This window comes from Hoplias malabaricus, chromosome 14 (genome assembly GCF_029633855.1).
Source record: "Hoplias malabaricus isolate fHopMal1 chromosome 14, fHopMal1.hap1, whole genome shotgun sequence".
Lineage (NCBI taxonomy): Eukaryota > Metazoa > Chordata > Actinopteri > Characiformes > Erythrinidae > Hoplias > Hoplias malabaricus.
The window spans coordinates 34,039,386-34,104,128 of record NC_089813.1 but is presented as its reverse complement, the minus strand read 5'-3'; the positions used below and the strand labels follow the sequence as shown (position 1 = coordinate 34,104,128).

General features: G+C 37.6%; 2 protein-coding genes across 4 annotated transcripts; both read right to left on the bottom strand.

Moving 5' to 3' along the window:
• Positions 1-4,691: 4,691 nt before the first annotated feature.
• Positions 4,692-36,920, bottom strand: LOC136666255 (tumor necrosis factor receptor superfamily member 14-like). 3 transcript variants are annotated; one of them, XM_066644351.1, is made up of 8 exons: positions 16,331-16,641; positions 13,925-14,050; positions 12,861-13,016; positions 12,669-12,756; positions 11,970-12,145; positions 11,840-11,895; positions 11,675-11,715; positions 4,692-6,480 (listed from the first exon to the last, which is right to left on the bottom strand). In XM_066644351.1, exons 1-8 carry the CDS (start codon positions 16,524-16,526, stop codon positions 6,459-6,461), a joined length of 861 nt encoding a protein of 286 aa, XP_066500448.1. In that variant the 5' UTR covers positions 16,527-16,641; the 3' UTR covers positions 4,692-6,458. The 3 variants fall into 3 exon arrangements, 1 of the variants encoding a protein (XP_066500448.1); XR_010795351.1 differs by lacking the exons at positions 4,692-6,480; positions 11,675-11,715; positions 11,840-11,895; ... (1 more) ...; positions 12,669-12,756; positions 12,861-13,016 and adding exons at positions 17,805-17,965; positions 18,186-18,273; positions 20,676-20,831; ... (1 more) ...; positions 21,528-21,846; positions 36,803-36,920 and having other exon boundaries at positions 16,331-16,681; XR_010795352.1 differs by lacking the exons at positions 4,692-6,480; positions 11,675-11,715; positions 11,840-11,895; ... (1 more) ...; positions 12,669-12,756; positions 12,861-13,016 and adding exons at positions 17,805-17,965; positions 18,186-18,273; positions 20,676-20,831; ... (1 more) ...; positions 21,528-21,846; positions 36,803-36,920 and having other exon boundaries at positions 13,941-15,099; positions 16,331-16,681.
• Positions 36,921-49,537: 12,617 nt separating this feature from the next.
• LOC136666257 (tumor necrosis factor receptor superfamily member 14-like) lies at positions 49,538-59,553 on the bottom strand. Its single transcript, XM_066644354.1, has 9 exons — positions 59,512-59,553; positions 56,779-56,872; positions 55,676-56,030; positions 54,328-54,453; positions 53,648-53,803; positions 53,456-53,543; positions 52,133-52,308; positions 52,004-52,047; positions 49,538-50,310 (listed from the first exon to the last, which is right to left on the bottom strand). Exons 3-9 carry the CDS (start codon positions 55,872-55,874, stop codon positions 50,302-50,304), a joined length of 798 nt encoding a protein of 265 aa, XP_066500451.1. The 5' UTR covers positions 55,875-56,030; positions 56,779-56,872; positions 59,512-59,553; the 3' UTR covers positions 49,538-50,301.
• Positions 59,554-64,743: the final 5,190 nt, after the last annotated feature.

Here is a 64,743-nt window from a genome sequence, read left to right as displayed (position 1 = left end):
GATTTTGCAAACATGTCTGGTTCCTCCTCCATTAGCAGAACAGACTTGCTTGAAGTCAGTGTCTCTCTCGCTATAGTTCATCCAACCTAATTTGACTCTCCTTGATTTCTTTTTTGCATTTAATTTTCCTAAATTTTTCCTTAAAAAGATTTCCCTTTGATTTTCTTTAGGGCACACAAAGCCTTGACCTCTCAAGCAAATGTTTTTTTCCTGTCACTGTTTTCTGTGTGTTTGAGTTTACAACAGGCCACTACTTTGTCACCATATTGAGGAATGTACGAACCGGATTCCAAAAAAGTTGGGACACTAAACAAATTGTGAATAAAAACTGAATGCAATGATGTGGAGATGGCAAATGTCAATATTTTTTCGTAATAGAACATGGATGACAGATCAAAAGTTTAATCTGAGTAAATGTAACATTTTAAAGGAAAAATATGTTGATTCAAAATTTCACAGTGTCAACAAATCCCCAAAAAGTTGGGACAAGTAGCAATAAGTGGCTGGAAAAAGGAAATTGAGCATATAACGAACAGCTGACAGACCAATTAACACTAATTAGGTCAATTGACAACATGATTGGGTAAAAAGAGCTTCTCAGAGTGTCAGTGTCTCTCTGAAGCCAAAATGGTAAGAGGATCACCAATTCCACCATTTTTGTGCAGAAAGATAGTGCAGCAATACCAGAATGGTGTTACCCAGTGTAAAATAGCAAAGACTTTTAAGTTATCATCATCAACCGTGCATAACATCATCAAAAGCTTCAGAGAATATGGAACAATTGCTGTGCGTAAGGGTCAAGGCAGTAAAACTCTACTGGATGCTCGTGATCTCCGGCCCCTTAAACGTCACTGCACCTCAAACAGGAATGCCACTGTCAAGGAAATAACAGAATGGGCTCAGGAATACTTCCAGAAAGCATTGTCAGTTAACACAATCCACTGTGCCATCCGCCGTTGCCAGCTGAAACTCTACAGTGCAAAGAGGAAGCCATTTCTAAGCAAGCTCCACAAGCACTGGGCCAGGGGTCTTTTAAAATGGAGTGTGGCAAAATGGAAGACTGTTCTGTGGTCAGATGAGTCACGATTTGAAGTTCTTTATGGAACACTGGGACGCCATGTAATCCGGACCAGAGAGGACAAAGATAACCCAAGTTGTTATCAATGCTCCGCTCAGAAGCCTGCATCACTGATGGTATGGGGTTGCATGAGTGCTTGTGGCATGGGCAGCTTGCATGTCTGGAAAGGCACCATTAATGCAGAGAACTATGTTCAGGTTCTAGAACAACATATGCTCCCATCTAGACGTCATCTCTTTCAGGGAAGACCCTGCATTTTTCAGCAAGATAATGCCAGACCACATTCTGCAGCAATCAAAACATCATGGCTACGTAGGAGAAAGATCCGGGTACTGAAATGGCCAGCCTGCAGTCCAGATCTTTCACCTATAGAGAACATTTGGCGCATCATAAAGAGGAAGGTACGACAAAGAAGCCTGTATTGACATGAATGGGAGAGCATTCCTATTTCTAAACTTGAGAAACTGGTCTCCTCTGTCCCCAGACGTCTGAGTGTTGTAAGAAGAAGGGGGGATGCCACACAGTGGTAAAAAATGGTCTTGTCCCAACTTTTTTGGGATTTGTTGATGCCATGAAATTTTGAAACAACATATTTTTCCCTTAAAATGATACATTCTCTCAGACTTCTGATCTGTGATTTGTGTTTTATTCTGAATAAAATATTAGATGTTGGCACCTCCACATCATTGCATTTCGTTTTTATTCACAATTTGTTTAGCGTCCCAACTTTTTGGGAATCCGGTTTGTATGTAGCAAGTTCACTTCCTGTCATAAGCGTTATAACAGAGAAATCAATCTAAAAAAAAAAGAGGAACAATGAGTATGAAGTTTAATACTGGAACATCAAGAGTTTGTTTACAATAAACATGTGAAGCTTAAACCAAATTGAAACTTTATTAATTTGTACAAATTATCAGTATTTCATACAGACATTTTTTTCATGAAGTTTGAAGACAATTAACTTGGGTTAGAAAGAGGCTGTTTTGTTGTCAATTGTCACAAATAATTGAATTCAATTACCACACCTATAATTTATAGAATCAATTATGTTCTTTGTTTATGCTTTCAAGAAAATCTACATGTTTAGAGACTTAAACATCTTAAATTACAAGATGCTCTGACAGTAAATTTGACATTCAATTGTATTTGTATAAAACAATTAACACGGTGTAGTAGCATTTCATAAGCATTTCAATACATGGCCATACTATTGAATACAACCACTTATAACTATTTGCTGGCCCCATTTCTCTTAAACTAACTTACATTTACATGTAGATAAAACGAGTGAGATTTCTTTTAGCCTAAATGGGACATCTTGAGACATGATTTCAAGTGAATATTATGATTGTTTGAAATGAAACAGAAGATTATTCAAAAGGAACCACGTTAAACACATTTTTATATATAACTATTTTTATATACTATATTTGACATTTTTATGCTATAGATTATTGATTTGCACATCAGCACTTGTGAACCTAACAATAAACCATAACCATCAGCTACCATAATTCTTAAGTGGCACAACAGCCATTTATCAACACAGACATATACTGAATTTAATTGTAGAACTACAGAGTGCTCCTGTATGGTCAGTGGAGCTGATAAAATGAACAGTGAGTTTAGGTACAAGGTAGGGAATCCTAAACCAGTGATCATTCAGTGTGTATCCAACGATTATATTTGCAGTTGCTTTTTACTCTAAAGACCCTTGCACACTGAACACAACTCATTCATGTGACTTATTCACCTGTCAGAAAATTATTTCAAACAGGCGTACACATATGAAGCCTTTCACAAATGCGATTTGACAAAAGTTGGCAATTACTCCCCCCACTCACAATTTTTCACCAGTGACCTAAGCTCTCTCTACCAATCACAGCATATTGTTTTTACAAATGGTGCACAACATACAGCCTGGAAAAACAGTCAAGCCCTGAAAATTCAAGTATTGAGATTATATATCATTATAAATATTTAATTTTCGTCCCATTTGCATCTGTGTCTTAACTGTAGAGTTTTGTAGCCCCTAAAATTGATTTGAAAATTAAATTGATAACGGAAACTAATAATAACATTCATGGAAAGTGCAAGTGCAGAGTTAATTGTTTTGCTTAAAATCCATATTTTGATGTTCATCAAGCTGGGCTCTGAACTGTTAAATGACTGCACACCCTGACAAAACTTGCACAAACCTACCTTTTCTTTCCCCATTTTTGCTATTTGATTGTCCTCCATATATCTCTCCCTGCACTGCTTTTACATGTCGTCCATGAACCTCAAGGCAGCATGCATTAATGTTAACCAACTGCAATCCAGTTAGTTGTGTGGTTGTTCATGCCAATCAAACTTGTGCATTGCAAATGCAGGTCCCTTGGTCCAAGCTTCAAAATATTATTTTGTGGCCTCAAAATATTATTTTGTGGCATCAAAATACTATGTAGTGGTCATGACCTGCTAAATAAACCCACCGTGTCACTTTATCGGCTCCATAAAAATTGAATTCTTGATACCAGAAATAAAATTTTCTCTAGTAAAGATACAAATTCTGATATTAAAAAACAAATTTATTTTTACTAGTGAAAATTGAATTCTTACTAGTGATAATTCAAGAGTTTCCCTATTCATTTTAGTGGGGGAAATATTTTAGTAGCAAAAAATCTATTCTTGATGTCCAATAATTTTGTCACGCCCTCGTCATGTCTGTTTTTCCGGCCATGTGCTGAGAGCGAACACATGGCTATGTTTGTTGTTCTAGTCCCGCCTTTGTCCCGCCTCCTCGTCTGTGTCGTTTGTTACCCTGCCCCCTCGTTATCTGTCCAGGTGCATCTTGTCTGTGTCTTGTATTTAAGTTCCCTTGTGTCTCTCCAGTTTGTCGAACATTTCACCTTTGTTTTTTAATCTTTCTCAGTCGTGTTGTTTCTCCTTTCTCAAGTCGGTCGTGTTATCTAGTCTGTCTGTCTGTCTGTCTCTACAGTTTCTCCGTGATTGTTTTCCTAGTCGTTTTTTCATGTTGTAGTTTCTTTTCCTCTGTCGTTATTTCGTTAAGTCTTTAGTCTGTCAGTCCCTGTTGCCCTGTTTAGCTCCTCGTGTTTAGTTTAGCCTGTTTAGCTCCTTGTTTGTTTTCCTTCTGTTAAAGTTTCTTTGTTTTGTTATATTTCGTTAATTAAAATTGCTTTGTTTTAGCGAGTGCGTCCGCCTCTGTCAGTCCGCACCCCTCGAGCCTGACAAATTTTCACTATATATAAAAAAATGAATGTTCACATGTAAATACAAAAATTATCAAGAATTGAAATTTTACTAGTGAACATTTATTTTCAGATATCAATAATTGAATTTTTACTAGTAAAAATATATATTCTTACTATTAGAAATTGAATTTTTACTAGAGGATATTGAATTTTTACTAGCAAAAAAAATTTTAATATCAAGAATTACATTTTCACTATTAAAAAAATCCATACTTTATATCAAAAATAGAATTTTTAGATTTGAAAATTAAATGTTTGATATCAAAAATTGAATATTTACTAGTGAAAATTACATTTTAGATAACCAAGAATTGCTTGTTTACTAGTAAAAATGTTTCCCCATTCATTTTAATTTGGGAAAATCTTTAATTATCACTAGTAAAAATAAAATTTTTACTAGTATACATTTAATTGTTGATATCAGAAATACAATTTTCACTAGTAAAAATGTAAGTTTCTTAGTGAAAATTTAATTTCTGATATAAATAATTTTATTTTTACTAGTAAACATCTAGTCTCGTCTACTAGTTATGGTTTGTACGTAAAAAGGCTTGCCATATTTAAACTTACATTTCAGATATCTACAATTATATTATGACTAGTCAAAAAGACTTAGAGATATCTTGCCTTTTGTTCTGACTAGTCATAATTATGGCAAACCATTTTAGCTTTTAATAATTTTTTCTTGATATCAATTAAATTTGCACATGTGAAAATTCAAATGTTACTAGTAAAAAAGCATTTTTTACTAATAAGTATTTAAATTTAAGAAAAATATATTCTTGAATTATCACTAGCAAGAATTTAATTTTTACTTGTAAAATTTTAATTGTTGATATCCGAATATATATTTTCAGTAGTAAAAATGTAATTATTGATATCAGAAATCATGATTTACTAATGAAAATTAAACTTTTTATATGAATAAAATGTTTACTAGTAAATATTAAATTCTTGATGTCAGAATTTCAACATTCACTACTGAAAATTGAAATCTTCCTAGTAAAATTTAAATTCTTCAATTTGTGCAAATTAAAATGAATTAAAACATTATCGCAGTGCAATGGATTTGCGATATTTCTTATTTTGCTGATGGTGCATATTCATTAATGTAGATGTGTAATTATATAGATCTGTGTGTGCAAAAGTCATGTATAATGGTAGATTTCTATTAAATGTCATCCTATGTAAGTAGAATTGAGCAATTATGATCAGATTTATTATGAAGCACTTAAATGAAGGGTTAAATGAAGGGTCATCAAAAAGTAATGAATGGAAAGATGAAAAATGTAATGACAATTAAAGTAAATAATATACATTGGTTTCTGAGAGAAATTTCTTTACTAAATTTTCTTTTCAAGTCTAAAAAGAGATCGACCCAGAAAGCATAAAAAAATACATAATAAAAAAAAATGTGTTCAACAGATTCTGTTGTCCTCTGAGCAGCATTTTCATTTTGTTATTAAAAATATGTTTATGGGGCGGCACAGTGGTGCTGCAGGTAATGTTGCTTTCACACAGCTCCAGGGACCTGGAGGTTGTGGGTTCAAGCCCTGCTACAGGTGAATGTCTGTGAGGAGTTTGATGTGTTCTCCCTGTGTCCATGTGTGTTTCCTCAGAGTTCTCCAATTTCCTCCAATGGTCCAAAAACACATGTTGGTAGGTGGATTGGCGACTCAAAAGTGTCCATTGGTGTGAGTGTGTTGCCCTGTGAAGGACTGGTGCCCCTCCAGGGTGTTCCCGCCTTGCACCTAGAAATTACTTATTTATAAATGCTTTACTTTTCCTTTAAAGTGAAGGGCTTAGTTTCAGGTCTTCATGCGCATTAAGTATTACCAAGTCTCAAGCCTCAAGTCAGTGCTGCTTATCTCCAGCTCCTACGCAGAGACCATGCAGTCCACGTCTTCCCATGTTTATAATCCAAGACTTTATCCACCATTATTACAGGTTACCTGTCGCTCTGTACAGTATGGAGTGAGCAGATAACTTAAGTTATCTATAGAGGAGGCTAAATGTTCTAGGCAACACAGGGGACTAGGGAAGATGGCCTGTCATCATGAAGTAGTAGTTGTCACAGGGGTGTCTCCTAAAAACTTCTTCCATTTAGAAACAATCAGATGACAGATTTAGCCTTGGGTTTCATCCTCCCTGGAAAAAAAGTGAGATTATTTATTATCAACAAAAATGATTTAAAAAATATTCCTTTTAAAAATGTAAATTAATTTCTGAATGCCCAATGCTTTTATAGTATTAATATTGACTACTGTATATACTTTTGATCCTTTTGCTGTAAATTAAACAAAGAAATGTAAGTGTTCTGTTATAATATATATATATATGTACATACAGGAGTTGGACAATGAAACTGAAACACCTGGTTTAGACCACAATTTATTAATTCAATTCGTCTTGGGAATGACATATACAAGTCCTGCACAGTGGTCAGAGGGATTTGAAGCCATTCTTCTTGCAGGATAGTGGCCAGGTCACTACGTGATGCTGGTGGAGGAAAACGTTTCCTGACTCGCTCCTCCAAAACACCCCAAAGTGGCTCAATAATATTTAGATCTGGTGACTGTGCAGGCCATGGGAGATGTTCAACTTCACTTTCATGTTCATCAAACCAATCTTTCACCAGTCTTGCTGTGTGTATTGGTGCATTGTCGTCCTGATACACAGCACCGCCTTCAGGATACAATGTTTGAATCATTGGATGCACATGGTCTTACTGGTGTAATGTGCAATTAATGAAGATTGGCCACCAGGCTGCTCCAATTTAGCCATTAAACCTCTCGCACTAAAATGACAGGTGTTTCAGTTTCATACCCACTGTCTAACCCCTGTGTGTGTGTGTGTATCTGTTCATAGTTGACCTCAGTGACCAGCAGAGGTGTGTGTGCATATATATATATATATACACACACACACACACAGAGGTTCTGGTCATAACATTAATAATTCATAGAAAATCATGAAAAAATTGATTTATTTCAGCAATTCCATTCAAAAATGTGTATATTATACTCATTCATTACACACAGACTGATATATTTCAAGTGTTTTTCTTTTCATTTGATGATTATAACTGACAACTAATGAAAACCCCAAATTCAGTATCTCAGAAAATTAGAAATTTACTTAAGACCAGTACAAAAAAAGGATTTTTAGAAATTGTAGACAACTGAAAATGTATGAACATGTACAGCACTCAATACATAGCTGGAGCTCCTTTTGCCTGAATTACTGTAGCAATGCGGCGTGGCATGGAGTCGATCAGTCTGTGGCACTGCTCAGGTGTTATGAGAGCCCAGGTTGCTCTGATAGTGGCCTTCAGCTCTTCTGCATTGTTGGGTCTCGCATATTGCATCTTTCTCTTCACAATGGGGTTAAGGTCAGGCCAGTTTGCTGGTCAATTAAGAACAGGGATACCATGGTCCCTAAACCAGGGCCACCTTTCAATACGCTAGTTTAAAGAATTTGTTCCTTTCTAAATATTACTAAATACAGATTGGAAAATAAGAAATGGAAGTATTTCGGAAACAAAGCAACTCAACCACGAAGTGGAAGACCACTTGATGTTACAGAGCATGGTCACCTAGTAGGGCTTCAACAACTAATCAATTAAATCAATTAAAATCGATTATTAAAATAGTTTGCAACTAATTTAATAATTGATTAGTTAGGTCTAAGTTATTATACACATAGGTACAGTTGCTACACGTGACAAACTCTCGAAGAAGGGTTTGAAAAATGGCGGAGGCAGTCATAGCAGAGAATAATGTTAGCACAAGCAGAGAGAAAAATGTACGACCCAAGTCATCAAACGTATGGGAACACTTTACATTAACGCCTTCAAGAAACAGCGTTAGGTGCAAAATGTGCACAGCTGATCTCGCATGGCACAGCAGCACAACATCACTGCATGAGCACCTGAAAAGGAAGCCTGTTGGAGCTATGTGTGCAAGAGATTAAGTATAGTAAGTTCATTCTACTTTTTCTCTCACTCAATGATACTAGAGTCTGCTAGAGTAGTTAAACAACATTTGTTGTTCTTAGTACATTGATATTACACGCGCGTTTAGCGAACAAGCATTAGCATCCCCCGAGTTTTCTCTTCCACCTTAAATGTGTCAGCTCTACCAGCAGTTCCAAAACAGGCCGTAGTTTTAGTCAAGCTAACGTTAGCGACAAGTTCTATTTTTTCTCTCACTTAATGTCACTAGAGCCTGCTAGAGTAGTTAAACAAGATGTCTCATTTTTAGTAAATTTATATCACTCTTGTATTTAGCAAGTTTTCCGTTCCACCTTAAATGTGGCGGCAGTTACATTCAGAGTAAAAAAAAAAAAATCCAAACATTTTTTAAATAATACATTTAAAGCCTTTTTCAAGCTCTTTTCTGACTGGCATTGCTTGTTAGTGTTTGAGTATCACAGCCAAGTGTATATTACATTATAAGTGTATATTACATTACATACACTGTGTTAAATATTGATAAAATAAAATTAATGTAACGGTTGGGTTAATTCTAACCCACACGTTAACGCTACCGTAAACCGTAAACGCTAATTTTTAATAATGGTAGGCTGTGTGTTCCTTATACAATTACAACATTAGTTCTCTAAAAACGTAAATATCTTAACGATATCTGATCATGTGTTAGTTGAATTTCCCTTTTATTCTCAGCACATGGCAGCATCACCCAATATCCATTTATGTAATTTCAATTTGCCTGCATTGTTGTCTGCATTTTAGATCAGTAGTTATTAACTTAAAAAAGATGTATGTTCATATCTACACTGTCTCTCTCACCTCAGATAAAAACAGCCCATCATTGCTGACTATGTTTTGAAGAAGATCTGCACACCAAAGCAAGCAGCTGTTCTCACTGATGGTATCCTGAATATGCTAGTAACAGACAGGAAACCAAATTTGGCTTGTCTTCCTTTTTATCTGATTAATAATCGATTAATCGAAAAAATAATCGACAGATTAATCGATAATCAAAATATTAATTAGTTGCAGCCCTATCACCAAGCACTGAGGGGTGTGTAACAGTGTGTAAATGTCTGCTGTATAAATAACTGCAGAGTTCCAAACCTCTTCTGGCATTTAACAAAAAACTATGCACACAGAGATCCTTGGCAGGGAGTTTCCTTGGCTGAGCAGCTGAATGTAGCATTTTTTAAATGTATTTGTGTTCTCCTTAATGCTGCTACGGAGTTCAGAGCTTTTGCTTACTTTGTAAATGTTATTGTGATGTTACTCAGGGGGCCACCATACTTACATCATCAGGAACAATATCAAGTATCAGATGGTGTGGCACATCAGTGTAAATGTGTTCTATATCGTGAAGTATTTCTATGTTCATTCAACATTTCTATGTTTAGCAAAAAGCCAGAATTATCTGCCTGCCTTCATTATGTCAACTTTAGTTCATTTCAGCGTGTGGCTTAGGCCCCTTAATTCCAGTGAAGGAAATCTTAATGATTCAGCGCACCAAGACATTTTAGACAATTGTATATAGTTTACATTTTTTACAGACACAATTTCCAGAAATGTTAGTACATTTTGAAAAATGCAATATAAACAAGTATATGTGATGTAGTGATTCTCCTGAAGCTCTTTTTAACTGACAAAACCACAAAGAAAATCTTTCCAGTGTTTCCAAATAGATTGTGTTTTGTAAATATAAACACATTCAGGGTCTGAGGCCTGAAACACATGACAAAACATTTGGGACAGAGGCATGTTTACCACTGTGTCACATCACCTGTCTATTTTATTACACCATTTAATCATTGCCCTGCAAAGGACAGGCACTCACTCCAGGGTGTGTTTGTCCCCTGCGTCAGGGTAAGCTTGGGACCTACCGCAACCCTGAACTGGATAAGTGGTTACAGAAAATGAATTGGGTTACGGTGGGTCTGGAGCCTACTGGGAATCACTGGGTGCAATGTAGGAACACACCCTGGATGGGGCACTTGTCCATCACATGGACATTTTGAGTCTCCAATCCAACTACCAACATATGTTTTTGGACCGTGGGAAGAATTTACAGCAACAAAAACCAGCAGCCACAGCAGCCCTTTGCAGATAAAATTGCCCACCCATGATATAGTTTTATGTAGTTTTAATGTAGTTTTAATGTAGTTTTTCACTATTATTTTGAGCCGGTCACAATTTTTTGGGAGTGTGTTACAGGAATCAAATTTTAAATCAGAGTGTGTTAATATTTATAAAACATGGAAACATTTTCTTTGTACTTTTGTCAAAATTATTTGAAAATTAACTGATGCTTTTACCGCATTTTACAAAATGGCCCAAACTTTCTGGAAATGTGGTTTGTAAAAAAATAATGCATATGAAATAATGTGACATTTTAAAATTAAACTTTTATAACATTTTTGTTATATTTGCCACTGGCCTTTCAAAGGGTCTGTTCCTCTTGCAAATAATTTAAGAATAAAAAGAAGAAACAGTACTTTATACTGAAAAGTTTAATAGATGTTCCATAATGTGAGAATTTATGGTGAAAAATTATTGATTGGTCTATTTAAGTCAAATCAGTAATCTATAAATGTGTAAGGTAAATTATGTAAGTGTGTTGATATGTGTGCAAAAGCTTGGGGTATCCTCTCTAGTTTAGTCACAGCTAATTCACACCTGCGAATGTTTTTTCAGAAGCTAACTGATTGTTGATTTAGCCAGCGGTTCCACAAGTACATAGTACTACAAAGCATTACCATTAAAACACTACCATTTTGCAGCACTTAAACTGTGAGCATATTAACTTTTGAATGGCTTGAAAGTAACCCATATGCAAAATTTAAGTTCAGTTTACATAAAGTAATATACTGTGAGTGACTACGCTTTAAGATAGAGTAGCCAATTTATAATTTATCTGTTTTTTGAAGCTGGTTTATTTTCTGGGAATACTTTTCTATGTACTTGTGCATGTAATCCCATACACCATTACTATTCAAGTTACTTTTTATTCATGTTATGTAAATAGTAATTTTCAATAATGTGAAAAATATTGTATGTTGTAATTTTGTATTATTGTAGGGCATTGTCATTTTTTTTCTGTTGGGAGTACTATTATTGTGTTTTCATGAAGCAATACTTTGTATAATTTTTAAAGTAGTTTTTAGTGTTTGCAACTTGTTTTTAATTGTATACATATTTTAAGATGTTTGAAAGCCATACATCTGTGTTAATTCTAATACAATGTAATTATCATTATATATATATAATGATTTATATAATTATATTTTGGCATGTAATTTATTTGGAATGCATAGGGCCAAGCATGTAATAGAAATCTTTTTTCATGTTACTTACTCATGTTTAGACAGCATAGGCTTCACTGAAGACATTTCTGTCTTTAAACAAAAACAATTAAATTCATATCATAAAATTAATGTTAGTTGTTATTATAACATTAAGACAATATACAGTTGAATCTACTGTAAAGTTTAAAAGCACTTAATCCAAGATAATACTTACTCCCTCAGATGCTGTTTCTTGTCTTGGAAGCCTGTCTTCTTGAGCTGATTCAGAAACTTTAGAAACAATGTGTTAAAATATAAAAATAAGACAGAAATACTACATTTCAAGCCGTAACTGAGACCCTTACCTGTACAATGTTTAATGATGACCTTCCTTTTAAAGATGATAAAAACTGCTGCAGACAAAAGTAAAACCACAAGGAACAGGGATACAGCTATAACAACAGCAGAAGATTTATGTCCACATTCAACATCAGAAACCTTTGTTCCTGGCTTTATTTCTGTAAGTCCTGAATCTTCACACCTATCAGAGTGAAATAATGGAAATGAGTACATAAAAGTACATAGTTACTATACAGGGATATTCAACAATATATCATCAGTTCTCCCAAACAGATTTACAGAGGAGAAGGATTATGACTGTAGCTGGAAATCTGCCAATATACACTGGAGTTTAAAAAAATAAAATAAAACAAACAAACAGTCTTTTAGGCTCTTAATACTTATGGTCTCTCTATAATTTATATATTATGCCTACTTATATATTTATTTTTTCCTCATGTCGTGTTATTTGTTTTAGTTCTAATTACTAAATAAATTCCTGGCATCTCAGCAATTACTTCCTCGTCACTTCTAGTGCACTTTCATAAGACTATACTAAATCACTCGTGTTTGCTGATAATCTGTACACTAAAAATCTACAAATGTGACTATTGTAAAATAATGTTTACCCTGCATTCATATCTACATTTGAAAATTCCCTCACAATGACAATCATCTTCAGATGAGAATAACTCATTGTGCCACTGTAAAAAAACAGCACTTACTTTGTATATGTTGAACAAATGTGAAGGGAGCCGTTTGAATATGTCCCATCTGAGCATTCTCCACATTTGGTATCTGTAAAAGCTGTTCCTGCAGAACATACAAATCCTGTTTTCAGTCACGCTAAATAAAGTGAACCCCAGTTATTTAAAGTAGTAAACACTTTAAAAGTATTGCTAGGAAATTTCACCAACCTCTTTGTTTTATGTACTGTCCTGGGAGACAGGCTGTGTGTTTTGTGGCTAAAGAACAGCTGCCTCTGTTTTTTTCTAAGCAGTAGTGTCCATCTAGTGGCTCACAAACTGTGTCTGATGATCGAGTGCAGGGAGTCATTACTCTTAAACCCTGACCTATGGAAAACAAGAGATTATTTATTTATTCATTCATTCATTTTTATGTAACCACATTATCCTGTTCAGTGTCACAGTGGGTCTGAAACAGGTTCATTTGGGTGCAAGGCAGGAACACACCCCTGACCAGGCCCATCACACACTCTCATTCACTCACATACACCCCTCTGGACACTTTCTAAAATAGACAATCCACTTAGTAAATCATTTTTGGACTGCAGAGGAAACTCTCACAGACACAGAGAGAACACATCAAAATCTTCAATTCATCTCTGACCTCACAAACATAATGATATATTTAAGACATCACTGTGGGGCGGCACGGTGACTCAGCAGGTAGTGTCGCAGTCACACAGCTCCAGGGGCCTGGAGGTTGTGGGTTCGATTCCAGCTCCGGGTGACTGTCTGTGAGGAGTTGGTGTGTTCTCCCCGTGTCCGCGTGGGTCCTCCGGGTGCTCCGGTTTCCTCCCACAGTCCAAAAACACACGTTGCAGGTGGATTGGCGACTCGAAAGTGTCCGTAGGTGTGAGTGTGTGAGTGAATGTGTGTGTGTCTGTGTTGCCCTGTGAAGGACTGGCGTCCCCTCCGGGGTGTATTCCCGCCTTGCGCCCGATGATTCCAGGTAGGCTCTGGACCCACCGCGACCCTAAATTGGATAAGCGGTTACAGATGATGGATGGAAGACATCACTGTGTCACTTTATTTTACTGTGCTTTACACATAAGTAAAGAACACCTGAGAAAATATGTTCTGGAAAAACAATTCCACATTTTAGAAGCTGTACTAGAAAACTATCTCCAGCAAAGTAACTGTAAGAGAAGGCATTTGCAGTTTTACTTTAAAGAACATGTTTTGTATCACATTAAATACAAAGCACACAGAAATATTCTTATGAAGGACAGATTTACCAGGATCACACACTGCACAGCTGAAACATTGTAAGAAGCCATTGGGTGCATCAAGATACGTGGAATCAAGACAAGGAACACAGGTTGTGCTGGTATCCTCTGTGCAATGTCTATAAACACGGTTCCCTAAAAACAAACATGATATAATAATCAAAGACGATTAATATAAAGCATGACTGAATTTTGATAGATATTTTTTAAGGACCATGTTTTGTATGGAAGCAAATCTCATCAGACTTTGAAATATTACCACCTTTGAATTTGTAGCACTGATTTGTTTTTTCACTGAAATTACGCATCTGAATATAACTGCTCCTGAATTGAAGTTTAATTTTCAAGAACTTTAAGATAATATCCACGGAAGGAAGCTAAACGTGTAGTTTTTCCACGGTATGGAAGTTGTGTTCGCATTTCGCCATCTAGCGGCGACAGAATGTAATTAGTGCAGCATTTAAGGTGAAAGAGAAAATCCAAATGAATCGATTGCTCATCCTTGGTGTCCCGGATGTGTATCTGAATTTTTTTTTAGCTTTTTTTTTATCCGAGTTTATTAACCTTGAATAATAACAGTGAAAACGTGTTCTTGAAAATTCACGAGTTCTATTCAAGAGCAATTATATTCAGATGCATAACTTCAGTGCAAAAAAAGTTCAGTGCTACAAATTCAAAGGTGGTAATATTTCAAAGTCTGATGAGACAGATTTGCTTTCACAGTTTTGTACCAAATGTGTGTCGTCACTCAAAATAAAGTGTATTGTGCAAGTGTATTGTGGCACCACGCACAGTGAGAAGGATGGTAAGAGAAGTAAAAAGTTCTCCAATGCTCACTGTAAAGGAATTTAATCAAATGGTAGCATCTTGGGATTATGAGGTCTCCCAATGAACCATCAGGCGCTTTCTCCATGTCAACAAGCTGTTTGGGAGGCATGCACAGAGAAAGTAATACTCATAAGCGTAAATGGGTGGAGTTTGCCAAGCGGTACTGGAATTTTAACTGGGACCATGTGCTTTGGTCAGACAAGACCAAGATAGAGCTTTTTGGCAACAAAACCTTTAAGTGGCTCTGGGGTGACACCAAGGATGAGTAAGCAGAAAAACACCTCTTGCCCAGTGTTCAGTATGGGGGATGATCGGTGATGCTGTGGGCCTGTTTCTCCTCCAAAGGACCTGAGAACCTTGTAAAGACACATGGGATCATGAACTCTTTGAAATAGCAGGACATTTTGAATCAGAATCTGGTGGCCTTTGCCCGAAAGGTGAAGATGGGTCATCACTGGGTCTTTCAACAAGATAATGACCCTAAACCTGTGGCCAAATCTACTCAAAAATAGTTCACAAGGCACAAAATCAAGCTCCTCTCATGACCATCTCAGTCCCCAGACCTCAACCAATAGAAAACCTGTGGGGTGAGCTGAAGTGGAGAGAGCAAATAAGAAGAGCCAGAACGATTTAGAGAGGTTGTACAAAGAGGAATGGTCGAAGATCCCTCTTTCTGTAGTCTCCCATTTTGTGAAGAGTTATATGAGAAGATTAAGTGTGGTCTTGTTGGCAAAAGGAGGTTGTACAAAGTACTAACACCAGGGGTGCCAATAATTGTTGCACACATGATTTCATTCAAAAGATTTATTTCTTAAAGTGTGACTTTTTTTCCACCAAATAAATGCACTTGAATTAAAGCTTAGATTATTTTCTATTTTTTTTTGCATTGTTGTCCTATATTATTTTTAAAAAAAAATGAATTTATTAGAAGCCAAAGAACACTTCTTAACCAGGGGTGCCAATAATTATGGAGGGTATATGCCAAGGCAGACCAAGAGACTCGAGACATTTTCAGTGACCAAAGCACAACCAAATTTAAACAGTGCTCAAAAAACGAGAGGAACAAGCTCCCAGCGACATTAGAATAATGTCCCATATTTAATACTGGAGCATGTTTAGAGTACAAGCCTCGTCACTGAACTATGAGGGTCAAAAATACAAAAACAAACAAACAACATAATCGTTCATTAATTGTAATCATGATAAAATGTACAATTAATCATGATATTGGTTTGGGCTCATATCGCCCAGCACTAATTCACTCCCAATTGCCCCATATGTGATGATTACTTAAACACACAATCTGTGATGCGACAAACAACCAACATATTTGGACCTACTCTCACCTACATCTGTTTTTACCTCTGCTCAATGAAACTCTTTTTATAGGGAGTGCTTTGACTGTGATAGCATTTTGTATAAAGTACAAATCAGGGCAGTCAATTAAACTAGAGTTAATATACATTTAAATATATTATATATGATTTGGACCTGAATAAAAATTACTAGGGAAAATGTATAATGTGTGCCTTTTAAACGCATCTATGTTCAGTTTTAACAAACTTTATGTCTCAGATTTTGACTTACCAGGTGCACACATGGGACAACATTCTCCATCGATCTCATACTCAGCTCTGGCACAAACACCATAACACAGTCCAAAATTCAGAAAGAAAACCGCAACGATGATAAAAAATATGTCCAAGTTAGTGATCATCTTCACTTGCAGTCTCTTGGAATAGCAAAAGAATTCAAAAATAAACGTTTCCCCTGAACATTTCATCTTTTCCTCTGTTTGGCCTCAGATCATTTCAGATTTCAATCCTTTTCATGTTCTGTTCATGTTGATTATAAATATGAAAGGTAAATAAACTACAAAAAAAATATTTTTTTTCTCCTGGAACAGTCACACTCCAGAGTTCTCATTCTTTGTAGGAGCTGAAAAACAACAAATATTTTAGAAAAGCACAAATCAAATAATTATATATTTTTTGGAAATATATACCAGATGAAGCTTTGACAACTCTCACTGATAAAAATAAACGATTCATTTAATAATTAATACACATTTAATAAAACATGTAACAACAGTTTAACCTCTGGTACTGTCTCTTTAAATTATGAATACTCCTTCAATACAAACTGACTTGTTATTAAAGGAAACACTAAACATGGTGGACAGACTAAATGACTTTCCAAGTTTTGTCATGCGTCATAACACCTACTAAAAAAGTTCCCAGAAACAGAACCCAGTCAAAGGGGAAAACTGTGAATATAAATTAGCATAGCTTTTCCACAAGATGTGTTTCAAAGTATAATTTTTATTAATTATTTTAATTTTAATCTATTTATATTAATACTGTAACTGCTTCATTCACGTCAGTGTCTTGGTAGGTTTGAAGCCTATCTGCGAATCAAAAGGTGCTTGTATTTCTGCTTTTCCACTAGCCACATTTGGTATCTGGAACTGTTTTTTTTTTAATTCTTGCTTGCATGCAGTTTCAAGTGACGAATAAATCTTGCAAAGCAATGATTTGCCAGAGAGACCTGCCAATAATGACAGAATGTATACTGCCAGCACAAACTAATCACTCCAAGCAGCAAACCATTTGTTTTCAGTTGATTCAAAGCGACAGATCAGAAAGTGATGCTGTGGTCTTCTGAAGAGCTTCAAACGCTCCTTGGATTGGTGGTTGATGAAAAACAACAGCGAGAGGCAGACATGCAACAAGTAACAAAAAACTCTACTGCTCTGTGAGAACTGGGGCACAGAGCCATGTCAATAAATAAAATATTTAAAACCAGAAACAACATGTGCATACACAGCTTAACATTACCACGGCTGTTGTTGTGGTTTTTAAAGCCTACAATTCCCATTACAGATGGTGACGTCACCAACTACATTCCATGAGCTGCACTAATAGAACTGATGTGACTAAAGTATACACTAAATGTTTACTGACTGAGAAACACAGAAGCCACATGCTAATATTTACATCTATATGTAAAAAAAAAGATTTTTTTTATCCTTCAAACTATTAAATTAATATGAGACCCTTACCTGTACAATGGTTAATAATGGCCTTCATGATGAAGATACAAAGTACTACAGGCAAAAGTAATATTGAACATAGCAATCCAACTTTAAGTCTTTTATGTCCACATTCAACATCAGAAACCTTTGTTCCTGGCTTTATTTCTGTAAGTCCTGAGTCTTCACACCTGTCAGAGTGAAACAATGGAAATGACAAGCATTTGTAAAAAGTGTGTAGTTGTTTAATGGAGCAATAATATTTGTCATAAAATCTATAAATGTGGTTTTATTATGAAATTATGTGGTTAACTTGTCATTATTTGTATCTTCTTTTGAAAATCTCCTCCTAATGACAATTATTTTAAGATCAGAATAACCCCTTGTGACACTGAAAAAGTGGGCACTTACTTTGTATGTGTTTGACAAATTTGAAGAGAGCCATTTGAGCAGGTACCATCTGAACATTCAGCACATTTAGTGTCTGTGAAAGCTGTTCCTGTAAAATATACAAGTTCTGTTCAGTCAGAGTAGAAAAATTATTTAAAGATAAAAGTACAGGGTGAGTCATACTTTCTGAATACTTCAGCAAGTAATGGGTAAGGGGGCCTATCTTTTAGGCTATATGGCTGTGTCTGAAATGGCATACTCCCATACTAATTATTACACAACACGATGTAGTGTGTCCGAATACCTAGAAACTATCAGATAGTATGCAAAAGGTTCCCAGATGTCATACTTGATCGGGAGAGATTTGCTAGTATACCCCCTCAGGACACTATCTGAGCAAATTGGAGACTGTGAGACACAGATTGGGATGTGTTCATTTGTGAATAGTGAAACATATTTGTGACTTGTGTTTTATTTGTGGATTAACATTTACGCATTTGTAAAGTATTTTGAGACTAATCTCTCTCCATAGACATATCCCATGATTTACCTGGAGCAGCAGAGTAGAGCAGTGAAAGGCAGACAGTAAAGTGTCAGTAAATTGAAAAATCTATACTAATATTTCTCAGGAAATACTCAACCTGTAATATATAAAATATATACAGTGGAACCTCTACTAACGAACGCCTATACTAACGAACTTTCCAAGATACGAACCGGGCATTTGAATATTTTTTGCCTCCACCAACGAACCATGACTCTAAAAACGAACCCGAGCCTCCACCGAGCTGGCGGCTGGAAATGGCCACTGACCCCAATAGGCGAGTCTCCCAGCGCGCCCAGACTTGAGTGAGCTTTTAAGATTAGCAAATTGTAGCTTTAGCAATTTAGCATTAGTGTAAATAACAGACATCGAAATTCGTGCTAAGTTTCGTCTCCCCACTTTCACCCGCCTACTCTCCGTTATTCCACCCACCCCCACCTCCCGTCATACAGTCAATGCCTGTGTTACTCCTCCAGCCAGTCGTCACGTCTTCAAGGTAGCGATATGTAACCACTTAAAACTTTTTTATTTCTTTTTTATTACTGTTACCACTGTATTTCTTTTATTTTTAGTAATGCTACATGTATTGTTTTACTAATTTGAGAGTGTTGTAAACATATATCAGTGCAAAAAGGGTGACTTTCGGGGTGGGGGCTGGAATGCATTAATTGCTTTTCCATTATTTTAAATGGGGAAAATTGACTCGAGAAACGAACTTTTCTACTTACGAACCAGGTCACGGAACGGATCAAGTTTGTAAGTAGAGGTTCCACTGTACATGTATAAAATTCATACATAATGTATAAAATACATAACCATACATACTGTGGCGAGCAGAAAACCTATTTTACGTGGTACAAAGAGATGGAATGAGTTTATGATTGTTAGTGTAGGAGCTGAGGCAAGGGCATAGAGTTAGCATGGACGAAGGTGACGTGTCTCCACCAATATCCAGCAATTATTGAGTTGCCCCCACCAATATTTTGATCCCCTACATAAATAAATAAATAAATAAACCCTGATCTTTCACAGAGACCCTGAAATGGAGAAACAGAAACGAAGACGATGATGATGATGACCCTGATCTGTCAACATCTCATTAACCTAGAGGTGCAGAAAAGGTTAAATCATGTTCTCTACTGGAGTCCTACCTCCCCGTGAGACTCTGTAGCTAAGTTTGGTTGTTAGCAGCGCCAAAATGGAAGGAAAACTTTCCCATTATAAGCGAGTATAACTGCAAGACGGGGGTTGTTAGTGTTAGAGTCATAGGTCCCCACCAATGTTAAGAGTTGAGCTGAGGCAACATTTATTTACAAACAATATTCCAGGTTTATTGCAACGATAAAAAAATTCACCACAAAGTAGTACCTAGACAAATTGAAAATGTACATCACATTAAATGTGGTCAACATCCAAGAATATGGTCATAAATGTTCCTGGGTGAAGTGAACTTTAGCTTCAGCTCCAACAAGAGATTTTACAACACTTAATGTTCGCTGAACGTGACTTAATGTACCAAACCACTGAGCTATCCACTCAGAGAGATCAAAGCTGGCCAAAGGATTTTTTAAAAATAAACAAATAAAATTTGAAATTAAATCTCAAATGATTTTGTTTCTGTCTTCTCCCTAAATTAGCAAACTCTTTTAATAAGTATTTTTTTGTATAATTAAGTAATTTATAAGTTATTGTATTAAACTTAAATGTGAAGTGAAATAGTTTTTTTAAATAAGTATTTTTTTTAATCAAGGACTGAATGGTTCTGTCTGCTCTCTAAATGTGTATAAATTGTATAATTAAAGTATGTGTGCATAGTTAATAGAATAATAGAAGTGTATACTAGTTTAGTGGTTAAATAGTACATTCTTACTCCAAGCTAGTATGTTTTCAGGTATGCCATTTCGACTGCCATATTGGATCAAGGGCAAGTTTTACCAATGAGAAAGTGGTCACCAAATTTCACTAACCTCTTTGTTTTATGTACTGTCCTGGGAGACAGGCTGTGTGTTTTGCAGCTAAAGAACAGCTATTTCTCTTTTTTTCTAAGCAGTAGTGTCCATCTAGTGGCTCAAACACTGTGTCTGATGATCGAGTGCAGGGAGTCTTTACTCTTAAACCCTGACCTGTGAAAAACACAAAGACTATTCATTAGTTCATTTTGTAAACTGGAGCACCCAGAGGAAACCTATGTGTACACAGGGAGAACTCTTCACAGACAGTAACATGAGGTCAGGATTAATCCCTCAACCCCAGTCACAAAATTTTTATTTAGTCAAAAACATTTATTGCACATTACACCGCAATAAAGAATTCCTGAGAGGCTATTTTCTGGGATGCAATCCCACATTTCTAGGAGCTATATTAGAAAACTACTTTCCACCAACTGATCTGTAAGCAATTTATCATTTGCAGTTTTACTGTAAATAACATGTTTTGTGTAATATTATACACAAATAATAATACAAACCACATAGAGGTCTACTTATGATAGACAGACTTACTAGGATCACACACAGTGCAGTTAAAGCAGAGTGAAAGGCCATTGGGTTCTTCAAGAAAAGTTGAATCAGGACAAGGAACACAAATTGTGCTGATATCCTCTGTGCAATGTCTATAAACACAGTTACCTAAAAACAAACATATCATTATTATGAAGCATACCCAAGATTTCTAGCGGCGCCCTTGACCTTTAGTGACAATAATGTACCTCGACAGTTTTTCTGAGAGTCTACCCTTTGTGACAAACATATGCCTTTTTAAACACATTTATGTTCAGTTCTACCATACTTCTATATACAATGTCTCAGATTTTGACTTACCAGGTGCACACATGGGACAGCATTTTCCATCGATCTCATACTCTACTCTGCCACAAGCACCAAAACACAGTCCATAATTCAGAATGGAAAAAGCAAAAATAAAAAATATGTCAAGTCTCTTGTAACAGCTAATGAAATAAAAAATAGACATTTCCACAGAACATTTGATCCATTCCTCTGTTTGTCTTCATATCATTTCAGATTAAATCCTTTTCATGTTCAGTTCATGCTGATGAGATGTCTATAATTGTAGAAAGTGTTGGAAGGCCACTGTCTTCTGGAAAGTCTTAGTTCATAGTTTCCATTCTTCGCTGAAAACCTAAAAAAAACAAACAAATATTTTAGAAAAGCAGAAATCCAAAATACTTTTCAATGGAAATGAATACTCAGTCGATAAACACTGAGTTCATGAGAATGCTCAGCGTACCAAAGATTAGAGTCCACATTAAATTACCAGATGAAGCTTATATAACTCACACTGATAAAAATAATCTATTTAATAAAACACATTTAATAAAACAAGTAAAAAAATGTTAACCTTTCTGTACTTTCACATTAAACATAACACATGCTGAAAAACAGATCCCACAAACTCCAGAACAGAACCCACCCAAAACTGAAAGGAATGTGGGGAAAACAGTCAGCAGTTTGTCCACAATATTCAATGTAGAATTTTTATTCAACTATTCAACCCTAAATTTTCTTTAATTGCTTCATTGATGTCATGGTTTTGTGGGTCTGGAGCCTTTGTAGGAATCAGAGAGTATAAAAAAATCAATGGTGTTAAATTTATCTTGTTGGGGACCTATGAACCGAGTAATACTCGCTTATGACTGGAAAGTTTTCCTTCCAGCAGTTTTGGTGCTGCTAACTATGAAATCAGATTTGTGCCAAAAAGAATCACACAAAAAAAATCTTCTCAAACATAAAACTTAAATATAACTTGCAAATAAAATATCCAGCTCTGATGTTTGTGCTCCATGACTTTTGCGCGTGCTCTCTCAGTTTTGTGCATTCTCTGAGTTGGCACAAACCTCTCACGTGGGTGGTTTTTCTCAGGGGTGCCTTCCCATTGGCTAATGAGTTTTTGAGCGACAACTCAGTGCACTGGATGTTGTTCATAACTCAACTGCAGCAAGTGTGTGTTAATTATGGAGTCTGTGTCTCACAATCTGCAATGTGTACAAATACAGTTACATTCATAAATACATGTTTTTGGTTTTCATAGATATGTCACAATTTTATAAATATATTTGTTTAAATTTACATTGCAAATATTTGTAAAGGTGAAGTCTCCAATTTAAAATTTATTTGTAAAATGTAGAATCTGCATTTGTGGATCAAGTCACTCATGTGTTTTGCGTGACGTGCATTTGTTCATTTCCTCTCTTGGGTTTTTGGAAATGCTCTCGCATTTCACCCGATCTAAATATAAATGCAGCCTGATCCACAAACGTGGTCAGCAGGCGAATAAGCCACCGCTAGGTGGCACTGTTTCCCCCCCCCCAGTGTCTCAGGACTGGCCTGTTTCTCTCAGGGCCGCAGCGAAACAATCCCCTGTAGGCAGGTCTATGACTCCATTGGCTGCCGCAGTAAATGATAGACAGCTAACTCTGGCTGCTGATTGGCTAAATAAAAAAGGGAAGACCAATGAGAAGCGCATAATTCTGTTTCAGAGCCGTGGGGTATCTGCCCCTCCCTTCGTCTGAGGAGAGCATCTGTCTGAAACATTCATTCACACTTATCCAGTTCAGGGTCGCGGTGGGTCCAGAGCCTACCTAGAATCATTGGACGCAAGGCGGGAATACACCCTGGAGGGGGCGCCAGTCTTTCACAGGGCAACACAGACACACACATTCACTCGCACACACACACACACCTATGGACACTTTTTGAGTCGCCAATCCACCTCGTGGATTCGCAATCAGCATCGTGTGTTTTTGGACTGTGGGAGGAAACCGGAGCACCCGGAGGAACAATTCACCCGTTTTAACAATCCAATCTCAAAATTACGAAACATATCAGTCCAATAAGCAACACGGTTTTAGTCCAAATACGGGATGATTTTCATGTATTTTATTTGACAAACCTGCAGCGAAATTAGGGAAGTTCCGTTGGATTTTAACGTCATTAAATTTAGGGCACCTTCAAAAGCGTTCCACAGTGATCCCCCACTCCTAACTGTCTGTGATATGAAGCTGAATTCAGTGGTTTGGGGGCTTTTTGTTCGAACTTCCACATTAAATGTTGCGCAAATGCTTCTCCATTTAAGTTGTCCCCCATGTCCTAAAACATCAGTGCCACCTAGCGGTGGCTTGTGCTGGCCACATTTGTGGATCAGGCTGCATTTGTATTTGGACCGGGTGAAAAGCGAGAGAAAGTCTCCCATTCCAAAAACCTGCGAGAGGAAATGAATGTCACGAAGAACACGTGAGTGACTTGATCCAAAAACGCAGTTTCGACAATTTACAAATAAATTTTAAATTCGAGTCTTCGACTTTACAAATATTTGCAATGTAAATTTAAACAAATGTATTTATTTTCGCATAAAATTGTGATATATCAATGAAAACCAAAATCATGTGTTTATGAATGAAACTGTATTTGTACAAACTGCAGACTGTGAGACACAGAGTGTGATGTGTTCATTTGTGAATAGTGAAACATATTTGTGACTTGTGTTTTATTTGTGGATTAACATTTACGCATTTGTAAAGTATTTTGAGACTAATCTCTCTCCATAGTTATTCAGCTTTGGGGCATGTGCTGAACGTTGCTGAATAGCTCTCATAGAATTTCCCCATTCCTAATATTTAAATATGTAGCCCTTTTTTGTTTAAACTGCATACTATTAGAACATTTTACATTTTTTGTCACTTCACCTGTTCTTGTTTATTAATATTTATAATACTCAATATTATAATTATTGCTGATTGTTAATAATGATTAATGATTTTTTTTAACGAATCATTCACTTTTCCTCACAAAATGCAAAAAACAATGTATATTTAATACAACTTTATTAAATTTGCATTCGTTAAAGGAACAGGAACATCTCTCACACACTCCTTATTGTCATGTTTCTCTTTTCTCCGACCTCATGTAACACAAAATACACACATGAATTTGTTAAAAACAGAGTGACTCTGATCATCAAAATAAAATTTGAGCATTTAAATCATAATAGCCGTTGTGGAATAGGTTCAATACGTTAGTGAACGGGATTCTGAACAGGAGCTCAAGCACTCATAAAAATATTTTACAAATAAACAGAAATAAATGCTAATTTATTCTGTTTTATCCTGAGTAAACACAGACATCACTGTGTATTTACCTCAGATCAGTATCTACGAGAGACAGACAAGTTTGTGTACTAAATAAGCCAATGGGAAGGAACCCCTGAGAAAACCCGCCCACGCAAAACTCAGGGATCAGGCGCAAAAAACTGAGAGAAACTCGGAGAGCATGGGCAGAACTCCAAGCACTCGCGAAAGTCATCGAGCACAAACGTCATAAGTTTTATGTTTGAGATAAAAAATTTTTGTGCGATTCTTTTTGGCACAAATCTGATTCCATAGCTAACAACCAAAACACAGAGACTCACGTGACATCAGGGAAAGGCACAACCAATCACACTCGCCATATGTGTTATGAGGAGGTAAGACTGGAGTAGAGAACGTGATTTAACCCTTTCTGCTCCTCTAGGTTAATGAGTCGTTGACAGATCTGTTTTCTTGTGTTCTGTTTTTTTTTTCAATAATCAATAATCGCTGGAAATTGGTGGGGGTCACCTCCGTCCATGCTAATTCTACGCCCTTGCCAGAAATATACTGTGTTTTATCGAATCTCCGGCCTGCCGTTCAAACAACTGTAGGAGCTGCGTTTTTAAACCAACCAAAATTTGTTTTGCTTTGATGCACAGGCATAAGCATAGACTAGTGTTAGTGAGAGCCTGCTGCACTGTTTGGCACTAAATATCACCATTACTGGAGAATATTTCTGTTCTAGTCATAAACCGTAACCATAAACCATAATTCTGGCTTATTTTACGGCTGTGTAAAATAACACCGAGAGGTTCGATTTTTGGTTCCCTTCCACCTTTATTTACACACCAGACTTTAAATTACTATTTACAATATATATACACGCACGCTCCTTGTGAACAAAAAAATTAGCAAAACAAAATTCTCTATAAGCAGAGACAAAAAGGATAAAGACAATTAAATCATGAGTCTTATTATGCCCTGAAGTTATGCTCCTCTCGCTACGGTCTAGCCGAGTCCCCCTCTTTTACCCCTGTGTGGTATATATATAGGTAGCCCCGCCCCTTAGAATATACCAGTCCCTGAAGAGGTATAAGTTAAAGTATCTTGGACACAAGTTTCATACACAATAAAAATTAACAATGAACTAACAACTGTACCAAGATTCAGTTACAGCCATGGCATGTTTAACGTTCATTCATAATATCAATATTTATTAGATAATATATTTTCCCTCTTCTAGATGCTAGTTCCCCCTTCCCTCTGTGGAGAATGGATTCAACCAGGTAAGTAAAACTCAGCATCAAGAGATAGTACTCTTTTCCCTCTCACATGACCCGTATGCAGGTGAGTAAGTACAGGTAAGTATACATAATGGATTCTCTTGGTGATGTGTCACAGGTACTGTACAGAAAATACTATACTCAGAAAATACTATATACTATACTCAGAAAATACTTTTATTTTTAGTTCAAAAACACCCCGGAATGAATGCAGAGCTACTCTCAAATGGTCCTCTCATAGCTCTGCCGCTCACTTCCTGTCGCACGCTTAGGGAGGCAAATCCTGGGGCCCTGGTTGTAAAGGGCAACACAAGACACATTTAACCAAATTAAAATGTGGCACAAAGAACACAGGGATGATCACATGACAAGGGTAACACAAGGGCAAGAAGATCACATGGCCAGAGAACACGAGTAGGAAAATCATATGACCAGGGGAATACAGGAACCAAGCAGTTTCATTCAATCAAGGCTGAGTCTCAGAGAGTGCACTTTTAACACACTCCATCTGTATCAACCTTCCACTGAATATGCTTCTCTGTTTTTCCAGTTATGTGCAGGGGATGTAACATTTTCCATAAGCAGCTTTCTGAGAGTCCAGCTTGACTAATACAACAGCATCAGCCTTACTTATATGATTGTTCTGTTTTTTCAGAACCTGTTTGTTAATGCTGTTTCCCCAGCACACAACAGCACAGAAAATATTACTAGCAAAAACAGACTGGTAGAATGTATATGGGCATGGCCCAAATAACCTCTGCTTAAAAACCAACAGCTCTATCATTACTTGAAACCTGCAAAGGTCAGTTAGTTATTCAGGTGCATGTACGTACCAGTTACCTCCACATTCTCTATACAGAGCTTTCTAAAGTCCACTACAGCCTCTCACTTAAATAAAACAAACCTAATCAGTTTCTGTTTTAGGATGGCATGGTGCCGCGGGTTGTGTTGCAGTCACACAGCTCCAGGGACCTGGAGGTTGTGAGTTTGAGTCCCGCTCCGGGTGACTGTGAACAGTTTGGTGTGTCCTCCTCGTGTCCGCATGGGTTTCCTCCCACAGTCCAAAAACACACATTGGTAGGTGGATTGGCAACTCAAGTGTCCGTGAGTGAACGTGCACCTGGCGCCCCCTCCAGGTAGGTTCCGGACCCACCGTGACCTTGAACTGGTTAAGCAGTTTCAGAGAATGAATGATTATGTCCATTCATTATCTGTAAGTGCTTATCCAGTTCAGGGTTGCGGTGGGTCCAGAGCCTACCTGAAATCATTGGGCACAAGGTGGGAATACACACTGGAGGGGGCACCAGTCCTTCACAGTGCAACACACACACACTGACACCTACGGGAATCGAACCCACAATCTCCAGACGCAAAAAAAATCAGTGCTACAAATACAAAGGTGGTAATATTTCAAAATCTGATGAGACAGATTTGCCTGTATACTGGCGCCCCCTCCAGGGTGTGTTCCGGGTAGGCTCCGGACCCACCGCGACCCTGAACTGTATAAGCAGTTTCAGACAATGAATGAGTTTCTGTTATTTAATTATTATTTTATTGATTTATTTTATAGCCAAAAGTTATTATATTTCAGTTTTCACACTCCCATCTCCTGTTATAACTGATAAAGCGATACCCCAGTAAAATGTCCCCTATATAAGGTAAGGGCTGGACACATTTCCCCTAGTTGATTTCTCAGAAAAGACTGTGCTCAGAGAACTTTATTTATTTAACGTTACACTTATACAGCACCTTTCTAGAAACCCAAGGACACTTTACAATCAACACAACTTTCAATCCACACACACACTGGCGAGAAGCGGCAGCCAAACGCGAACAGCGTACTCTCAACCAGGAACGACCGTCCACCTGGAGGACTGCATTGGGCACTAGGGTTTCACCCAGGACAGAGCGCCAATCCATATCTGGGCACACACACATTCACTCACACAGCCATTCATTCTCTTACACACTCATTCACTCAGGACAGTTATTACAGAAGCCAGTTCACCTCCATGTTTGGGGTCTGTGGGAGGAAACTAGAGACCCCAGAGGAAACCCACACAGACACGGGGAGAACATGGAAACTCCACCCACATGGGACTTGAACCCAAGGTCCCAGCGCTGAGAGGCGATCCCACTAAGCCACCATGTCGCCCACAACACCGCCTGAGAATCAGGAACTATTGAACGACAAATCAGCTCAGCTGTCTGATCATCAAAAGAGCATATGATTAAATGCTAGATGAGTTTACTAGAGAAGAGTTTAATTTTGAGTGTATTATTATTTTTCTTTTGAAATGTACCTTATGTTTATATTTGTATTTGTTGTGCTGCCTTGTATTTATGTGGCTTGTCTTTTACTTTTTTGTCCTCTCTGTTTCTGTTTTGTCGTCATCATCAGAATATGTTCCTGTTGGTCTGGCTTTATAAATGGTATTACATGAATGTGAAAGCACACAGAGGATACTTTGGAATTACCCTCTTGTCCAGAAAAGTGAAAGTACCTCAATGAGCCTTTGGCATTGCAGTGTATTAGTTTGGTCACTTGTGTGTCGCTGTATATTTAAAAGGAGTTAAAAAATGTTTGTTAAAAAGACAACCATTACCTTAGAATAGTAACTATCTTGCTGATATTATTTTCTTGTTCAGACACAGATTATTTCATTATCATAATCCATATTCATGTGTGAAGGTATTTCTCTGATGGACAAAGCAGTCAGTTTCTGCTCTTACAGAACTTCACCGTCTGTACTTATAACAACCCAAATACCATGGACACATCTGATTGTTAATGCCTGTGTGAGGAGTACATCTGTAAAACCTGTTTAACTGTAACATGACACGAAAACAGATGGAATCTCTAAGGCAGGACACCAGAGAGCCAGAGTGAGTGGGTTAGTCAATATATTTATTAAATGAGACTGTGACTGGACTTACCTCCATTACATACAGCCCTGTTGTGTCAATCAGATTTTATATAAAAATGTAAATATTTCTCTATTTATACTCTATTTATTGGAATAAATATCTTGCAAGACTTTTTAACAATGTGGAACAAAACTTTTCTCACTTCAGTTTCAAGATTTTTTTTGTCATATGAAGCAACTAAAAACTAATGTTGTTTTATGGAATGCAACAATAATTGGTGTCTTTTCCTTATATTGCGTATATTTCTGTTTTCCTTTTTTTCAATGAAACTCATAATGTCAGGAACGAGGGGCGGACTGAAGGAGGGCGGACGCACTCGCTAAAACACAGTTTTTTAATAAAGGAGGATAACAAAACAAAGAACGAAAACACACAGGGAAACAAGGCAGGCTTAAATTAAACACGGTGAACTAAACAGGGCTAACCGGACTGACAGACTAAAGAGTTCACAAAATAACGATAGGAAAGGAAACTGCGACACGAAACAACGACTAAGAAAACAAACACGGAGAAACTGGAGACAGACGGACAGACAAGGAAACACGACCGACTAGTGAAAGGTGAAAATGTGAAATGTACGACCAACAGGACGTGAAACAAGAGGGCTTAAATACAGACACAAACGAGACACACCTGGACAGATAACGAGGACGGGTTACCACATGACACGGACGAGGAGGCGGGACGAGGGCGGAGACAAGGATATAAACAAAACATAGCCATGTGCTAAAAGCATATGGCCTGGGACAACAGACATGACAGGACGAAGGCGTGACAGATGCCCCCCCCATGAACGCGCAACTCCCGGGCGCGTACTCCTAAACCCCCCAGGAGCTGGCACAGGAGAGGGCAAGGAAAACAAGACAGGACAACAAACCAACGGGTGACAGGACTCAGGACGATACGGGAACAGACACTGGAGCTGGGGACACAACAGAACCGAATATACGAGACGGGACATGGGACATGACAGGTGACTGACAAAGGGAGGTAACAAAAGACTGGAACGGACTGGACATGACGGGAGTGGACACATGAGACTTGACAGAGTTTTTGACATTGGACATGACACTGGATGGAAACAGGGACTGGACAGAAGACGGGACAGGTGACAGGACTTGGTGCTGGGACTGGACGGGAGCAGAGACTGGTGACAAGACACTGGACAGGATAGGAACGTTAGACTGGACAGGGGTACGTGACTGGACAGAAGACAGGACAGGTGACATGACACTAGACTGAAACGGAGACGGGACTGGAGACTGAAAGGGAAACTGGACCGGAGACAAGACAGGTGACTGGACATTAGACAGAGGGTTGAAACGGGGACTGGACAGGAGACGGGACTTGAGACTGGACAGGGGTTTGAAACAGAGACTGGACAGGAGTAACAGGGGACTGAACATGAGACAAGACAGGGGGTTGAAACATAGACTGGAGAGGGCTGACAGGGGACTGGACAGGACTCACAGGAGACTGGACTGGACTTGGTAGGGGAACAGGGACCAAGACATTCAGGGGGACAGACACGAACACAGTGACAGGGACTGGGACAGAGACAAAAGCTGACACGGGTACTGGGACAAGGACAGAGACAGGAACCAAGACAGGGACAGACAAGGGAACCAATATAACAGGGGGGTGCCCAGGACTGGCTAATGTCTGTGGGGCAGTCTGAGGAACCAGCCTGGGCACAGTTCTGGGGATCGGCCCTGAAGTCCTTCGGGCCGACCTACGGACATGGACAGGAGCGGCCGTAGCCACAGTCACCGGGACAGGAGCGGCCGTAGCCACAGTCACGGGGACAGGAGCGGCCGTAGCCACAGTCACGGGGACAGGAGCAGCCGTAGCCACAGTCACGGGGACAGGAGCGGCCGTAGCCACAGTCACGGGGACAGGAGCGGCGGGTGCCGCCATCACGGGGACAGGAGCGGCGGGTGCCGCCATCACGGAGACAGGAGCGGCGGGTGCCGCCATCACGGAGACTGGAGCGGCGGGTGCCGCCATCACGGAGACTGGAGCGGCGGGTGCCGCCATCACGGAGACAGAAGCGGCGGGTGCCGCCATCATGGAGACAGGAGGCCCTGCAGCGACGTCCACGGAGGCAGGGGAACCTGCGACGACGTCCACGGAGGCAGGGGAACCTGCGACGTCGTTCACGGAGGCAGGGGACCCTACGACGTCGTCCACGGAGACAGGGGGACCTGCGACGACATCCAAGGAGACAGGGGGACCTGCGACGACGTCCAAGGAGACAGGGGGACCTGCGACGACGTCCAAGGAGACAGGGGGACCTGCGACGACGTCCAAGGAGACAGGGGAGCTTGCAGTGACGTCCACTGAGGCAGGGAGAACTGCGACGACGTCCACGGAGGCAGATGAATCTGCGACGTCGTCCACGGAGACTGGAGAACGTGCGACGACGTCCACGGAGGCAGATGAATCTGCGACGTCGTCCACGGAGACTGGAGAAAGTGCGACGACGTCCACGGAGGCAGAGGAATCTGCGACGTCGTCCACTGAGAGAGGAGAGGCGCGCGTCGCGCTCACGAAGACAGGAGAGGCGCGCATCGCGCTCACGAAGACAGGAGAGGCGCGCGCCGTGCTCACGAAGACAGGAGAGGTGCGCGCCGTGCTCACGAAGATAGGCGCGGCTGGAGGTGCCGCGCTCTCGAGGACAGGAGTTTGTGCTGCTCGCCGGGCTCGCGCTGGAGCTGTAAAGGGTTTAGGGGGTTTCACAGGCGCACCCATTAGATCCCCTCGAGGTGCGCCCCTGTTAGCCTCACCTCCGTAGCTCTGAGGTCGGAGGCTAACAGCCCCTACCCTTAACGCCCCCCCAAAAATTTCCCCGGAACTGAGGGGGTAATCCCCCAGCGAGGGGGGGACTCCAGCACGCTTCTTCCGCCGACTCTTTCGACTCCCGCTGGCGCAACTACTCGATTCACGAGTCGACTCCTCAGGTATAGGAATCGGAACAGCGCCAGGCAGGAGCTGGAGCCGGCGACTCCATTCCGAGGCCGCTTTCAAAGCCTCCCCCACAGGATCTTTGGGGCCTGTGTGGAATGGAGTCCGGCGAACGGCACACCCCTTGAGGTAATAGTCTGTGCTAGCTGCGTCCTGGTGGTCGTACATTCTGTCAGGAACGAGGGGCGGACTGAAGGAGGGCGGACGCACTCGCTAAAACACAGTTTTTTAATAAAGGAGGATAACAAAACAAAGAACGAAAACATACAGGGAAACAAGGCAGGCTTAAATTAAACACGGTGAACTAAACAGGGCTAACCGGACTGACAGACTAAAGAGTTCACAAAATAACGATAGGAAAGGAAACTGCGACACGAAACAACGACTAAGAAAACAAACACGGAGAAACTGGAGACAGACGGACAGACAAGGAAACACGACCGACTAGTGAAAGGTGAAAATGTGAAATGTACAACCAACAGGACGTGAAACAAGAGGGCTTAAATACAGACACAAACGAGACACACCTGGACAGATAACGAGGATGGGTTAACACATGACACGGACGAGAAAGCGGGACGAGGGCGGAGACAAGGATATAAACAAAACATAGCCATGTGCTAAAAGCATATGGCCGGGGACAACAGACATGACAGGACGAAGGCGTGACACATAACCACTTAAAGGAGCAATCTGTAATACTGAAAGAATGTATTTAAAATGGCTACAGCAGTCCAAATTCAAAACACTGGATAGATTTTTCTGCCCGCATTCCACTCCTACCTCACGCAAAGTCACAATGGTTGCCAGGTTGTAGAGATTGAATCTAAAAGAATGAGCATCAGTATGTTCTATATTCAACCTATTTACACAGAAAAGTGTACATAATTTCACTACAATATCTACCTACGACAGCAAAAGGCAAAAAAGTGAGCAACCACCATTATGTTCCAGTAATTTACCAGCATCATATTTGAATTTCCATTTTAATTTACTTGATGTTCCATCATAACTGTGGTAAAATTTGGTTTCACATTCGACATTTGTTTGAGATACAGAATTCTGCTTTTTTTTCGCCAGTTACCAAACGTATATTCACCGGTACAGTTGCAGATTCCTGATGTAACAAAAGAAACCAAAAAAAATGAACTGAGCAGCTGAAATCTTGTAACAAACAAGAATCAGAAACAGTTAACTTTCAAAACAACAGCAACTGGTCTCCTCAGTTCTCAAACACTTACATAGTGTGATGTAACACAGTGGTAAACATGCCCCTGTCCCAATTGTTTTGGAACGTGTTGCTGGCACCAAATTCAAAATGGGCAAATGTTTTTCAAAAAGCCATAAACGTTCTCAGTTTCAACATTTAAAATGTTGTCTTGCAAATCATTGCATTTTGTTTTTATTTACATTTTGCACAATGTCTCAGCTCTTTTGCATTTGTAGATTCATTTGGCTATTAACATGATTATAAATTAAATAAGCCTTGTAGTGTGTAAAGAATAAATATCGTTCTGTGTTGGTTTGGCATCATTAGGTCCAGTGACAAGAGAGAAAAATAGATTTATATGAAAATTTTAATCAATTATGAAATAAATGACTGAATTTTGCACCATAAATAAGAATTGTGTGAAGAATAAATATCTGAACTTTTCTATGTTGTTCTGATCCCATATTGATCCCACATTTGGTCCCATAACTTGAGAGTTTAACAGATTTATTTGGTTACTGATTTCATTAAAAAAAAGCACAAATTTTCACAATTAGCCTTAGTATGTGAGGAATAAAACTGTGTACATTTGCAATTTGATGTGACATCATTAGGTACAAGAAGGAAAGAGATTAATATTTGGATATTAACATTAAACACTATACATTTATTCTAGCAATTGTGCGACGGTCCCTAACGCTGGAGCTGGAGAGAAGGGTATCTCTGCAGGCCGGAGGCAGCTCCAGGTGGGAGGTACAGCTCCAAGTGAGCGCGGAAGAACATGTTAAGCACGACTCAAGCATATCGCTGGCTTCGAGATATGTAGTTTTCGTAAAGGCTCTGGAGACGACCCAGAGGCTAAAGAACCCTTTTTATTTGTTTTTAAAAACAGGGCTGATATGGAGCTGTTTCTAAAAGCTTGTGTTGATGAGCAGGGTGTCAGGGTCAATGCGATGTTTGTGGTTACGCCATGCCCATCACCCCAGAATTTTTAAGTCATGGAAACTGGACTGTAGGGCCCTCACCATAATTCTTAAGGCACAGATACTAGACTGCATAGACTACAGGGCACCTTGTACACCACAGTTCAGACAGTGTGTATAGTTTGATACTTTTAGAAACCTAGGCTGTCTGGTTAACTGTGATGTCCTGTTTTGCGTAAAATGCCCTGCACAAAATAGATAACCTAGTTATTTTGTTTCCTCTAACAAATTTCCATAACTAATGCAGCTCAAATTGCTCTGTTTGAGCATTGTTTGGGAGTTTAAGAGAATGTCAGTGAGTTCTTTGGGACATTGTGTTAGATTATTGTGTATTTTGTAGTGCAGCTGTATACCTCGTGACCATGTAATAACTGTTTTGTTTTCAGTGTTAATATTGTACCTTGTAAACATTGAGTACATTATATGGAGTACATTTTCAGCATTATGTGATTTACAGACTTGTTTGTGGTTGGATTAATATGTGAAATTCTTGCAATAAATAAAAAGAATAACCATTTAACTGAGACCACATGTACTGAGTATGATAATGTTTGCTTACATATAGGCTACTACTCACTTCCTAACAAAAGACATGACAGTAAATATGGGTTCATCAGCACAGCTCAGTGCTGGGGTGCTATATATTCTTCGCCTGGCATTAGATTAATGTTTCTCTACTCCAGAGAATCCAATTCTATTGTCAGTTTTTCTCTACAGGGATTAGAGAGGCAGTGTGTGCACATCTGTGTTAGTAACGGTTGCAACTTAATGTAGAATATATTCATTACAAATTTGTCCTCAAATATTTGTACATATGGTGGGTTTCTGACATAAATTAAACTGAATAAATGAAAATTAGTCAAATTAGTTGAATTAGATAAGCAGTTTCAGATAATGAATGAATGAATGAAAGTCCCTTCTAAAAAAAATACACATGCATAATCCAGGTAAGAAGAAAGGGAGGCTTTCTGACAGTCTAAGCCAGTGTTATCCAATTCTGATCCTATTCTACCTTTTCAAACAAACTTGATTAAACTAATTTTGTGAGTAGGATGTTCCAGGACCTGGTTTTGATGCCAAATCAAAGCATACGTGATCATCTAAATGCAAAGAGTAATACATAATACTCTACAACAAGGACATACTTCTATAAAGAACTGTTTAAAACCATGCAAAGGAACTAGATGAAGTACAGTGAACTTCTCTGAATGTCTGTTTATATTCTTAATTGAGCCAAATTTCCTGAAAGGTTGCACCACTATCTTGGAATTCATTAAACCATAACTAAATTACAGTGAACTTCCATCTTATTAAGTTCACCTAACTTGTAGCTACAGGCACTGACAATATTGTCATATACACCCACTCTGACTGAGTGCTCATGGTAGGTTTACTGAATATTAAGATTATTTGCAAATTATTAGCACCATTTCTCCCATGTCCATTAATGGAAAGGAGCTGCTTTAAATATTTATTTGAATAGTGGGCCATAAGTGTTACTTAAGGGTTTACACATTTAAACTGATTATAATCCAATATTGTGCTGAGTAAAAAACAAATAACACAGTCCTATAATTCTGTAATCAAATTAAAATAATGATTGTAGACATGAGAGACCTAATGGATTTCATAAGTTTGCAGATCACCCCATAATCAGATTACCAGAAATATATCATTAAAATATCAGAAGTGCTATGTATTTCGTTTTCACTGAAACCTAATATTTTAAACTATAACTAGTAGAGGGCACCTAGTTCTGTTGGAGAGAAACTATGCCCTTTTTTCAAATCACAAAGGCTGCATTTCCTACATTCGCCTTCCCACAAAACATCTAGATCCCCCACTTGCTGGTTTCCGCCCACTTGCGAGCCTCCGGCCTGCAGAGACATGTACTTGGTGTGTGTGTGGAGGGCGCAGGGATAAAAACAGCGATAATCGGCTGCGTTTCTGGCTTAATCTCAGCAAGTACAGTTTAGTAAATAAAGGTTATGGATGTGACTTTTTGGTTTCTTTTGTTACATTAGGAATCTGCAACTGTACCGATGAATATAGGTTTGGTAACTGGCGAAAAAAAAGGGGAATTCCTAATCTCAAACGAATGTCGAATACGAAACCAACTTTACCGCAGTCCCATCATAGTCTTCTGAGGGTTTCCTGGTGTCCTACAAAGGCCCTATAACAATGTCCCATAAAAGTCATCATCATCGTGGTGAGGGAGACATAAGGTGGAAAAAGTCAGTCCATTCCCCAGTTTTATTATTGACGTCCACTTCTCTTTGCCACAGCTCTTCTCCAGTTGTGTTAGCGATCGCATTTTTACCAGCAGCTCTTCCCCAGGTGTTTAGTGATCGCCAGTAACTGGCTTTCGCTTCTTTTATCTGTATTTTCACAGGCTACTCTTTCTGTTTTCATTTTAGTAACGGATCGCTGTCACATACATATTCTCAAATATAAAATACCCCGGGAAAAAAATCACTGAAATAAGGGCAACACACACTAAAGTGTTTTTCACATTAAGTTACAGTTTAACACAGGGCTAAGTTCCAGAATCAGTTAAATGTTGTGTCACTCATAGTTTGAGAAACACATCCAAAACTAAACGCGGTGAACGTTCGTGGTTTAAAAAGTGATTTAAGGCGCTCACCTCCGCGCTGAAAGCTGTTCTGATCACTTCTGAACCGAATCCTTCTGGAACGATTTGGAGCGAGAGACAGGAGACGCCATGAAAAGAGGAAACAATTTCCAAACGACAACACCCATTCCGACCTTTGCCACGAAGTACGCAGAGAGTGAGCGAAAAACAGAACATGGAGTGAAAGAAATCTTTATTTACTGGGTAAAGGTTAATCGGTTTTCTTTTTAGTTTCGAGCAAGTTGTTTTTACATTTATGGTTTATTAGTATTTTGGCAGAAAAAAGGCTTTATGCGTATTATAGGAATTTTATTTATTTTCTTTAAAATTAGACACTCTTACAATCACACACTGATTCATTTAAAAGATTAATCAAAATCATATCTTTCATGTCTTTATGAAATATGAGTATTTTTAAACAATAAATATTTATTTCCATATGTAGTTTTCCTTGCACTACACTTAATTAAAAAAATGCAGAAGTACAAGGAAATTACCACTCGTGAACTACAATGAGGATGTTTTTGTTTATAAGACCTTTACACTTCCCCCAGTGGGACCCAGTGGTCCCCAGAGGTTATTGGAGTGGGCAGTTTAAGGTAGTAGTCAGCACAATCGTGGTGTGATTCCACAGTGAGATTTTATTTACAACAAACATATTTAAAACAAAATGCTACACACAATATTTAAACCTGTTTACAGGGCCTGGTGGCACAATAAGTGGTCAATCACTCACACTGTGCACTCTATGTTTCACAAAAAAGTAAGGAGCTTGCAGTTAGTCAATCCTTCTCACAAGGTCTATCTCCCTCCTTTCATCACCAACCAGGTCCTGTTCACTTCTATTACTTCTCACACCACCCATACACCACCTCTTTTGCTTTTCACAGAGAGGCCCATGTCCATGCGATGAAGAGAAAACACTGTAAACTCAGTGGTTTGGTCTGGAATCTCTGCAGACATCCAGGTCTATTTGAAGCAGTTTATACAGCAGTCCCTTGTCTCTCACTGAAAACAGGTCAGTGCCTGAATTTACTCAGTTTGTTGTCCAATAGGGTGGCAATATTTTGGTTTTCAAAAAAGAAGACACTCAGGACAGTAGAAAACCTGCACTGGGTCTAAGGTCTGGTTAGAGGGGGTTGATTTAAATAGTTGCATACATAACCATGTAAATATGTAGTTGAACATTAATACATAAACAGATACATTCTAACAAAACAATTAACAAATGCCTTTCTAGCCAGATTATCTTGTTCTTTTCCATTTAACCTTTGGCCCTAAACAAAAACTAAACTGTAAAAGAAATTTTTGGATTAAGAGGACAAGTCTGTGGTCCAGTGCTACTGGGACGCAAGCCGGGAACTGAAAGTAAAGGTTTCTGATTTTGAAAAACCTCAAACACCCAAGGACCCCAGTAAATATAACTGAAGATGCGTCCCAGTTTGCAATCACAGAATTTATCTTAAAACAGCCAGATTTTACGTGCTTTTTTCCAGTCAACTGATAAGGAATGGAAAGGGTGTTGATTTATTTTACTTATGTGTACTCAGCTATATAATTATTGATGCTCTTGGTAAATACAGATACAAGAAAATAAAAAATGATAAGGTAACACTATCGGAATTGAAGACCAATATTGATATTTTTAATGTAAATATCTGCAAATGCTAAGATACAATCTATAATTAGGATAAAAGTCACCTGGATTAGCATTACATATTGTGTAACATTGCTCACAAAAATTCAGCTTGAAAATCAGACCGATCTAGACTAATAAAACCTGAAACCAATCCTTAATCAATTTTTAAGAAGCATAAAATTACAAATTTGGCTTTTCGCATGCCAAAAACTTCCACATGATAAAATGGCAGAACCATATGTTTTCTTGTGGTTTATTGCTTTAATGATTATTAAGGTTTAATTAATTAGAAATGTGCAAAACAAAAAAGATTAGAAGAACAAACAGAAATATTATTTTGTCTAATATTGACTGCATTGTTTCAATAATAAAAAAAAAATCTATAAATGTGGTTTTATTATGAAGTTATGTGTTTAGTGTTTGACAAATTTGAAGAGAGACATTTGAGTAGGTACCATCTAAACATTCAGCACATTTAGTGTCTGTGAAAGATGTTCCTATAAAATATACAAGTTCTGTTCAGTCACAGTAGAAAAAAGTCAGATCCAATTATTTAAAGAGAAAACTACAGGGTGAGTCAGAAGCAGGACACTGTTTTAACTCAATACTCCAACAAGATAGATGAGGGATGAGGTGGCCTGTCTTTTAGGCTATGTCCCGAAACCATCTTAAAAGCTGCCATATTAGATTAAGGGCAAGCTTTTCCAATGAGAAGGTGGTCATGAAACACATTAGAGAAATAAAAGGGTGTCCTGTGACTTTTGACTCACCCTGTATTATACAAGTTATTGCTGGAAAGTCTATTATTATTTCACCAACCTCTTTGTTTTATGTACTGTCCTGGGAGACAGGCTGTGTGTTTTGAAGCTAAAGAACAGCTAATTCTCTTTTTTTCTAAGCAGTAGTGTCCATCTAGTGGCTTAAACACTGTGTCTGACTCTCTAGTGCAGGGAGTCTTTACTCTTAAACCCTGACCTGTGGGGCCACTGTGAATCCCGAGCCAATCCAGAATCTTAAGGTGCAAGGCAGGAACACACCCTGGACAGGGCTCCAGTACATCACATAGCATCAAACACTCACACCTTCACACCTCTTTGACACTTTTTGAATCCACCTACCAACATATGTTATTGGACAGTGGGAATAAACTGGAGCACCCAGAGGAAACCCATGTGTACACAGGGAGAACTCTTCACAGACTTTAACCTGAGGTGGGGATTAAACCTCAGTCACAAAATTAAAATTTAGTCAAAAACGTTTATTGTGCGTTTCTTGCGTGTTACACAGCAATAAAGAATTCCTGAGAGATTGTTTGCTAGAATGCAATCCCACTTTTTTAGGAGCTAAAATAGAAAAATACTTTCCACCAACGTAGCTGTAAGTAATTTGTCATTTGCAGTTTTAATGTAAATAACATGTTTTGTGTAGTATTATACACAAATAATAATACAAACCACATAGTGGCCTACTTATGATAGACAGACTTTCTAGGATCACACACAGTGCAGTCAAAGCAGAGTAAGAGGCCATCGGGTTCATCAAGAAAAGTTGAATCAAGACATGGAACACAAGTTGTGGTGGTATCCTCTGTGCAATGCCTAGAAACACGATTACCTAAGAAGAAACATATCATTGTTATAAAACATGTCTTAATTACTTTTGAAAAATGTAATTTTTTAATTATGATGTTGGCACCTTTCATGGGGCCTAAGATATCTAGCGCCACCTCTGATCTTTAGTGACAATAATGTACCTCTACTGTTTTTCTGAGAGTGTACCCTTTATGACAAACATATGCCTCTTTAAACACATTTATGTTCATTTCTACCATACTTCTATATACAATGTTTCAGATTTTGACTTACCAGGTGCACACATGTGACAGCAATTTCGATCTCATACTTATCTCTGGGACAAGCACCAAATCACAGTCCAAAATTCAGAATGAAAAAAAATGTCAAGTCTCTTCTAACAGCTAATGAAATAAAAAAATAAACATTTCCACAGAACATTTGATCCGTTCCTCTGTTTGGCTTCATATCATTTCAGATTAAATCATTTTCATGCTCACTTCATGCTGATGAGATGTCTGTGATTGGTAGAAAAACAACAACAAAAACCTGTTTTATTTTCAGTGTTGGAAGGCCATTGTCTTCTGGAAAGTCCTAGTCCATAGTTTCCATTCTTCGCAGAAAACAAATAATTTAGAAAAGCAGAAATCAAAAATATTTCTTTATGGAAACGAATACTCAGTTTTTAAACATGAGAATTATCATTGTACCAAAGATTAGAATCAATATTAAATTAACAGATGAAGCTTAGATAATGATTTATGATTTTAAATTGAAAAAATCTATTTAATACCACACATTTATTAAAAAATGTAACAAGACTTTAAACTTTCTGGTCTGTCTCATGAAACATAACACATGCTGAAAAACAGATCCCACAAACTCCAGAATAGAACCCATCCAAACCTGGGGGCCTGGTTGTAAGGGACAATACAAGACACACTTGGAACCAAATTAAAAGGCCCAAGTGGATGATCACATTTAACTCCTTTAATAATACAGCGACACACAAGTGACTAAACAAATGCACTGCAATAATAATAATAACAATAAATGGAATTTTTAAAGCGCTTTTCAGTAACCCAAAGACGCTGTTACAATCAGATGAACACAAAGACAATCACATCCATAACACTACATAACATACAATGATACAAAACAGAACAAGGGTAAAAACAAACAAGGGCAATGTCAAAGGCTCATTGGGGTGCTTTCACTTTTCTGAGCAAGAGAGGAATTCCAAAGGATCTCTGTGCTTTCACATTCATGCAATACCATTTATGTAGCCAGACCAACAGGAACATATTCTTATTCTGACAATGACAGTGCCAGAAACAGAGAGGACAAAAAAGTCAAAGGCAAGCCACATAAATACAAATAAATTATAAAATACATTTTAAAAGAAAAATAATAAATACACTTAAATCAAAATTAAACTCACCTCTAATAAACTCATCTAGCATTTAATCATGTGCTCTTTTGATGATAAGACAGTTCTGACAAATCTGCTTAAAATTTTCTTGCTCCAAGGAAGTATCTGAAGAGACAACTCAGATCAGTTTGACTTGTCCTTCAATAGTTCCTGATTCTCAGGCGGTGTCGTGGGCAACATGGTGGCTTAGTGGGATCGCCTCCCAGCGCTGGGACCTTGGGTTCAAGTCCCATGTGGGTGGAGTTTCCATGTTCTCCCTGTGTCCATGTGGGTTTCCTCTGGGGTCTCTGGTTTCCTCCCACAGTCCACAAACATGGAGGTTAGGTGAACTGGCTTCTCTAATAATTGTCCTGGTGTGTGAATGAATGAGTGTGTATGTGAATGAATGGCTGTGTCCAGATATGGATTGGCGCTCTATCCTGGGTGAAACCCTAGTGCCCAATGCAGTCCTCCAGGTGGATGGTCGTTCCTGGTCAAGATAATGTTGTTCGTGTTTGGCTGTCGCTTCTCGCCAGTGTGTGTGGATTGAAAGTTGTGTTGATTTTAAAGCATCCTTGGGTTTCTAGAAAGGCACTATATAAGTGTAATGTTAAATAAATAAAAAATAAATTAATTAAAACTCTCTGAGCTTAGTCTCTTATGATAAATCAACTAGAGGAAATGTGTCTTTTTGCACTCGATTTATTGGAATAAATAAATATCTTGCAAGACTTTGACTTTTTAACAATGTGGAGCAAAACTTCACTTCAGTTTTAAGATTTTTCTGTCATATGCACCTACAAAACACTAATGTTGTTTTAGGGAATGCAACAATAATTGGTGTCTTTTCCATATATTATGTTAAGTATTGTCTACTGACTGAATCCATTATTTCTGTTTTATTTTTTTCAATGAAACTCATACCCACTTAAAGGAGCAGTCTGTAATACTGAAAGAATGTATTTAAAATGGCTACAGCAGTCCCAATCCAAAACACCGGATAGACTTTTCTACCCCCATTCCTCTCCTACACAGACTGAAAGTCACAGTGGTTGTGGAGATTGAATCTACAAGAACGAGCATCATATCTACCTAGCACAGCAAAAGGAAAAAAAAAGTGAGCAACCGCCATCACTTCTTTTATCTGTATTTTCACAGGCTATTCTTTCTGTTTTCATTTTAGTAACGGGTCGCTGTCAAAAACATATTCTCAAATATAAAATAGCCCGGGAATAATCACTGAAATAAGGACAGCACAAACAGGAAGTGTTTTTCCCATCGGTTTTTCACATTAAGTTACAGTTTAACACAGGGCTAAGTTCCAGAATCAGTTAAATATTGTCTCACTCACAGTTTGAGAAGCACATCCAAAACCAAACACGGTGCAAGTTCGTGGTTTAAAAAGTGATTTAATGTGCTCTCCTCCGCGCTGAAAGCTGTTCTGTTCAGTTCAGTGTCGGATCCTTCTGGAACGATTTGGAGTGAGAGACAGGAGGCGCTGCGTCATAAAACACGTGTCCAAACAAAAACACAGAGTATGGGGTAAAGGTTAATCGTTTTTCTTTTTTGTTTCGACGAAGTTATTTTTACGTTTATAGTCTATTAATATTTTGGCAAAAAAAAAAAAAAAAGATTTATGCAGATGGGGTATTTTAGGATTTTTTTTTTGCTTGAATATTAGGCACTTAAAAACACTGATTCATTTAAAAGAGGAATCAAATTCATATCTTTCATGTCTTTATTTTAATTACATATTTAATTTAATTACATATTTACAGTTTTATTTTAAATACATATTTAATTCCATATATATAATTGAGTGATAATATTAAACTTTACTTCATTATAGGAATGACACATAAAGACATACTGCAGTCACTGGCATTGAAACATGGATATTCCATTAGCCTGGACTTTTTCGTCATCAGTTTTCTGGTCTTGAGGAAATGATCAGTTTTATAGTCAGTCAGCTAGATGGATCTGGCCATTTACACGGATACCACTGGATGCATGCAAAATGTCTGGAAAATGGGATTCGACCCAGAAAAGAGGATGTAATACTAATGGAAAGGAAGATCCTTTTCATTTTTTTAATGTGGTCTAAGGTAGGAGTACCTTATCCACAGGGACCCAGTACAAAGAAAATAATGTATTCCAAACAAGTAGTATGTATGCTAATTGTTTGAAGGTACTGCCTGATTAAGAAAGTGGAATCAGATGTGTTTCTGTCTGGTTGGAAACCCTTGGTCTAAAACATCTGTATAGGACTATATTTGCACACTAGTCAACAAATCTGTATGTAACTATAGTTATGTATATCAGCTTTCAAAAGTAACCACCAAAAGGTATTTTCAATCAACAATAGCAGAGTCCTATCTAAACCAGTGTTCTTCATCTCTGGTCCTGGAGGGCTGGTACTGTTTGGTGAAGACACGTCATTAAATTACCAGGTTGACAGTAGGTGTGATTAAAATCAGACAAACTTTGGTGGAAACCAATCCTCCAGGACCCAAGCTGAAGAGCCTTGATCTCAATTAAACAAACAACTTTGTACACAAAAATGAATGCAAATGTTGACATTTTTTAACATTTAATAAATGAAAAAATAATGTCTGAACCCATAAATACTAATTGGCAGTTTAATTCTGTACTTTGAAACACACACATTTTACGTAGCATTATGTATAAATGTAAAGATATTTCAGAATATTGCATCTAAGGGACTATATTATTATATTTTGAACCACATTACACCGTGGATTTGCTGGCACACCAAACTATTCATTCATTCATTCATTCATTCATTATCTGTAACCGCTTATCCAATTCAGGGTCACGGTGACCGTGACCGTGACCACACCAAACTAATGTAAATCATATTTTACAAGAGAAATAACGGCCAAATAGTTGCTGTTGTTGTTTGTTCTTGAAAAAGAATATTTATCTTACATTTTTCACATATGTCATACATTTTAGGTATGGCATGATCTGCCAATAAGTGTATATTTCAGACATTTGTAGCTCCACACATAACATGCTATTAAACATTATACATCCAACAGAACACATACAATTCCAAATGCAGTCCATGAACATTTTATACACACAAAACAAAAAGGTATCATGTGTATAATCACATCAGTCCTGCTTAGCATATAATGGTGATCAGGAATAAAATCATACTGCACATGCGTATATTCTGTAAGGTCAATATTTAACCAGCATTAAACCCTTTTATTTAACATTGGGTGGAGCAGTGCAAAACAACCACAAAGAAGATGACGATTCTTGTGTCTGATGATTTTAGTCATAAAACTGCTCCTCAGTCAACCTAAGAACACAGCAAGAACACAGTTATATTGCATAATTTGAAATATAATCAATTTATCCATATTCAGCAATAACATTTGTTTCATAATATGAACTAAAGTAGTTAAAGCTGCAAAACACTAAAATGTTTAGGACAGTGGCCAATGTCCTTGACAATGGTTTGGAAGACATTTTAAAAAATGTATTTAATATATGTAAACATATAATTTTAGTTAGATGGGCAAACATCTAACAAATCAAGACTTACTGTTGTTTTATGGGGTTTAAACAATGTCCAGCACCCAAACTGAACTGCTGAGTATAGCATTGAAGTCACTGCAGAGCTCTGGGTAATTCTGGTAATTGATGGGCAACACGAGAACACAGCCACATGTATGAGCTTGAGGCCAGCATTAGAATTCACTTGTTTCTATGAAGTGCACTGTAATTTGACTTCCAATGAGAACATCTGCCCCAGTGCATAAACGCAGGAACTGCTGTAAAGTGTTGTCATCTAACTCCCCTATGTACCTTTTCAGGAATCATGCTCTGGATATTAATTTCTTTTGGAAAACTCAGAAGATCCTTCACACGCTTAGGAGATGGAATACGCTGGTGGATGATCTCTGTCACTCTCTGTGGTGACAGATTCTGTGCTAGATCCTTGAGAATAGGCCTCCAACAATCAATCACAAACATGGGGGTCTGGATAAGTGCTTTGTGTCAACTGTGTCAAAAGTGGGATTGCATTTTCTATAGTGGGAGTCTGGTGGAATGGGAAGATATATAGGGAAGTACTTCTCTTCAATCCAAACTTTGACTAGAATCCTTACAATGGATTTACACTCATTAATTTGATACTCATGCTGGAGAAAATGTGCCTTGACATCAGCACCCAATGTGTGTCTGCTGTAAAAGTCTTTCCAAAATTCTGATAAACAATCACGAAAAACACCTAAACCAAGACCTTCTTCCAATGCTCCATTAGGAAGATTCATTTGTGTGCTTATGTTTTTTCTCCATTATATCTGGGTCATTAAAAGCTCCCATCAGGTCACTAAGACAGTATCCTCTGCGTATGACAAGAACGAGTTTAGGAATCTCATCTTCTTCAACTGGAACTGTGTCATCTAAATTCACAATACCACTAATTTGCTCTCCAACTGTGATTCCTCATCAAATAAGTCTTCAGCAACTGAGTTTCCCAAGCTTACTGGTATTTCTCTGTACTGTGTGAGAACATACCCCATGGAATTTTGGTTCTCCAATTGTTGCCCCTACCAAGTGTCACCCTGTCCTTGTTCTTGTCTGATGATGCCTTCAAAAGATAACAGAGACTCTTGCCTTTCTGCCTGTATATTGCCATCATTTCCCTCATCAACTTTGTGTTCTTCACTGCATGTTAGCTGCAGAACTGGAAATTCCTGATCTTCAGAACTGTGGTCCTCTGTCTCAAAAGTCAACTTGCTGCAAAAGTCAAGTCAATAGTTACATAGTTAGAGACTACTGACTGCTCTGGGGCAGTATTCTGAAGGTTTACATCTGTCTGTGTCCCTTCCTCTTGTTAAATCTTCAGAAATCTTCATTGCTTTCATCTGGCTGTGTTTCCTTCTAAAGAGGTACAACCTCAGATTTTAACTTTGCTCTCCTCATTCAGGTAAGGTTTTTGTGAAGCTCCCTGTGTGAGAAATCCCAGATGTCACAGTGTAGGTCTTTTAACTTCAGATATTTTGCACCATTTGGAAAAAAACGTTTCTCAACTATTTCCTTAACCTCACTCAATTGTGAAATTTTGCAAACATGTCTGGTTTCATGTCCTCCTTTAGCAGAACAGACTTGCTTGAAGTCAGTCTCTCTCTCTATATAGTTCATCCAACCTAATTCGACTCTCCTTGATTTATTTTTTGCATTTAAATTTCCTAAATTTTTCCTTAAAAGATTACCCTTTGTTTTTCTTTAGGGCACACAAAGCCTTGACCTTAATCTCTCAAGCAAATGTTTTGTCTTGTCACTGTTTCCTGTGGGTTGGAGTTTACGACAGGCCACTACTCTGTCACCATAATGAAGAATGTATGTAGCAAATTCACTTCCTGTCATCAGACTTATAACAGAGAAGTCAAGCTAAAAAAAAGAGGAAAAATGAGTATGAAGAGCATCAAGAGCTTGTTTACAATAAACATGTGAAGCTTAAACCAAATTGAAACTTTATTAGTTTGTACAAATTATCATTATTGCTTACAGAATTTTTTTTCATGAAGTTTGATGACACTTGGGTTAGAAAGAGACTGTTTTGTTGTCAATTGTCACAAATAATTGAATTCAATTACCACACCTATAATTTATAGAATCAATTATGTTCTTTGTCTATGCTTTTAAGATAATCTACATGTTCAGAGACTTAAACATCTTAAATTACAAGATGCTCTGACAGTAAATTTGACATTTTCAATTTTATTTGAATAAACCAATTAACATGGTGTAGTAGCATTTCATAAGCATTGCAATACTTGGCCATACTATTGAATACAACCAGATATTTTCTATAACTATTTGCTGGCCCCATTTCTCTTAAACTAACTTACATTTACATGTAGATTAAGCAAGTGAGATTTCTTTTAGCCATCTTGAGACATGATTTCAAGAGAGTATTATGATTGTTATTATTACTGAAAATTATTAACCATGTTAATCACATTTTTTGATATGATGTATACCTATGCTATAGATTATTGATTTGCACATCAGCACTTGTGAACCAAACCATAAACCATAATCATTAGCTACCATAATTCTCAAGTGGCACAACAGCCTTTATCTAGTGAAAGCCATTTATCAGCTCTGTGGTGGTCCTGACCCTTGAAAAACAGAGGGAAATAGTCATAAGAAAATAGGCAGAGTAACAGGTGTACTACAGTCTGTAATTGTAGAACTACAGAGTGCTCCTGTATGGTCAGTGGAGCTCATAAAATGGACAGTGAGTTTAGGCACAAGGTAGGGAATCCTAAACCAGTGATCATTCAGTGTGTATCCAACAATTATATTTGCGGTTGCCTTTTGATAACGGAAACTAATAATCATTTTCATGGAATGTGCAAGTGCAGAGTTAATTTTTTTGCTTAAAAGCTATGTTTTGATGTTTATCAAGCTGGGCTCTGAACTGTTAAATGACTGCACACCCAGACAAAACTTGCACAACCCTACCTTGTCTTCCACCATTTTTGCTATTTGATTCTCTTCCATATCTCTCTGCCGGAGAAAGTTCTCTAATTTGCGCTGCTTTTCCATGTTGTCCATGAACCTCAAGGCAGCATGCATTAAAGTTAACCAACTGCAATCCGGTTACTTGTGTGATTATTCAGTTGTGTGGTTGTTCATGCCAATCAAACTTGTGCATTGCAAATGCAGGTCCCTTGGTCCAAGCTTCAAAATATTACTTTGTGGCCTCAATATATTATTAATCAAAAACTAATCAAAAAGTAAATTAGAGATATCTTGCCTTTTGTTCTGACTAGTCAGGGCAAGCAATTTTAGCTTTTAATCATTTTTTCTTTATTTCAAGATTTCAATTTGCACATGTGAAAATTCAATTGTTACTAATAAAAAAGCTAATTTTACTAGTAAGAATTTAAATCAGATTAACTAAGAATTTAAATCAGTTTAACCAGAATAATCACAGCCGGTTCTCGGTTACTTTCACAGCAACCCATTCTGTGGGGAACATCAATGGCCGTCTTACCGCTGTCTCTCGGCTCTAGAGCCAGCTGCATGCGGACATCTAACACTTTACTTTTGACATCCTCGCTTTCCTTTTCTCCCGCTTGAAAATGTCTTCCTCCAAAAGCCTTTCATCAAATATAAAGGAGATTTGTTCTAGCTTTTTGCACTTTTCTTTCAAAGTAATATTATCCCTTTATTCAGCTTTTGAATTTCGTTGAAAGAAAAACTTCAATGAGGTTTTAATTTCTAGATTACCAGACCTTTTGATTTATTTTTGTCGTTAGAGCAGTGATGTTATTGTTGTGGAGTTCACCAGCCGCCGTTTGAGAGAACACGGTTAAACCAGCAGCACGTCAGATTTTAGTGCGCGTATACTAGTGACTGACCGGTAATACTCAATACGCGAATATGAAACCAACTGGAGTCTGAAATTAAGCCCTGTATTCATGGCTGCAGTTCAATATGAATGGTCGGAGAAGGTGTTTGTAATATATATATACCATTATAATATATATACCAATATTAATATATTTTACCATTTTTTTATTGTTCTTCATTTCATTTTCCTTTTTTTAAACAATGAGAGATGTTTTTATGTACACTCTGCCTTGAATATGGTCTTCATATTCCCACACTCAGTCGCAGGGAAAGTGGAGTTAAGGAGAGAAAAGAATTAAGAGGAGTGTCCTCACTGGTCGCCATCTTGAACGACCTGCCAATATGATACTTTAAAACCATCCCGTATTTGGACACTAAATGTCGTGTTGCATATTGAATTGTTCCATATTTTTAAGGTTGGATTGTTAAGACGGGTGATTTGTTTGAAAATGCGCTTTTCACTGGTCATCACAAGTGCATTCACAGTTGTCAGTTGATAGGAAACTCAGGTAGTGAGGTGTGAGGGCTCAGACTCCAGACTGTGTTTCAGACCAGTTGCAGAATATCAAACATGGTAGGTTTTTTTTCGACCTGATTTTGGACATTGTAATGAACGGCGTAGATGTTTGGACGCTCAGTGGAGGAAGTTATGAACGGTCGATATCTAGTTGCTCAGCCCTACGTAGAGAAACACAGGAGACATCCAGTGTGATGCGAGGGAGACCATTTATTTGGCTTAGGAGCACCCACACACCATTCCATTCAGTACAATCCAGAATAGCTGCAGAAGGCAAAGCAAAACAGGCTACAACCCAGTGCTAACAAGCAGCATGCTTTTTTTTCTTTCTCTTAACTCTCCCTACGTTGCAGTGCACAAGCAATTAACCTAAAGTCTCTTAAAGTGTCCGTTAGAATGTGATCACATGTGAACACTTCACCAGCTCAAGTCCAAATGGGTCCAGTCAACAGCCAAATAAAACAGAGCCCAGAAAGAAAACACAGGCCTCAAGAATTTGCTACTTATCTCCAGCTCCTACGTAGAGACCATGCTGACCACGTCTTCCCATCTATGATTTTTTATTTTTATTTTTATTTTTTTGGATCTACAAAAATATCAATATAATGGACAACCGCAGAGTACATACATGTTAGTCTGTGTCTCCCAGTGAATGCAAGTCGCATGTTTGATTCAGGAGTTTGAGGTCATGTAGTGTATTATCCCTGGTCAGATATAGTGCTCCTGGACAGTTTTTCCCCAGTTTCCATAAAATCGGCAAAGAACAAAGTCGTTTAGTGTGAAATACTCAGGCTGTTTATAATCCAAGATGTTATCCACCATCATTAGGAGTGAACAAAGCTGGAATCTATGGAGGAGGCAAATGTTCTAGGAAACACAGGGGAATAGGGAAGATAGCCTGTCATCATGAAGCAGCAGTTATAACTTCTTCCTTTTAGAAACAAGCTGATGACAGATTTAGCTTGGGTTTCATCCTCCCTGGAAAAAAAGAAATTATTTATTATCAACAAAATCAGAACATAATTGTGAACATAATTGCACCTTATTCTATTATATTATAATTCTATTTTACTTTTTAAACTTGATTTCATACGCCCCATTTAATCCCCAGGACTTAAATTATGTTCTTTTATGCAGTTCAATAATGAAATATTACAAATATTCACCTCTCCTTCTGGAGAAGAGAATGTAATGTGGAAGGAGTAATTTTATTGAGTTAGAACAAAAAAACAACCAGTCCAGGAATGCTATTAGTGGATATTTAATACATTTATGGACAACAGTATTGGGACACACCTAGTCACTGAATTCAGGTGTTTCATTAAATCCTATTGCCACAGGTTTAAACAAAAACAAGCACATAGTCATGCAGTCTGCCTTTACAATCCTTGATTCTAAAAGAAATCTCAGTGAATTTTAGCATGGTTCAGTAGTAGGATGCCACCATGGCATTACACTAGTTTGTAGAATTTCTAACTCTCTAAATATTTCATGGTCAACTGTGAAAGGATTGAAAAATAAGAAACTGAAGTATTTCGGAAACAAAGCAACTCAACCAGGAAGTGGCAGACCACATGAAGTTACAGAGCATGGCCAACAAGCACTGAGGGGCCCAGTGTGTATAAATAACTGTAGAATTCCAAACATCTTCTGGCATTTAACAAATAACTATGCACACAGAGATTCATGGCAGGGAGTTTCATTGGCTGAGAAGCTGAATGCAAATCTTACATATGGTGCCCCCCTGAGTCACATCACAACATTTACAAAGCAAACAAAAGCTCAGAACACAACAGCATTAAGGAGAATACAGATACATAAAAAAAACGTTTTAGTGCAGCGTCTTTTAAGTGTATTTGTGTTCTCCTTAATGCTGTTAAAGGTTCTGAGTTTGTTTTTTAAGTTGTTTGCATATTTTAAGATATATAAAATTGTTTTATGTTTTCTTTGAAAACCATACCTTTGTGTTAATTCTAATGTAATGCAATTGTCATGTCATGTCATATATATATATATATATATATATATATATATATATATATATATATATAATATGCTATAGCTGAATTAGACCTTATTTTGGCATTTAATCTATTGGGAATGCTTAGGGCCATTCGTCTAATAGAACTCTTTTTTCATGTTACTAGCTCATGTTAAGGAAGCATAGGGTTCGCTGAAGACATTCCTGTCTTTAAAAAAACACTGTTAAATTCATATCATGAAAATAATTTTAGTTGTTATTATATCGAGCATCATGGTGAAGCAGCAGGTAGTGTAGCAGTCACACAGCTCCAGGGACCTAGAGGTTGTGGGCTCAAATCCCACTCTGGGTGACTGTCTGGGAGAAGTTAGGTGTGTTCTCCTTGTGTCTGTGTGGGTTTCCTCTGGGTGCTCTGGTTTCCTCCCACGGTCCAAAAACACACATTGGTAGGTAGTTTAGCGACTCAAAAGTGTCCATAGGTTTGAGTGTGTGAGTGAATGTGTGTGTGTGTGTGTCTGTGTTGCCCTGTGAAGGACTGGTGCCCCCTCTAGGGTGTATTCCTGCATTGCGCTCAAAGATTCCGGGAAGGCTCCGGACCCACCACGACCCTGATGTTATTATATCATTAAGACAATATACAGTTGAATCTACTGTAATATTTAAAAGCAGTTAATCCAAGATAATACTTACTCCCTCAGAGGCTGTTTCTTGTTTTGGAAGACTGTCTTCTTGAGCTGATTCAGAAACACAGAAACAATGTGTTAAAATGTAAAAATAAGACAGAAATACTATATTTCAAGCCATAATTGAGACCCTTACCTGTACAATGTTTAATGGTGACCTTCTTATTAAAGAAGATAAAAACTGTTGCAGACAAAAGTAAAACCACAAGGAACAGGGATACAGCTATAACAGCAGCAGACATTTTATATCCACATTCAACATCAGAAACCTTTGTTCCTGGCTTTAATTCTGTAAGTCCTGAATCTTCACACCTATCAGAGTGAAACAATGGAAGTGAGTAGCTTGGTGAAAAGTACATAGTTGGTCTAATGGAGCGAAACTATACAGAGATATTCAACAATATATCGTCAGTTCTCCCAAACAGATGTTTCTGTGGTTCTGCCTCTTCTCTCTTTTCTTTCTGTTTCTGTTTTCCTCCTTGGTTTCCTTGTGTTTAACTTCCTCCAAGTGTGGACTGTTTGTTTCTTGCCAGGATCAGACTACACAATATTCTTGTCTTTTACAACGTTCACTGTGTCAGATTAGTGCCTTGTCTTCACCAGGAGACTTGGCAGCACTACACCTTCAGATCAGTCGTTTTTGTGTCATTGCATGAGTTCAGAAGTCCATGCAGAGTCAGGCCAAGAAACTGTCAGTCATGACTACAAAAGCTCCTGTCATATGACCTGTTCCTTATTGTATGTAGTTTAAATATCCTGGGTATTTTTTGCTTAGTTTTGTCTGCCATTCCTTTTTGTGGTGATTTTCTCTTCATTTTTTTATCTTCATTGTATGTTTCCTTGTGGTGTCTCTCTCATGTTGTGGTGTTACTCTATAATCTGCTCCCTCATGGATTTTTCAGTCTTGGTTTATGTTTATCTTTGTTTGTATGTATTCAATGTCTGTTTTCCCCTGGTATGTGCTTCCTTTAATTTGGGACATTTGTTTCAATATTATCTTTATTCACATTCTTGCTTATTCCAAGTTTGTTTGTATTATTAGTTCTTTACTCCCCTCGTGGGTACTAGTCTCATCCTTAGTTTGTTTACTCTCACCTTTTTAGGCTCTTATGTTTTCTGGTCTCTCTATACTTTATATATAATGCCTACTTATATATTTGGTTTTTCCTCATGTCATTGTTGTTGTTATTTATTTTAGTTCTACTTGTTTCCAAGACGCCGTGTAAAGAAACTCCTTCCATCTGAGCAATTGCTTCTTTGTCATTCCTAGTGCACATTCAGGAGACTATACTAAATCACTTGTATTTGCTGCCTATCCATAACTAAAAATCTACAAATGTGATTATTGTAAAATAATGTTTACACTGCATTCATATCTACATTTGAAAATTTCCTCACAATGACAATCATCTTCAGATCAGAATAACCCCTTGTGCCACTGTCAAAAAACAGCACTTACTTTGTATATGTTGAACAAATGTGAAGTGAGCCGTTTGAATAGATCCCATCTGAGCATTCTCCACATTTGGTATCTGTAAAAGCTGTTCCTACAGAACATACAAATCCTGTTTTCAGTCACGCTAAATAAAGTGAACTCCACTTATGTAAAGTAGTAAACACTTTAAAAGTATTTCTAGAAAATTTCACCAACCTCTTTGTTTTATGTACTGTCCTGGGAGACAGGCTGTGTGTTTTGTGGCTAAAGAACAGCTGCCTCTGTTTTTTTCTAAGCAGTAGTGTCCATCTAGTGGCTCACAAATTGTGTCTGATGATCGAGTGCAGGGAGTCATTACTCTTAAACCCTGACCTATGAAAAACAAGAGACTATTTATTTATTCATTCATTTTTATGTAACAACATTATCCTGTTCAGTGTCACAGTGGGTCTGGAACAGAATCATTTGGGTGCAAGGCAGGAACACACCCCTGACCAGGCCCATCACACACTCTCATTCACTCACACACACCCCTCTTGACACTTTCTAAAATAAACAATCCACTTACTAAATGATTTTTGGACTGCAGAGGAAACTCTCACAGACACAGAGAGAACACATCAAAATCTTCAACTCATCTCTGACCTCACAAACATAATGATATATTTAAGACATCACTGTGTCACTTTATTTTACTGTGCTTTACACATAAGTAAAGAACACCTGAGAAAATATGTTCTGGAAAAACCATTCCACATTTTAGAAGCTGTACTAGAAAACTATCTCCAGCAAAGTAACTATAAGAGAAGGCATTTGCAGTTTTACTTCAAAGAACATGTTTTGTATCACATTAAATACAAAGCACACAGAAATATTCTTATGAAGGACAGACTTACCAGGATTACAGTCTGCACAGCTGAAACAATGTAAGAGGCCATTGGGTGCATCAAGATAAGTGGAATCAAGACAAGGAACACAAGTTGTGCTGGTATCCTCTGTGCAATGTCTATAAACACGGTTCCCTAAAAACAAACATGTCATTATTATAAACCATGACTGAATTTTTATAGATATCACTTTTAAGAAAGCTGTTTTGTACCAAATGTGTGTCATCACTCAAAATAAAATCTCATTCCTCCAGAATATTAATGGGGAAGCTAAAATGTTCAAATCTTTTTAAATATGTCAATGTAAAGGGATTTAATTTATAATTTTGGACAAATTCTATTGGAACATTCATCATACTCTTTCCATTGTGCAATTACTTTCTCTGGGCATTCTGGCTTTTTGACATCACAGGCTCAGACAAATTTATTACAGGTCAATTTTATTACATTCAAAAGTAGAATCTAAATATCTAGATCTAAATATCACTCTAGTGCTGGGCAATTAATCAAAACCAAGATTCAGAACTTCTAATCAACATAATCTTGTCTATATTAATTATATTTATTATTATTATTCTGCTATGTCCCCCAGTGTGTTAATGTATTGTTCCTTTAAAACCACTCTACCAAGCTGTAGTCACGTGATTCTGCCCCTATCTGCTACATGAAAGCAACCTAAACTCAGAGGCCGACTAAGCGACTCGAGCAGCTCGTACCAAAGAAAATCACAGCGTCTGTGGTTTGGACATGCTTTGTTTTGACTAATATGTCATGTCATATGTAAACGCTGAAAAAAAAAAAAAAATTCTGTGACCAAAGCACAATCACACACCAAATATAAACAGTGCTCAAAAAAGAAAAAAAAGTGAGGAACATTAAAAACATTAGAAAAAATATCCCATATTTAATACTGGAGAATATTTACAGTACAAGCCTCGTCACTAAACTATGAGGGTCAAAAATACTAAAAAAAATTGTTCATTAATCGTAATTGTGATGAAATGTACAATTAATCGTGATAATGGTTTGCGTTCATATCGCTCAGCACTAATTCACTCCCAAGTCCATTTGCCACATATGTGAAAATTATTTAAACTCACAAAACCTATGATGTGACGAAAATAAAAAATAAAATTTGCACCTACTCTCACCTACAGGGAGTGCTTTGACTGTGATAGCTTTTTGTATAAAGTACAAACCCGGGCAGCCAATTAAATTAGAGTTAATATACATTTAAATATATTATAAATGATTTGGACCTAAAAAAATAGATATATGGGGAAAATGTATAATATGTGCCCTTTAAACACATTTATGTTCAGTTTTAACATACTTTATGTCTCAGATTTTGACTTACCAGGTGCACACATGGGACAACATTCTCCACTGATCTCATACTCAGCTCTGGCACAAACACCATAACACAGTCCAAAATTCAGAAAGAAAACAGCAACGATGATAAAAAATATGTCCAAGTTAGTGATCATTTTCACTTGCAGTCTCTTAAAAAATAAATAAAATAAAATAAAATAAAATGTTTCCCCTGAACATTTCATCTGTTCCTCTGTTTGGCCTCAGATGATTTCAGATTTAGATCCTTTTCATGTTCTGTTCATGTTGATTGTAAATATGAATGGTAAATAAACTACAAATAAAATCTTTTCTTTTTTCCTGGAAGAGTCAGGCTCCAGAGTTTTCATTGTGTGCAGGAGCTGAAAAACAACAAATATTTTAGAAAAGCACAAATCAAATAACTATATATTTTTTTGGAGATGAATATTCAGTTGATAATCATTGAGTTGAGAAGAATGAGTAGTGTACCAAAGATTAGAATCAACATTATAAAGTAACAGAATACCAGATGAAACCAGCACAAACTAATCTCCATTTTACAGCACCAATCCCATTTGTTCTCATTTGATTCAAAGCGGCAGATCAGAAATTATGCAGTGGTCTTCTTAAGATGTTAAAACGCTCCTTGGATTGGTGGTTGATGAAAAACAACAACGAGAGGCAGACATGCAACAAGTAACAAAAAAACTCTACTGCTCTGTGAGAACTGGGGCACAGAGCCATGTCAATAAATAAAATAATTAAATCCAGAAACAACATGTGCATACACAACTAGCATATGGTGCTAAACATTGCTGCTGTTGTGGTTTTCAAAGCCTGCAGTTACAGATGATGACTGGCGACGTCACCAACTACATTCCATGAGCTGTACTAATAGAACTGATGTGACTGAAGTATACACTATATGTTTACTGACTGAGAAACACGGAAGCCAAATGCTAATATTTACATCTATATGTAAAAACAAGATATATGATTATTTCCTTCAAACTCTTAAATTAATATGAGATCCTTACCTGTACAATGGTTAATAATGGCCTTCCTTATAATGAAGATACAAACTACTACAAACAAAAGTAATATTGAACATCTTATTTAACTGATTACCTCAGCAAGTAACAGATGAAGTCCAAATTGGCATACTCCCATACTAGTTAGTATGCAAATCTAGTATGCAACACGATGTACTGTGTCCGAACACCTAGAACATATGATGGAGTATGTTAAACTTCCCGGATGTCATACTCGGTCAGAAGAGATTTGCTAATATACCCCCAGCACACTGAGTCTGACATAGCTAGTGATTCACCTGGAGCAGCAGAGCAGTGAAGGGCAGACACATGGGAGCAGACAATAAAATGTCAGTAAAACAAAAAATCTATATTTCTCAGGAAATACTCAACCTGTAATATACAAAACATAACCATACATAACTCTGCAGCGTGCTGAAAGCCAATTGTATGTGGTTCAAAGAGATGGAATTAGTTTATGGTCGTTATTGTAGGAGCTGAGGTAATATTTATTTACAAAAGAAATTCCAAGTGTTTCACAATATTAAAAAAAAATTTCATAAAAGTTCCTGGGTGAAGTGAACTTGAGCTTCAGCTCCAACAGGAGATTTTACAACACTTAATGTTCGCTGAATGTGGTTTAATGTACTAAATGACCTAGGAACACCAAAATTACTACTGATAAGGAGTGCTCTCTATTGCTGAAAGAATTAACCTTTGATTTGATTGAAAGTAATACATTTAAGCTGCTTCCTTGTGCGTTTAGACGAGAAGAAATAAACTTAATTCATGATTTCATTGTTTCAGTAGAGCACTTAGATCAGTCGTAATTGAGAGAAATGCTGTGTTTCTAAGTTATTGTTTTAATACTTTAAGCCACGTTAAGTGTTTTAAAGTCTCCTCCACCAAAATAAATGCAGGATGGACACAGCTCTGTTCAGAAGGCAGTTTAACGTCAGGTTTCCATGCTGTAAAATATATATTCATAAATATTTTAACATATGTGCACATTTCTTTTTTTTTTATTATTATTGCACTGTTGTATTTGTTAATCATGTAGTAAATCATTTGAAGTTTATCGCGTTTCTCACCTCTTTAGACTGGCCACTTACCACTGAGCTACCCACCCAGAGAGATCAAAGCTGGCCAAAGGATTTTTTTAAAATAAACAAATAAAATTTGGAATTAAGTCTCAAATGAATTTGTGTCTGTGTTCTCTCTAAATTAGCAAAATGTTCAACATTCAAAATCATTCTTTTTTTTTTTTGTATATTTAAGTAATTTATAAGTTATTGTTTTAAAGTAAATTTGAATGGTTTCACATGTCTCTTTAAATTGAAGTGAAATTTTTAAATAAATAATTTGTTTAATCAAGGACTGAATGGTTCTGTCTGCTCTCTAAATGTGTTATTAATAAAACAAATTGTATAATTAAAATGTGTTCATAGTAAACCATTGTTACTGATTAGTGATATTTATTTTTTTTAAGTAAAGAATAAGCAAATTTACAAAAATACATGTTCTACTGCCCAGTTCTAAGTAAACAGTAGGATTTACTGTTGTAAATTGTTTTTTCTTTATTTGATTTTACCATTTCTCCTGGCATTTGGAATGGTTTGGGGATCAGCTAATAAGCTCAGTCTGTTAGACATGGTGTATTCTACGAAAGTGCACCAAGAACTCAGATAATGTTTATGGCCCATGATCAATCCATGTGTCAGGTTGCAAAATGGGGTATAAAAATGTGTGCCTCTCACAGACCATTAGATCAGTCTGAGATTCACTCTGAGAGACAGTCTGAGACCATCAGACTTCATCCTGAAACCAGTGCGCTCAATAAACAGTATTATATGCAGACTGATCTCCTCTGTTCACTTTGAAACCACCAGAAGACAACTTTACAACACTCCCAAGTGCATTTGCCCCATATATGATAATTATTTAAACACACTGAATCTGTGATGAGACAATAAATAAATAAAACTAAATAAATAAATAAATAATAATAATAATGGGGCGGCAGGGTGGCGCAGCAGGTAGTGTCGCAGTCACACAGCTCCATGGGCCTGTCTGTGATGAGTTGGTGTGTTCTCCCCGTGTCCACGTGTGTTTCCTCCGGGTGCTCCGGTTTCCTCCAACAGTCCAAAAGACACACGTTGGTAGGTGGATTGGCGACTCAAAAGTGTCCGTAGGTGTGAGTGTGTGTGTGTGTGTTGCCCTGTGAAGGACTGTCGCCCCCTCCAGGGTGTATTCCCGCCTTGCGCCCAATGATTCCAGGTAAGCTCTAGATCGGATAAGTGGTTACAGATAATGAATGAATGAATGATAATAATAATTGAACCCATTCTTCCTACATCTGTTTTACTTACAAAAGGTACTGTGTGGAGACTGATGTGTGTAAAGGGCGGTAGAAAATGTCAGTCCGCTCCACATTTTTATTAATGACGTCCACTTCTCTTTGCCACAGCTCTTCTCCAGTTGTGTTAGTGATCGCATTTTTACCAGCAGCTCTTCCCAAGTTGTATAGAGATCGCTAGTAACTGGCTTTCGCTTCTTTTATCTGTATTTTCACAGGCTACTCTTTGTTTTTATTTTAGTAACGGCTCGCTTTCAAATACATATTCTAAAATATAAAATACCCCGGGAAAAAATGAATGAAATAAGGTCAACACAGGAAGTGTTTTTCTCATCGGTTTTTCACATTAAGTTACAGTTTAACACAGGGCTAAGTACCAGAATCAGTTAAATGTTGTGTCACTCACAGTTTGAGAAACACATCCAAAACCAAACACTGAAAGTTTGCGTTTTAAAAAGTGATTAATGTGCTCACCTCCGCGCTGAAAGCTGTTCAGTTCAGAGTCGGATCCTGGAACTATTTGAAGTGAGACACAGGAGACGCTCCGCTATGAACCACATCAAAGTGAAACTATGTCCAAACGAAAACACAAAGTACGCAGAGAGCGAATCAAAAACAGAACATGGAGTGAAAGATGTCTTTATTTACTGTTTGGGATAAAGGTTAATCGGTTTTCTTTACTGTTTCGAGGAAGTTACTTTTACATTTATGGTTTATTAACATTTTTTGCAGAAAGAATAGAATGGCTTTATGCAGATGGCGTATTTTATTTACATATATATATTTTAAATTAGGCACTTTTACCACCACACTGATTAATTTAAAAGATTAATTCATATCTCAAAATCAAATTCTTATCTTTCATGTCTTTAAGAAATATGACAAGTGTTTTTACAATTTACAATTGTATACAATACACTTAGTTTTATATATATGTGTGGTTTTCTTTGCACTACGCTTACTTTTACACTTTGTCCCACTGTGGTCATTTTTCTCATGTGGCCAGGGCTTATCTTTTAGGAGTGGACAGTTTAAGGTAGCAGGCAGGCAGGATGATGGTGGTGTGATTCCACAGTGACATTTTATTTACAACAAATATTTACAAAACAAACAAAAAAGCTACACACAATATTTAAGCCTGTTTACAGGGCCTGGTGACACAATAAGTGATCAATCACCCACAGTATGCAGTCTATTCACAAAAAGCTAATGAGCTTGAAGCTTCTTTCACCCAAGGTCTATCTCCCTCCTTTTATCTCCAGGTCCCATTCACTTCGATTCTTGGATCACCCTTTAATAGCCCTCTAGACTGCCTTGTCGTTGTTGGTGATCAAGCCTGTTCTGGAGATCATGTCATCAGCGTATGTAATGATGACTATGGATCTGTGCATCTCAGCTACTGAGACAGTGGGAGGGTTGGACTCAGCTGTGGTGGTAGCCCTCTCAGTGGGCACACTGATCTCACCAAGCAATGCTGATTGAAAAACATACACCACTTTGCTTTTCTCAGAGAGTCCCAGGTCCATGAGATGAAGAGAAAACCCTGTAAACACACCTCAGGTTACTGTCTGTGAAAAGTTCTCCCTGTGTACACATGGGTTTCCTCTGGGTGCTCCAGTTTATTCCCACTGTCCAAAAACATATGTTGGTAGGTGGATTGGCTGTTCAAAAAGTGTCCAGAGGTGTGAAGGTGTGAGTGTTTGATGCTATGTGTTGTACGGGAGCCCTGTCCAGGGTGTGTTCCTGCCTTGCACTTTATGATTCTGGATTGGGATTCACCGTGGCCCTAAACAGGTTGTGGTTACATAAAAAATTTACTAATGAATAGTCTTTGTGTTTTTCACAGTCAGGGTTTAAGAGTAAAGACTCCCTGCACTAGTCAGAGAGTCAGACACAGTGTTTGAGCCACTAGATGGACACTACTGCTTAGAAAATAAGAGAATTACTTGTTCTTTAGCTGCAAAACACACAGCCTGTCTCAGACAGGACAGTACATAAAACAAAGAGGTTGGTGAAATAATAATAACAGACTTTCCAGCAATAACTTGTATAATACATGGTGCGTCAAAAGTCACAGGACACCCTTTTATTTCTTTGATATGCTACATGACCACCTTCTCATTGGAAAACCTTGCCCTTAATCTAATATGGCAGCTTTTAAGATGGTTTTCGGGACATAGCCTCTCTTCAAATTTGTCAAACACATACAAAGTAAGTCTCCACTTTTTCAGTGACACAAGGGGTTATTCTGATCTTAAAATAATATCATTAGGAGGAGATTTTCAAAAAATGACTATCTAAACACATAATTTCATAATAAAACCACATTTATAGATTTTATCTCTGTATGGTACTGCTCCACCAAAACAGCTACACACTTTTCACCAAGCTAGTCATTTCCATTGATTCACTCTGACAGCTGTGAAGAATCTGAATCTGGAATAACTATTAGTTAGTAGGGTTTTTCCTCAAATGACCTGTGAGAATAAAAGTAATAAGAAATAAAACATTTATACGAATAGGACAATGTTAGGAATAAGATTAGTGACATACTCCATTCACTGGGGGGTCTCCTTATATTATCCCACGTGATTAGGATGGCCCCAAATCTTTTTGAAGGTATGGGAGACAGGAGCTGAAACCTAGGGTGTAAGCACATGTCGGGGGCCTATCAGCTTGTTAAGTGTGATGCCATGCGTGACGTTTCACCATTTCCAGGTCCAAATGCGCCTTTTGTCACTTGCAATACATTCATAAGACATGTGTTTACTGTTTGAATAAAGCTGAATTCCTCAATCAATTATGTGAACTCAGAAGCAAACATGGCAACACAATTTGTACATTTGCAGCTCATTCTGTGTGAGCCGTGTCTGGGAGCAGAGGGCCATGGAGAGAGAGAGATAGCTGTCTCTCACACTGTATGGAGCTATATTAAGGTCAAAAGTTTTGTTCATTTGAAAAAAAAATCTGAAACTGAAAGTTCAAATCTTGAGATTGAACTTTGAAAAATACAACAGTGCATTCAAAATTAAAAAAGTGTAGGATGATGATTTTCAATTTAAATAGAATTTTAATTCAATAATTTTATTTTTTGGAATAAATCAATAAATTGAAATATTTTCAATGTTCACGTTCCTATATATTTTGATATTTGAATTCTTATATTTTTCAATTGCAGATTTTATGTTTTCAGATTGAAATCTTAATTTATTTTATTTTCATATCCTTTTTTCGGTCACAGATCTTATTTTCAGTTTCAGATCCTTTTTCTTCAGTTTTGGATTGTTTTTCAGTTTCAGACTTCTGACCATATTCTGACCTCTGACCATGAGGCGGCACATCAGCGGAGAGGGGCATGGTCTAATGACTGACAGCATAGCAGTGAATATGGAGGAGCTTCCTCTGTGTTGACAATGAGAACTATCTCTGAACACTGAATGCATATGAAAACATATGGTTCTGCCATTTTATCAAGTGGAAGTTTTAGGCATGCGAAAACCAAAGTTGTAATTTTATGCTTCTTAAAAATTGATTAAGGATTGATTTCAGGTTTTATTAGTCTAGATCGGTCTGATTTTCAAGCTGAATTTTTGTGAGCAATGTTACACAATATGTAATGCTAATCCAGGTGTCTTTTATTCTAATTATAGATTGTAAATGCTTATCTCTTAGCATTTGCAGATATTTACATTAAAAATATCAATATTGGTCTTCAATTCCGATAGTGTTACCTTATCAATTTTTTATTTTCTTGAATCTGTATTTACCAAGAGCATCAATAATTATATAGCTGAGTACACATAAGTAAAATAATCAACACCCTTTCCATTCCTTATCAATTGACTGGAAAAAAGCACGTAAAATCTGGCTGTTTTAAGATACATTCTGTGACTGCAAGCTGGGACACATCATCAGTGATGTTTCCTGGGTTCCTTGGGTGTTTGAGGTCTTTCAAAATCAGACACCCTCACTTTCAGTTCCCGGCTTGCATCCCAGTATCACTGGACCACAGACTTGTCCTCTTAATCCAAAGATTTCTTTTACAGTTTAGTTTTTTTTTTGTTTGTTTAGTTAAATGGAAAAGAACAAGATAATCTGTCTAGGAAATAATTTGTTAATTGTTTTGTTAGAATGGATCTGTTTATGTATTATATTCAACAACATATTTACATGGGTATGTATGTAACTATTTACATCAACCCCCTCTAACCAGACCTTAGACCCAGTGCAGGTTTTCGACTGTCCCCAGTCTCTTCTTTTTTGAAAACCAAAATATTGCCACCCTCTTGGACAACAAACTGAGTAAATTCAGGCACTGATCTGTTTTCAGTGAGAGACAAGGGACTGCTGCATAAACTGCTTTAAAGAGACCTGGATGTCTGCAGAGATTCCAGACCAAACCACTGAGTTTACAGGGTTTTCTCTTCATCACATGGACAGAACATGGGCCTCTCTGTGAAAAGCAAAGGAGGTGCTGCATTTTTTTCGATCAGCATTGCTTGGTGAGAGTCCACTTGATTGACATTAAAAAACTAAACCTGAGGAAAGTTTCTCCCAAGTACTTTCAGAGTATCACATGCAGTACTGGATCACTGCTACAACCCTTCTGAGACACGTACACAGCCCTCTCCATTTAGCATATTGGAGCACAGGAAGCAGGAGAGAGTGCACCCACCTATCTCCATCAAAAAAGCCACTGTGGAGAATGTCAGTAGCTTCAAGTTCCTCTGTGTTTACATTAAATAGAGCACTGCATGGACAGATTATGTAAAAGTATGTAAAGTAATCTCAGAACCTCTGCTGAAACTTTATGAATTTCCCAGTGGTGTCCTGTAAAGAGCCTGTACACCATTCAACAATTGACACAGTGGATAAACTCTGGTCATTCCCAAATATTTTATCTTACACTGCTTTTACAAAACAGTAACTCTAAAACAGCACCTCAGGGAGATAAGAGTTCTTTAAATGTCATCCAGCAATAGAAGTGAACAGGACCTGGTGATGAAAGGAGGGAGATAGACCTTGTGTGAAGGATTAACTAACTGCAAGCTCATTAGCAATTTGTGAATCATAGACTGCCTACTGTGAGTGATTGACCACTTATTTTTGTTTTTTAAATATATTTGTTCTAACTAAAATCTCACTGTTGAATCACACCACCATCGTGCTGCCCACTACCTTAAACTGCCCACTTCAATAACCTCCGGCCACCGAGAAACAAGACTACAGGGGGGATAAGTATAAATGTATTATGAACAGAAACATTGTCTTAGTTTCACGAGTGGTAATTTCCTTTTAAATTAAGCGTAGTGCAAGGAAAACTATATATGGAACTATATATGTATTGTAAAAAATGTAAATATGTAATTCCAAAAACACTGTCATATTTCATAAAGACATGAAAGATATGATTTTTTGATTTTTTGAAATTTGATTCCTCTTTTAAATGAATCAGTGTGTGAAGGTAAGAGTGCCTCATTTTAAAGCAAAACAAATAAAATAAATTCCTATAATACGCATAAAACCGTTTTTCTGCCAAAAATGTTAATAAACCATAAATGTTAAAACAACTTCCTCGAAACAAAAAAGAAACACGATTAACCTTTACCCCAAACAGTAAATAAAGACTTCTTTCACTTCATGTTGTTTTTTCACTCGCTCTCTGCGGACTTTGTGACTGAGTGTGTGTTGTCGTTTGGACATAGT

Excerpts from the sequence above, each read along its gene's own strand:
- LOC136666257 (XM_066644354.1), bottom strand. The coding sequence starts at position 55,874 with ATGAAATGTTCAGGGGAAACATTTTATTTTATTTTATTTTATTTATTT. Across the intron at positions 54,454-55,675 it reads TTGTCCCATGTGTGCACCTG|GGAACCGTGTTTATAGACAT; the intron begins GTAAGTCAAAAT and ends GTTTGTTTTTAG. Across the intron at positions 53,804-54,327 it reads CTGTGCAGACTGTAATCCTG|GTCAGGGTTTAAGAGTAATG; the intron begins GTAAGTCTGTCC and ends TGTTTTTCATAG.
- LOC136666255 (XM_066644351.1), bottom strand. The coding sequence starts at position 16,526 with ATGAAATGTTCAGGGGAAACGTTTATTTTTGAATTCTTTTGCTATTCC. Across the intron at positions 13,017-13,924 it reads CTGTGCAGTGTGTGATCCTG|GTCAGGGTTTAAGAGTAATG; the intron begins GTAAATCTGTCC and ends TGTTTTCCATAG. Across the intron at positions 6,481-11,674 it reads CCTATGCTGTCTAAACATGA|GGAGGATGAAACCCAAGGCT; the intron begins GTAAGTAACATG and ends CTTTTTTTCCAG.